This window comes from Pan paniscus, chromosome 17, assembly GCF_029289425.2.
Source record: "Pan paniscus chromosome 17, NHGRI_mPanPan1-v2.0_pri, whole genome shotgun sequence".
NCBI classification, from domain to species: Eukaryota; Metazoa; Chordata; class Mammalia; order Primates; family Hominidae; genus Pan; species Pan paniscus.
Genome location: NC_073266.2, coordinates 92,002,774 through 92,074,111, shown reverse-complemented (window position 1 = coordinate 92,074,111; position 71,338 = coordinate 92,002,774). Strand labels below are relative to the sequence as shown.

Below are 71,338 nucleotides of genomic sequence, written 5' to 3'. Positions count from 1 at the left end.
AGAAGTTCTACTCTACGGTTTTAACAAGAATGCCGCTTTTTGTGGAAAGAAACAAGGAGTGTGGACAAAGTGTAGTGATATATGACCTGGTTCATTCCCCGCAGAGGAGCTTCCTGGTCCCAGAGTCCACATCCCAGGTACCACTGTTTGCCCAGAGTGACTGGGCCTGGGCACTAGAGCACACAGGAGGCACATCACACATGCTGACTGCATGTGCCCCATCCAAAGGGTGAGTGCCCACAGCACAGAGCCCCCTCTGCATCCTGTGGTCCAGCTCCCCAGACCTCATCCAGTCCCCCTGGGCCACAGCCAGGGATCCAGCCTGGCTGTTGATGGGCATTTGATCTGTGTCACAGTAAAAGAAAGAGTTTGCCCAATCTTGGGCTCAAGATTCCAAGAATAGAATTGATTACTTTCTTTTCTCTCTCAGTATTAGAAAAAGGTGATGGTAATAAGTCAGCAATAGCGACAAAAACAAGCAATGGAAAAGGACTCCCTATTCAATAAATGATGCTCGGATAACTGGCTAGCCATTAGCCATATGCAGAAGATTGAAACTGGACCCCTTCCTTACATCATATACAAAAATCAACTCAAGATGGATTAAGGACTTAAACATAAAACTCCAGACTTTAAAAACCCTGGAAGACAATCTAGGCAATACCATCCTGGACATAGGAACAGGCAAAGATTTCATGACAGAGACACCAAAAGCAATTGCAACAAAAGCAAAAATGGACAAATAGAATCTAATTAAACTTAAGAGCTTCTGCACAGTAAAAGAAACTATCAACAGAGTAAACGGACAACCTACAGAATAGGAGAAAATATGTGCAAACTATGCATCTGACAAAGATCTAATATCCAGTATCGAGGAACTTCAACAAATTTACAAGAAAAAACAAACAATCCCATTAAAAACTGGGCAAAGGACATGAACGGACACTTTTCAAAAGAAGACATACATGTGGCCAACAAGCGTATGAAAAAAAGCTCAATATCACTGATCATTAGAGAAATGCAAATCAAAACCACAATGAGATACCATCTCACATCAGTCAAACAACTGTATTAAAAAGTCAAAAAATAACAGATGCAAGTGAGGTTGCAGAGAAAAGGGAAAACTTATACGTTGTTGGTAGGAGTGTAAATTAGTTCAATTATTATGGAAAGCAGTGTGGCAATTCCTCAAACAGCTAAAAACAGAACTACCGTTTGACCCAGTAATCCCATTACTGGGTTATATGCTCAGAGGAATATAAATCATTCTACTATAAAGACACATGCATGTGAATGTTAACTGCAGCACTATTCATAATAGCAAAGACATGGAATCAACCTAAATGTCCATCAATGACAGACTGGGTAAAGAAAATGTGGTACATCTACACCATGGGGAATACTATGCAGCCATAAAAAAGAATGAGATCATGTCCTTTGCAGGAATATGGATGGAGCTGGAGGCCATCATCCTTAGCAAACTAACGCAGGAACAGAAAACCAGATACTGCATGTTCTCATTTGTAAGTGGGAGCTAAATGATGAGAACACATGGACACATAGAGGAGAACAACACACACTGGGGCCTATGGGTGGAGGACGGGAGGAGGGAGAGGATCAGCAAAAATAACTAATGAGTACTAGGCTTAATACCTGGGTGATTAAATAATCTGCACAACAAATCACCAGGACACAAATTTACCTATGTAACAAACCTACCTGCACATGTACCGCTAAACCTAAAATAAAAGTTAAAAAAAAGTAAAAGAATAGCAAAGGGGAAAATATATAGTACAATCTCTTCCTCTCTTTCATATCAAAGGGTATTATATTGAGTCCAAAACAAAATATTTCCTTTCTTTTTTGTTTCAGACAGGGTCTTACTCTGCCTCCCAGGCTGGAGTGCAGTGGCTCAATCATGGCTCACTGCAGCCTCGACCTCCCAGGCTCAAGCCATCCTCCCATCTTGGTCTCCTGAGTAGCTGAGACCACAGGCATGCTCCACCCTGCCTGGCTACTTTTAAAATTGTTTGTAGAGTCAGGGTCTCACTATGTTGCCCAGGCCAGTCTTGAACTCCTGGGCTCAGGTGATCCTCCTGCTTTGGCCTCCTAAAGTGTTGGGATTGCAGACATAAGCCACCATGCCCAGCCAGGGAAATTATTTTCTTTCATGTTGCTTTTAACTTTAATGTTTTGAATAGATACTATCATGACACAGTTTAAAAATTTTTTAAAGTAAGACAGTATTCAGTGAAATGTCCTCTTGTAACCCCCACCCCAATGCCCTGGCCAGTCATGGGTTCTTTAAAAAAAAAAAAAAAAAAAAAAAAAAGTCAGCAATGGAAAGCATGGCCAGACCACAGGGTGAGGTTCTTTCTCTCAGAGCAGTGATTTTGCAGCATGGTGTGGGAATCTCATGGTCTTGCAGGTGGGCAAAGCCCACTTCTAGAATCCTGCTGTGGTCAGGTCACCACCTGCCTGCTCACTGTGTCTCTAGCCTCGCATTTGCATGTATTTGTTTCAGTATGTCTTTTGAGAGTCTTCTACGTATCAACCTTCCACAAAATTCTGAAAATTTCTGTGTGTGTGTATGTGTGTGTTTGCAATGGAAATAAAAAGCGTCCATGAATTTTATCTTTCCAAGTAGTCTGGGACACAACCCCACAAAACCTCACAGCCAAAGGTACCTGCCTGCTTGTTTTCCTAGAGAGAAGCCTTCCCGCCACACACACACTCAGGTTTGCACCTGAGCCATGGAAACCTCCCCGAGAAAGGCCTGGGGTGATTCAGCCCGGTGATTAGCTCTCGCAAGCTAGCCCTTAAGCCGGGAACCTGGGACCAGGACAAACAGCACACTGTCTGTTACCATTATTTAGGCAAATTCTTCCAGGAAGCAAACTCATTTTTTTTAAAGAGAAAACGTACAGAAAAAAATTGATTTAAGAAGACTGAGTTCATGAACAATTTGAATATGAACTACTTGACAATAATGCCATTTAATTATTGTTAAGAACACACAACTACCCAAAAGCATTACTGATAAAATATAATTCCAAATACCACATTCCTCGGCCAAGACAGCACCTAAGAACACCATGAGGAGCAGCATCTGGGGCCACGCTGGGTGCCTGCCCTGCCCACCTGGGCTTAACGCACATGCTCCCGGGACAAAGGGAAGTCTGGCGCCCAATGCACGGACTCTGATGGTGGTCCTACTCACCATTCTCCCGAGTTTGGGATCCATTAGGCTGGAGTTCTGAAGCCTCTAGCAACTTTCCCAACCTCCAAAAAATGTGGCAGAGGGAGTCCCATGAAAGCCCCGAGAGGGTGACATTAAATATCTCTCTGTGCCCTGCCCCACATTGTCCCCCAGAAGGAAGACGAGGCTGGTATAGTGGAGCTATTCACATCTGGAGAACAAAGCGGCTTCGGAGGTATTCATTCAGCTCAACTGCAGAGGAAGAGACAATGCATCTCATACGCGCAGATACGGGATGAGGCAGTGGCCCCAAAGTCATGTGATGTCACTGGAAGCCAGCAGCCTGGCCCAGCCTGCGACTCCTCGGGTTCTTCTTTGGGGGCACTTGTGTGTCATCTCTGAGAGGGAGTAGGGCCCCGGCCAGCAGGCAGAGCTGAGCCAGCGGCACAGCCCCCTCAGGTGACAGCCCCCTCACGTGACGGGCCCCCACACACTGTGGCTGTGGGCCCTTGTGATGGAATGTTACGGCCAAGGATTAGCTTCCTAGGGCTGTGCAGGGGCCGAGGGTAGAGTTTTCCCCGCTCTCTGAAGGTTCGCTGCAAAATCAGCTTGCAAAGGGCAGTTGAATTGGAGAAGAGGCATAACAGGTTGATTTGGTCCTAGTTTTAAGTGACATGGGAGCCTTCAGAAGGAAGGACCAATCCCCAATGGGGTTGGGAAGCTGAGACACCCTCTTGAGGTTCCACAAGGAGTGACGGCTTAGATCCTGGCGCAACAGGTTATGGGAGGAGAAAAGAGGACTTCAGCTGAGGGCAATCAGCACTCACGAGGGAGGATTCGGTGGGCTTGAAGAGCACGCCACGGTCTTCGTTCAAGTCTGCTGGGCCCCAGAGCAGACAAAGGTCGTGACAAGTCTGTCCAGCGTGTTCGGTGTCAGCCTTCCTTCCTGAGATATGGGTTCAGTTAACGAAAACTCAGGGAAGGGACTAGAGGTCATTCCTTTCTTCTTTGGTGGGTCAGACTTGAAGGAGATAAGGACACTTCAGGAACTCCGGGAGAGATGGTGGGCGTGGGGGAGCCGAGAGGCCTTGAAGTTCCTTTTCAGTTCAGCTTGAACAAAGCACCATATTTTGGGGTATTGGCTTCTGAGCCCCAACATCTGCTCTAACAAAGTACCCTACACTGGGTGGCTTAAGCAACAGAAATCGGTCTCAATTCTGGAGACTGGAAGTCTGAGATGAAGGTATGGGCAGGGCAGGTTTCTCCTGAGGCTGAGCGGGAAGGGCGTGCTCCAGGCCTCGACCCGCGTGGCTGCTGGCCGTCCTTGGTGTCCCTTGTCTTGTAGAAGCATCACCCGATCTCTGCCCTCATCTTCTTATGATGTTCTCCCTGTGTATGTGTGTGTGTCCAGATTTTCCCTTCTCATAAGGACACAGCTGTGTGTAATCAGGGGTCCACCCTATGCCCATGTGACCTTATCTGAAGATAAGTAATTCAATCTGCAATGACCCTATCTCCATAGAAGGTCACATTCTGAGGTCTTGGGGGTTAGGACGTCAACATATAAATTTTGGTGGGAAGGTCAGGGGACAGTAGAGAAAAGGAGGCAGCAGGGCACAGGCCAGAGCCTTGGGTTGAGGGGTCCCGGGGCTTTTCTGGGGGACTGGGATTCTTTTGCATCATTTCTCTCTGAATAACTCTTGCAGGGATTGGCACACTGGAGAGTTACTCTAACTGTTTGCTGAATGAAAGGACAAATAATCAAATAATTTTTACCAACAAAGAAACCTCTGGAAAGGCAGAGTTGGAACTCATTATCCCTGCTAGTTAAGGCTAGCTGTGGCTATCAGGGCCGGGCCCCTCTCCCTTGCAGAGGGGCAGCGTCTCCACCAGCTGCATCTCTGCACCTCCTCCCCATCCTCACACCCTTTCCCTGACACTTGCCAGGCTGGGCTCCTTGAGCTCCAGGCCCAGCACAGCAGCTCCCAGGAAGTGGGCCTGGCCCTTCTTCCGAAGGCCAAGTTGCTGGGATCATACTCAGAATTCCGAGGGCTGGAAAGGAAGGAGAGGGTGAGGCTGGGCCCAGGTGTGGGCTGTGATCCTAGGAGGGTGGGGGCCCTGCTGCCTGCAGTCATCAGTGGAAAACCTTGCCCCTACCCGGCCAAGGTCACCTCTGGCAAGAGCATAGAGCACGGGCGAGCCCAGGGCTTCAAAAGCCCATGTAATTCAGATCAGAGAATTCCTCTTTCCCAGCCTCTGTCAAATGCACTTTATTCTTTCCTTGCAGAAAATATGTGAGATATGAGTGTTCCTCACAATAATTTTTTTTCTAGAAAAGAGGAAAACAGAGCTGGCTCAAATATTTTGTTAGAATCCCAGCACTTTGGGAGGCTGAGGCAGGAGGATTCCTTGTCAGGAGTTGGAGACCAGCCTGGGCAACAGAGTGAGTCCCCATCTTTATAAAAATTAAAAATAAATCAATACAAATTTAAAAAATGTTTTGTTAGTTGATTACAAAAGAAGACATTTGATTCTATTACTAATATAGTTTGGAAGGAAGGAAAGACTCCAACAGATATTAGCAAGAACGGAAGCCAAACACAGGTCCAGGGGAAAGTGCTCCTACAAGAATTCCAATTATTTTGCCTTCTCAGTCTTTCATCTTCACAGATCTTCATCTCGATGCCAGTTAAATCTGGGAGACAGTGGAGAGAAGAGAGGGGAGAAAGGGAGAGAGGAGAGAGAGATGGTGGTGGAGAGAGAGAGGGGGAAAGACAGAGAGGGAAAGAGACAGACGAAGAAGCTACTCTGGGTTCCCTACTCCTAACACATGTGAACCTAAGCTAGGCTGTGCTTTTCAGCTTCCCAGGTTTCCACTGGAGAGTACGAGGGGCAGTGCCTGGAGCTAGTTTTTCCTCTAACTTTGCTGTGTCAGAGGCCACCACCTGTGTCTGTCGGCGGAGTATGATGTACACCACGTCGGCAGAGAGAAATACATCCTAGGTCTGTGCCTGGTAAATAAGCTGTGTGCCAATGACATGCCCCATTTGCAGACCTCGCTTGGTCAAAATCCTATCACGATTCTTCAGCCAGATCCCCTAGCACCTTCCATACCTTTCATAAGGCATCATCACTCCCCAGGAGGCACTTTACTCACTTACAAGCCGTCTTCTTTTGCATCATTTCTCTCTTGATAACTGTTGCAGGGATTCGCACACTGGAAGTTACTCTGTAACTGTTGAATGAAAGGACAAATACTTTTTACCAACTAAGAAACCTCTGGAGTGGCAGAGTTGGAACTCATTATCCCAGCTAGCTGGGGCTCATGAAGGCTTCCTGAGCATGCCTGGGGCCCTTTTCCCTGCAGTGTGGCATCTTTCTGTATCTGGTGTAGCACAAGCATGTGGCGCCCTGCAGTCACACCCAGTGGAGAGAGAAATGGACCTCAGGCAGCCTGTACTCCCAGGAGGGAGGGAAAGATCTGCTACCTCAGCGGTATTCACCAGCTTCCATTTTCTCCTCTTCCTCAACCATCTAGACCAAGCTACTACCACCAAGGATCTGTGTAATGATGCACCACGATGCCGATCAGTCTGAATCCTGCAGCACTGAAAACTCCATGCTTTGGTCTGCAAAGAGTCCTCCCTGACTCCAGGACTCAAACAGAGCCGGTGGGAACCACCTCTCCAAGTCTCCCATTTACTTCCCTGGAAAGAGGAGAAAGTAACCTACCTTCTCTGGGTTCAATGAGGCAAAGCTGGTTATTGTTATGATTAGAGATGAAAACAGACCTTTTGCCCTGTCTTGGGACATTAAAACATGTCCAAGAGGGCTCTTAAGAGATGAAGTTGACAGTAACAGCTTCCATTCAAGTTCTGGGAAAATAAATCTCCACACACACTCTCCTGTCTGTCCCTTCAACTCTCTATAACCCCACAGAAATCTAGCTTTTCCTTCTCTCTTGGAAGCTTTCCCAGAAGTGGCAAGCCCAGGTGTGGCCTGCACCCTGTGACCTTCTTGCCGTCTGGGAGCCCTGTCCGGGCAGTGGAAACAGCGTGTATCACACCTGGCGCAGGGCCGAGTACGCAGTACTGGACACAGTAGGTGCACAATGAACAGGAGCTGACATGATTCCAGCTCACCCCAGACTCCCCCAGGCCTTGCCCACCTCAGTGAGATTTCATGAGCGCATCTTGGGTGCTGCTCTGCATTGGGTACAATGGCTGAGCAAGTGCCCAAGCCCTGCCTTCAAGGAGACAGGACAAATGTATGAAATGGCCCAGCAGCATGCAGCTAACGGTTAAGTGACTCACGTGGACAGAAGTCCTGGGTTTGAACGTGGAAGAGGACGCTTTGGGCAGATGCTGGGGCAGATGCTGGGGCAGATCCTGGGGCAGGAGTGGGGAGCTGGAGGAGGTGAGCCTTCCTGTAGGGCAGGTGGGAATGGAGAGGTCGGGCCCTCCAGCGGGAAGCATGCTAGAATCACCTGGGAGCTTGAAAAAGGCCAGCGGCGAGGCCCATCCCCAGAGAAATCATCCGATTTCAGATGGACAGATGAGAAACAGGGATAGGCAGAGGAAGTGGGGGCTTCTGGGTGGGGATGGGGCTGCAACAAGGGCAAGCAGGAAACCCGTCTTCTCAGAAGGGGCGCCCATTAGCAGAAAGCAAGATGCAAGATCCGAGGATTGGATGGGGCTTCGGATCTCCTGGTCTTTTCCACTCCATAGGGCGTCCAGGCCCTGACCTCCTCCTGCGTGGCTCCAGCAGCCTCACCCTGGCTGGTCTCCCGGACCCCAGGGGTTCAGGCCACAGGACCATCTCATGCGAACATCTCAGTCAAAGCCCACTCTGCGCCCTTTTGGGTGGGGTTTGGTCATGACCATCTGTTGTTCTGAGGAAATTCTGCTGTGACTAAACCACTATTTCTTTTGAGTTAGCACCTGTCTGTCGAACCAGACTCCTGTCAAAGGCCATTTGAGGAAACTCAGACTGACAGAATTCTGCATAAGTGAGTGAAAACTCCACTCTCTTACCATGTAGAGTAGTAACAGATTCTACTACACGCAGGTGCCTACGATACTGAAGAGTCATCAACGAGGAACCACCTGCCCAGGGGGCCCTGCAAGCCTGAGAGGGTCCACAGTTGCCTCCTGATTGTGCAGTGGTGAAAGGAACAGGAGGGCCGTGAGCACCATTTACCAGGACTGCTTTCTCCCCCCATGCTGCATGCTTCCCACAGATTCGGGGCTGATGCAGATGGTGAGTTCTCTTCAAAAAATTGATAAGAAAGTGTGTTCCATGGGTCTTTCCTCTATCTGTTATATATACTTTAAAAAATTTAGTTGACAAATAGAGATTGTATATATTCAAGGTGTCAAATGTAATCATTTGATATATGTACACATTGTGTAATGATTATCCCAATCAAATGAATGAACACATCACCACCCCTCCCGTACAGTAAATCCCCAGCACTTGTTTATCTTGTAACTGAAAGTCTGTACCCTGTGCTCACCATCTCATTCCGCCTCCCTCCAGCCTCTGGCAACCACCATCCTAGTCTGTTTCTAGGAGTTTGACTTTCGAGTCCACATAGAAGTGAGATTTAACAGCATTGTATTTCTGTGTCTGGCTTAGTTTAACTTAGCTTAAAGTCTCCAAGATCATCTATGTTGTCACAAATAACAGGATTCCCTTGTTTCTATCTGGCTGCATAGTGGTCCATTGTGTATATAGACCACATTTTCTTTATCCATTCATCTGCCGATGGACGTTTAGTTGTTTCCCTATCTTGGCTATTGTGACTAATGCTGCAATGAACACGGGGGTGCAGACATTTCTTTGACATACTGATTTCATTTCCTTTGGGTAAATACACAGAAGCAACAAGGCTGGATCAGATAGTAGTTCTAGTTTTAATGTTTTGAGAAATCTTTATAATGGCTGCACTAATTTACATTCCCACCAACAGTGTGCAAGGGTACCTTTTTCTCTACGTCATCTCCAACACTTATTATCTCTTGTCTTTGCCATACTAACAGGTGTGAGGTGATACCTCATTGTGGTTTGGATTTGCATTTCTCTGATGATTAATAATACTGAGTATTTTTTTATATACTTGTTAGCCATTTGTAGATCTTCTTTGGAAAAATGTCTATTCAGATCCTTTGTCCATTTTCAAAATTGGGTTACTTTTTTTTGTTTTTGTTGTTGTTTTTTTTTCTTGCTACTGAGTTGTGTGAGTTCCTTATATATTTTGCAGGTTAACCCCCTTATCAGATATGTGGTTTGCAAATATTTTCTCCCATTCCATAGGTTGCCTTCTCATTTTGTTGTTTCTTTTGCTGAGCAGAAAATTTTTAGTTTAGTGAAGTCCCAATTGTTTTTCTTTTGTTACCTATGCATTTGGTGTCATCGCCAAAAAATCATTGCCAGGACCAATGTCATGAAGATTTTCTTCTGTGTTCTAAGAGTCTTATGGTTTCAAATCTTACATTTAAGTCTTCAATCCATTTTGAGTTGATTTTTGTATATGGTGTGAGCTAAAGGTCCAATTTCATTCTTCTGTATATGGATATCCAGTTTTCCCATTGTTATTTATTGAAGAAACTGTCCTTTCCCATATGTTCTTGGCACCTTTGTTGAAAATCAATTGGCTGTAAGTGTGTGAATTGATTCCTGGGCTTTCCATTCTGTTCCATTGGTCTAAATGTCTGTTTTTATGCCAGTACCCTATTTTGGTTACTACAGTTTTATAGTATACTTTGAAGTCAGGTAGTGTGATGCCACCAGCTTTGTTCTCTTTTTCAAGGTTGCTTTTGCTATTTGTGGTCTTCCATGATACTATATAAATTTTAGGATTTTTTTTCTATCTGTGAAAAATGCCATTGATATTTTGATAGGAATTGCACTGACTCTATAGATCACCTCGGGTACTATGGATACTGTAAAAACATTAATTCTTCCAATCCATGAACGTGGGATACCTTTACATTTGTATCTTCCTTTTCATCAATGTCTTACAGTTTTTGGTTACAGATCTTTCATCTCCTTGGTTAAATTTATTCCTAAGTATTTTATTCTTTTTGATGCTATTGTAAATAAAATCATTTTCTTAATTTCTTTTTGGGTAATTTATTTTTGGTGTATAGGAGTGCAACTAATTTTTATGTGTTGATTTTGTATTCAAAACCTTTACTGAATTCATTTAGTAAGTGAACTATTCATTAGTTCTAAGAGTATTTTGGTGGAGTTCTTCTGGGGTTTTCTATATGTAAGATCATAGCATTTGCAAACAGAAAATTTTGCTTTTCCCTTTCCAAATTGGATGCCTTTTATTTCTTTTTTTTTTTTCATTTGTTTTCCTTGGGGCAGGTGTCATGGTATAATTGATGTAATAGAGGAACTTAAAGGTTGACATCCAATTTGCAAAAAACTGATTATTGTTTTCTAACATCTGTTCTCCCTCTCCCACGTAGAATCTTTAGCTAGGCATATTTTCATCCTCTCATACAGCTGAATGTGGCCATCTGACTGTTTTCTGGAGAGTAGAGGCAAGGGGTCGAAACTTTCAATTGTGGCTTGTACCTTCAAATGGAGGGATCATGTCTTGCCCTCTCTTTTCCTCCTTCCCACTGGCGGCTCCAGCAGGAGCTGGTGCAGAGATCTTGGCCTGTGAGATAAAATTGAGGAAGGAAGAGGCTCATAATGGAAGGAATCCAGGTCCCAAATGATAGAGGAGCCCCCAAAGCAGCCCTGAACTTGCTGCTCAGACTTCTGTGTGAAGAACAAATGCGTAAACCTTCACCCCATGGAAGCCTTGATCATTTTGGTCACAGTAGCTTAGACTTATCCTCACTAATTAATACACTGTTGATTAAGGATCCTGAACATTTCTAGCATGATTTATCTGGCCCAGACACCAAAAAATAACAAGCAAAGAATGAACTTGACTTTCTCTAAGTCACATGGGGACGTTAACTGTTCCTTCAGGTCAGAAGGGCTCACTGAGCTGACTCTCTTCTAGGTTAAGAATGTGGCACAACAAGTTCTGTCTTTTTCTACATCAGACAAGATTACGGTGTTTTTCTCACTGGCCAACTTTGTGCTGTGGCCTGAACTTGATACAGGACAGGCTTTTGCTTTTGGCCATAGAGAAAAGGCTCCCAAAGCAGCATCTCCTGGAACTGTTTGTTGATGAATGCAAAGACCCTTGAGGGAGATCTGGGTTACATAAGCATGTGAAATGATTGCTATCAAATTGTTTTTTTAGGATAAACCTCCCTGAGAGGACTAGCTGCAGGGCTTAGGGAGGACTTGGGAGAGGTGGGGAACATCTGCTGCTGAAGACCCTGAGGGATGACCCCAGGGCAGGCACCCGGGGAGCAGAGGTATTCCAATTTCTTCCCTCCTTTCTAATAAGTGCTGGGCATGAGAGGTCTGGGCAATGGCACCTCTTTTTCCCGTCCAAGTTCCGACCTATGAGTCAAAATAGCAAAGCGGACTGTAATTAATTAAGCTGATATTTTAAAGCACGGATTGTATGTGTAGGTAATCCTATGCCGATTCCCAGAATGAGGCAGCCTCCCACTGCAGCCCTGGAGGGACAAAGCAGAACATGCCCCTCGTGGACAGCTTCCTGCAGAGGAGCTCCTGTAGCCGCCCATGCTCTTGGAAGCATGGTGACCAGCAGCAATTGGAAGCTGGCATTCCCCTTGACGCCCTCCTGGGGAAGTCTCATCATGCAGTGCCTTCAGCAAGACACCTCCCTGTACACAACTTCCCTGGCATCCCTGGGGGTCACATTCCAGCAAGTTCTCCACAGGGACTTCTCTGCCGGGCACTGGGCCAGGGCCATGCTATCTCCAGCAAGGTCTGGACTTAGCCCTGAGGAGCGGCTCTTCCTCGCCCTCTCTGTCCCAGGAGTCATGGCTGCTCCCTACGTTTGCCCTCCCAACTCTCAGATTCTACAGGTGTTTGACTATAAGTCTTATCTCTAACCTTCAGGATCTGGAAGCAAGATCATTTTTGTATTGATTGGGTCTAGGGAGAAATGCTGAGATACCATGTCACACCCACTAGAATGGCACGATCAGAAAGATTGCAGGTGTTGTTGAGAGTGTGGACAAATCAGAATCCTGGTACACTGCTGGCAGGAATGTAAAATGGCGCAGCCACTTTGGACAACAGTCTAGCAGTTCCCCAAACAGCTAAAGATGGAATTCCCATATTGCCCAGCAATTCCCCTCCTAGGCAAATACCCAAGAGAAATAAGGAGATGTGTCCACACAAAAATTGGGACACGAATGTTCATGGCAGCATTATTCATAATAGCCAGAGTGGAGAAAGTCCAAATGTCCACCAACTTATGGATGGATAAGCAAACTGTGGTCTATACTTAAAATCAACACTACTCAGCTATAAGAAGGAATGAAGTACTGATGCATGGGACACCACGGATGAACCTTGAAAACATTATTCTGAGTGAAGGAAGTCAGACACAAAGGCCACGTATTAGGCCAGGCATGGTGGCTTCATGCCTTTGGGAGGCTGAGGTGGGAGAACTGCTTGAGGCCAGGAATTTGAGAGCAGCTTGGGTAATATAGGAAGACCCCGTCTCTACAAAAACTTAGCTGGGCATGGTCACGCATCCAGTAGTCCTAGCTACTTGAGAGGCTGAGGCTGGAGGATCATTTGAACCCAGGAGGTTGAGGCTGCAGTGACCCAAGATGGTGCCACTGCATTCCAGCCTGGATGACAGAGCAAGACACTGTTTCTTAAAAACAAACAAACAAACAAACAAAAGCCAAAGGCCATATATTGCATAATTCCAATTATATGAAAGTCCAGGCCAGGTGCAGTGGCTCACACCTGTAATCCTAGCACTTTGGGAGGCCGAGGTGGGCGGATCACCTGAGGTTGGGAGTTCGAGACCAGTGTGACCAACATGGTGAAACCCCATCTCTACTAAAAAACACAAAAATTAGCCGGGTGTGGTGGCGTGCGCCTATAATCCCAGCTACTCAGAAGGCTGACGCAGGATAATCGTTTGAACCCGGAAGGCAGAAGTTGCAGCAGTGAGCCGAAATCGCACCATTGCATGCCAGCCTGGGTGACAGAGCCAGACTCCATCTCAAAAAAAAAAAAAAGAGAGAAAAGAAAGTCAATAGAGACAGAAAGTAGATTAGTGGATGCTTGGGCCTGAGGGAGATAGGGTGATTGTGTGGGGGAGGTGATAGGTTACAGGTACTGGGTTTCTTTTGGAGGCAATGAAAATGTCCTGAAATCAACTGGTGATGGTTGTGCAACTCTGTGACTATACGAGAAGCCACTGAATTGTTCACACTAAACAGGCGGATTGTTTGGTCTATGAATTGTAACTTACCAAAGCTGTCAACAATAAATCACCATGGGGGAAACCGAAAGGAGAAATGCTGAGACCTCAGTGGGAAAGGCAGGAGGCCAAGTGCACGCCAGGAACAACTGGCCTCCCGCCATGGAGGGGAGGGCATGAGTGTCCCCCAGCGAGGGGAGGGGAAGAGGGGAAGGCCTGGGTCCCAAGGCTGCCTCCCAGGAGCTGAGTGATGGCAGGCCATCACAAGGTCTCTCAGGCCTGTCCCCTCTATAGCACAGGGAAAAAACCTCCTATTTCACCGGGATGCAATGAAACATTAGACAAACATCTTTAAAGCCCTTTGTAACATGAATTCTATAAATAGTAATGAACGAATCCTTTGGGAAGAACTCTAACTCCCCCTAAAGGTACTGTCAATCATTTTTCAAAGGGAAATGATCCATAAAATTGGCAGCTCCTTACTTGGGTGACACAGTAGCAATTTTCCTCTTCAATGTCAGGCAGCAGATATTTACTTTCTCACATTTTTCCATTTAATACAATTTCTTGCAACTGTTAGGCCAGTAGATAGTGTGGACATAAATCTATTGTTGCCCTTCTAGAAATATTCAAATAATTTGTATGTGAATCTCCAGACCACCGTTGGATTCATGGACACTTTTCAAAGGATGTTGTCTTTTCGGTAAATAAAAGAGTTTGATAATATAATGTTTAAAGGGCCAAGTGACTGCAGTTTTCAATGCCTCTTGATGTATGAAACACCTTTCTCTAAAGGACCTAAGATATATCTGCTTTTTGAATAAAAATTAGAAGTGACACTCAGAGAAAGTCTTTTGTTTTTAATAAATTTCAATATTCCTATCATGTACCATATTGTAGTAGTCTGAAAAAAACTTTAGACTTGCTTTAAAAAAAACTGGTCCCAGATTACACCGGCTGAAACAACAGTATCTATTTACCACACCTGTTTCCCACTTGAGACGATCCAGCTCCATGCATGAGTGGGAACCGTTCTTCATACTTTGCAAAGGGGTCACAGGGTCATTTCTGTCTTCATAACCTCTCTGGGAAAGTGGTTTGTGCTCTTCTGACACAGGACGCTGAGGCTCAAGTTCACAGAACCAGCCGTTAGTCAGACCCATTCAGTCCAGGGTTTTACAAAATTGTTGTTTACATCAAAACCAGCTAGTGGCATGCCAGCTCAGCTTCTAACATAAAGCAGTCTGGACGTGTGCAAACGTCCATGCCACCCCACTTAGGCATTTATCTGATCATGGGCCAGGCTTGGGTCGGGCACTGGGAACGTGGAGCTGTCGAGATTGCCCTTGTGCTCCTGGAAATTCCACGAGGGACTGAGCTTGCAGAGACGGAGGTGAGCATTGGCACTTTACCCAGGAGTCAGCGGCCTTCTAGTAGAACACCACTGATTTCCTCCGGGAGATCACCCTCTGCTAGCACTTCCAGAGGCGACGACCTCACACTTGCTTCCAGGGGAAGCTGACTGGCCTGAGCCACACAGGCTGCTGCAGGTGTTAGCACGGTGACTGCCGCAGGCTGCTGCAGGTGTTAGCATGGTGACTGCCGCAGGCTGCTTTTTGCTGCTGTAACACAATGCCCAAGACTAGGTAATTTACAATGAGCAGAGATGTATTGGCTCAACGTTCGAGAGGCTGGGAGGTCCAAGGTGGAGGGGCCGGAACCTGGCAAGGGCCTTCTGGCTGTGTCATCCCACAACACAAGGGCTCAGAGAGGGGTAGAGAGAGCAAGAGGAGGCCAAACAAGCCCTGTTGTAAGGAGCCCACTCCTACAATAACAGCATTCACTCAGTCAGGAGGACAGGGCCCTCATGGCCTGACCAGCTCTTGAAGGCCCTGCCTCTTAATACGGTTACAATGGCTATTAAGTTTCAACACAAGTTTGGGAGGAGCCAAACATTCAAAGCATAGCACCTCTCAGCATGGGTTCCTGACTAACGGGGGCCCATACGCAGCTCGCATGCATGAGACACCAGCAGCTACTCTTAGGATTTCTGGGGGAAGACCATGCAGTTCTTTTTGCAGGATTAGAAGCTGAAAGAATGCATTTCTCACAGTTCTGATGGAGGAGTTGAGTTGGAGCCACAAGCCCAGATAGCACTGAGTGCTGGGTCCAGCTGTACCTGAAGCCGCTACCTTTGTCTTCTTTTTTTGTTTTTACTTTGAAATGACAGGAGACTTAGAGAAAAGATGCAAAAGCCATAGAGGGTCCCCAGATACACTTCACCCAGCTAACCTCTTATGCAGCTACAGCACAACGATCAAAACTAAGAGATTAACATCCGCGTAAAACCAACTACAGATTTTCCTCACGTTTCATCCGTTTGGGTTTGTCTGATGTTTTTTCACGATGAGTGTGATGTTCCCAGAACTGGCATGTCCTCCTCAGGGAGTGGTGTCGGGGGTGCTGATGTGGACGTGTCATTACTGCTGAGGTTCATTTTGATCTGAGGGTGGTGCCTGCCAGGTCTCTCCACTGTGAAGTTACTGTTTTCCCCTTGGGAGGTGCTTTTAAGCTAAGCAAATATCCCGTTCTTTAAACCTTTGCCTACCAATTTGAGAGTGTGTCAGGGGACTCACCTGCAGCAGCAAGTGCTCCAGCTTTGATCTCCCACCTTCCTCCCACGAGCGGAGATTCTTCATCCAGGGGCACTGGTCCTTCTCACCCACTTTGTCACTTTATTTATTTATATTAGTATGGACTCATGGATTGTTATTTATTCCATGGTAAAAATCCAACACTACTGCTATTTTCTCACTCCAATTGCTCCCCTGGGCCCCTGCAAACTCTTCCAGGCTGGCTCCTGCGTCCTCGGACGCAGCCCCACACCCTCAGGAGCGCATCCTTACGTTCCGATGTGAGAGGGTCCAGACTCATCTTGCATTTTCCCTGCCCAGCCCTGGAACCAACCACTTCAAGGAGCCTTTTCCTTTCATTGAGTTTACTCTGTTCTTTTATGTCAAGTGGGCCAATCAATTCTTTGTTTAAGCCAGCTGGACTTCCTGTGGCCCCACAGCCATAAGGAGCAGGGACAGGGACACTTCTCGGAACATGCAGGGGGCCACGAGTGAGCCTCCACTTGTGTGGACGAGGGAGGGAGTGCTCGCCTGGGAAGACCTGGGTTCTGTTTTCCAGATCCTGCCTGCTGTCCCCTGCCCTGAGCTGACACCATCAACCAGACACCACTCAATAAGCATGGTGTGCACGCAACGAGCAACTCAGACGGAGCGATTCTTTTAGAGGTGTCATGTTTACTTTTTATTTAGGAGTACAAACTGAGACAAAATCATCCTTCCAGTTAGTGAGGTTTTGAGGGATCATACTAAAGAGAAGACAGGAAAACGCCAGTAATGGTGAAGGTCTCGAGAAAAGGACAGGACCCGCAGATAGCGAGAGATCAGAGGAGGCCCTGATTTCTTTCCTCATTTCCTTTCCAAATATCCCAAATGTGCAATGCATCACCTGAGACAGAAGGCAGAAAGCATCAAGCTCTCTGTTTATCCCAATTCAATGACAACCAGAACTTATTTTTTTTGAGATGGGGTCTCGTTCTGTCGCCCAGGCTGGAATGCAGTGGGGCATTCATGGCTCATCGCAGCCTCCAACTCTCAGTCTCAAGCAACCCTCCTACGTCAGTGTCCTGAGTAGCTGGAACTACAGGCATGCACCACCACACTTGGCTCATTTTTAAAAAATTTCTTGTAGAGACAGGATCTTGCTACATTGCCCAGGCTTGAGTGCCGTGGTGCATTCACAGCTCACTGCAGGCTCAAACTCTTGGTCTCAAGTGATCCTCCTGCCTCAGCCTTCTGAGTGGCTGGGACTACAGGCATACACCACCATGTCTGGCTCATTTCTTAAACTTTTTGTAGAGACAGAGTCTTGTTTTGTTGCCTAGGCTTGTCTCAGACTCCTGGCCTCAAGCGATCCTCCTGTCTTGGCCTCCCAAAGTGCTCGATTATAGGTGTGAGCCATGGTGCCCGGCCGACAACCAGAACTTTCCGCAGACCTTGTGCTTTTGGACCTTGGGTATCTTCTGCAGGTCAAGCCATCCTGACCACTCTGAGAACTTAGCCAGGGTGACTCAGCTGTCACTCCAGGTCACTCATAAGCCCATCGGGTAGCTCCACCCGTGGACAGCTGGATACACTTGTGTCTGTTCTCTAAAGTCGTGGATGACCTGACAAGAGGGAAAGGAAAGAGGGAACCTCCACTTCCCTGGGCAAGTTGGAAAAGGGTGAGGTGAGGGCAGGATTCCTTCTCGTCGGAGATGGCACACAGAGGGCTTGGCCTAGTCCTTCAGCTGGGAGACCTCATACAGGTATGCGGCCAGCATCTTGGTTCCCTCTATGTAGTTATGCCTAGTAGAGAGGAACACATCATTGTGTTGGCTGGTGTCGTGAGCCAACACCCAGGTGTGGGGTGACTCCTCCCGAGCCCAGACACACTCTGCCTTCTTCCTGGGGAGCATCCCCCATCCCAGCTTGGGGGCCCTGAGCCCTGCTTGCCTTCAGAATTCAGCACCCCGGTTCTCAAGTGCAGCTTCAGTCTGACTGCCCAGCCCAGAGACCAATCCTGGTCCCCTAGTGCCCCGGTAGTAAATGTCAAGCTTGGATCGTGGGCTCCTCCCATTATCCGCTTGTTTCTGAAGACCAGGCCTCCCCACTGGTCCTCGCAGCCAGGTCTCTGTCTCCCCCTCCCTCCTTCCTGCAGGGTCTTTGCCTCTGTCTTAGTCCTTGATCGTCTGCCTTGGTTACCCCAGGATGCATTCTTGCCTTCTGCCCTCCTCAGCAATTTTAGGGGCCAGAGGCCTCCCCCGGAACTACCCGAGACCCCTGCCTGGTGGGCCTCTCCTGCTCCCAAGGCTGGCTCAGAGGCTGCACCCGCCCCGTTGTGGGAAGAATTCCCATTACGTCCGCCCAAGTCAGGGATGTGTCAAAGCAGCAACGTGTGCAGTTAGCAATGACACTGCAATTCCTCAAAAAGGAAACAGAAAAATGAACAGAAAAAAAAGGAAATGGAGAGAGGGGCAGATGAATGCAGAGATAAACACTGCATGAACCTTGTTTTTAGCACCCCTCTCCTGCAAGGCCTCGTCCTGCCTCCCATCTGAAGTTCCCACTTCACACAAATACAGGAGGGCAGGTCACGGGGCCATCGCCCCCACCTGCTTCTCTTGGCAGCTGCACATGGGGGGAAGGGGAAGGGGCGAGAGGGACGCTGTGCAGGAGACACCAACCTGGGCCGCACCCTGGACTCTCACCTGTTGAGCTTTTCATTCTGGGAGTGGGCTCCATCATCCGCCGACCCCACAGGCAGCAGCATGACGTTCTTGCCTGTGGCCTCCTGAAAGGTCAAGGTCACGGGAATACTGCCGCCTTCCCTGGTCAAGTCTGGCTCAACACCAAAAACTAGGGGGAAATGAAATAAAATAAACGGTGAGCTTTGGGGCCCTAAGGCTGGGGATCTGTCTCAGACCACTACTCAGCAGCACTCAGTCAGATGCTGTGCAAGGCCCTGGGGACAGCAAGCCCGTGTTCAAGGTCCGCCAGGGGTCCAGGCTCATCCCACACACTGGCTGTCCTCATGCTGACTTAACTACATGCCCCCACGATACAGCAGTGCCCCCGACATAGCTACACGCCCACACGATATAGCAGAGTCCTATCAGACGTGCGAAGGGCCCTGCGCGGCATCATCCACAAGGAGAGCGTCCAACCTGTCTTCATGGCTCTTCTCCCAGCCAGGTAATGAGGGTGACTGAAGTCGGAGACCCAGGGCTTCCCACCGTGGCCCATGTACACCTTGAACTCATTGGGGCTGCGTAGTTCAGCAAACTTCTTAGTTAGGTAGCTTGTGACCTAAACCACAAATAGAATAGAGGTATACAATGCTTTATAAGCTTGCATTTGATCCAGTGCTAGTGACCTACGGGTCTGCTATCATAGTCTACAGCGAGCTTACAATCGGCCTCTGACAGGTCTGTGATGGGTCTATGCTGAGTCTACGATGAGTCTCATTTTCTGTTGCTTAATACTGAGCTACATAACTAGAGTAAGGAAAGAGGAAACTTCTTTTTTTATTTTTTATTTTTTCTGAGACGGAGTCTCGCTCTGTTGTCCAGGCTGGAGCACAGTGGCGTGATCTCGGCTCACTGCAAGCTCCGCCTCCCGGGTTCACGCCATTCTCCTGCCTCAGCCTCTCTGAGCAGCTGGGACTACAGGCGCCCGCCACCACGCCCGGCTAATTTTTGTCTTTTCAGTAGAGACGGGGTTTCACCGTGGTCTCGATCTCCTGACCTCGTGATCCGCCCGCCTTGGCCTCCGAAAGTGCTGGGATTACAAGTGTGAGCCACCGCGCCTGGCCAGAAAGAGGGGACTTCTTATCAAAAAATAAAACCCAGTTATTTCAAAGTAAAAGACAAAGTTTTAATATCAAGCAATTCACTCTTTCCAAAGATCTTCTAAAGGATGATACTATTTAAATTAAGTTTAAAAACAATCTTCCCTGACCTGCTTTATATTATGGACAGAATGTTTGCGTGCCCCCAGAATTCATATATTTAAGCCCTAAACTCCATTATGACTACACTTGGGGACTTAACAGAAGTAACTAAGGTGTGAGACAAAGTCACAAATGTGAGAAGCTGCGTTTGCACCATTCTGCTTGCCGGCCTATTTCACAGGCTCCACCCTGCCACTACCTGTAGCTCTCAGGAAAGATGCTTTGAAGACAAAACGGGGGAGCACACACCACCCCTGCCTCTTGCCCGAGTCGCTGCATTCCTTAGGAGATAAATGACCCTGTCCTTACCTTTTCCCACACATAAGATAGCACCTGACCGCATTAGTGGTTGCGCCTCTGTGACCTTTGACCACATGTGCTCTTACACCGAGGCGCAGCGTGGCTTGGCTGGAATGTAACATCTGACAGGTGCGATGTGATTCTGCACGCACCGAAGCTCCTCCACCTGCAGATGAGCTGCGGGCTGAGCCGCTCTCTCGGAGCAGCCCGGCCAAACCTCTCCAAGGCTGCTCCTGGGCCCCGGGCCGCAGTCCGCGTTCCTCAGTGAGACGCCTGAATAAAACTAACTTGAATTCTTTAAAAGCCTAGCTTTTTTTCTTTAGTAGTTTTTTTTTTCTCTTTCTAAACCTTATTTAGACAAAGGTTAAATGAGGCCAGAAGGGTGGGCCTGGGTGAGAAGATACCGAGAGCCTGCCCTCTGCCATGTGAGGACAAGCGAGGGCAGCGGCCACGGCCAGGAGGAACCCTCGTCAGATGCCACAGCTGCCGGCACCTTGGTCCTGGACTCATCCGCCTCCAAAACAGTGAGGAATCCGTTTCTGCCACGTAAGCTACCGCGTCTGTGGTCTTTATTGTGGCAGCCTGAGCAGACCGAGGTACTTCATAAAATCAATGACCACAGGCTACACTGCATCCAGACCCAGGATAGAGCCAGGCGCTGACCCGGGGACACCTCCTCATGACAAGACCTCAGTATTCAGCATGAAGGGCGAGCCCCACCCTCCCATTCCCAGTGGGAAGACTCCATCTCCCCAGGAATCCCAGCTGAGGGGGACAGTCAGAAGCTGGGCTGACCTCCAGCCACCAGAGTCCCCTCCACAAGCCACCATGGTAAGGGGCGGCTCCGGTACTCTGACCAGAACACACTTGGCCCAACGTTGGTGTTTGGCCTGGAGCCTTGAGGTGAGGTCAAAGGCCAGATTTTGGCCTGCCTCATCAGTAACAAAGGTCACTTACATGTGATGCATTATCTTTGATTAGCTTCTGAACCGTGACTGTCATAATTACTGACTTGGCCAGAGCCAGGAAGCAGGGGCATGCATGGCCCGGGTGTCTGTCGAGTAACAGCCTTTATTACCCAAGTCTCTGCCCGGACACAGTAGCTCTTGGCCCCCACCCCGTGTCCCAGCCCCACATGCCTGCTCGCTGACGACTTCAGGAGTCATGTTCGGCACCAGCCTGATGGAAAACTTGCCAACCACCTTCCTGGGAATCACGGTCTTGGCCCCAGACCCAGAGAAGGCGCCTTCGATGCCATGGAGGGACAGAGACGGGTACCGCCATCGGTGCATGAGGATGTCTTTCTGCAGAAAAATCAGAGGGTCAGGGACATCTCAGGCATTCGGTGCCAGCCCTGTCTGCTCACCGAGGAGCTGGGAATGTTGTCTGGGAAATCAGCGGTATGAGACAGGGCCTGGCCCAGGACCCTGACAACCACAGGCAGGAGGTCCAGGTGCAGGTGCGACTGCAGTGAGTGACTCAGCACAAAGGAGGCCCCTGACAGGCTGCACACCCTCAGGTGAGGCATTTCACTGCCCGTCGCTGCAGCGTGGGTGGCTCAGGTCCACCTGGCAGAACTAGGAGAGCCACGCTGGCCACTGAGCACCTGTAGAACTGGGGGTGTCAAGGTCCCACAGACTTTGGAGCTCTTGATGAGCCAGAGGCACCAGGAGTAAGAGGGGATGCAGCCCAGGCTGTGTGCAGGCCTCTCCCAGGCCCATGGGACACAGGCGAGCAGCCCGTTCCTACTGAGAGAGGGGAGCCAGGCTGACCAGCACATCTGGTACGGCCCCCTGAATACCGATGATGCCATCTCCTCAGACCAGGAGAGACTTCATCTCCTGTTTCCCGAGTGTGTCATCAACATCATGACCTTCCTGCCTGCCCCCGCCCCCCGTGTCCCTGCAGTAGCAGAAGGTGGGTCAAGAGAGTAGGTGTGCCCCCAAAGGGGCTTCCAGAAGGTTCCTCAGTGACTTAGCCACTGAATGTGTAGATTTCTGTTTGTCAACCAAACAGCTCAGTGTTATCTGGGAGGAATAGACAAGGCCCTAAAACACTGTACACAGAAGCAAACACGAGCCTGAGGGTCAGGGCAGGAGAAATAGACCCACCTTCTCCCAGGCCCGCTCCTCCCCGTGCCCAACCCCTCGGTCCCTGACATCACTGTCCAGTCACTGCCAGTGGGGACCTTCTCTTCCTATTCCAGAGGCTCCTTCCTGATGCCAGCCAAGGCTCCCGTGCCTGCAACAGCCTCACGGGTCTCCTAGCTCCACCGACTCAGCTCCGACATCCTGACCCATGATCTTTCCCAATGTGAGATCTGATGAACTCAAATCCTGGCCAGGCTCACCATCTCCTGGAAGACCCGGAGCTCCACGGCAGCGCCCAGGCCATCAGGCCGGCATGTCAGTCTCAGTCCCAGGCCTCACCCTGCTGCCCACCTGTCCCTAAGCAGCTGATATGTCTGTGCTCCTGCTGACCGGGCACGCCAGCCTTGCCCTGCACCTCTGCTGGCTGACAGGACCCTGATGAGCCTCAGCCGTTCCCAGCACCATGACCCTCCCCTCGTGCAGGCCCACAGCCTTTGGTACTGCCCAGCGTGGCCCTCAGCACATCCTTCCAGAGTTCTTGCCTGTCTGTCTCTGGGAGACAAAACTCAAGAGCCCAGCCGGGCCTTATTTCCCTTGTGTCCCAGGGGCTGAGTTGCTTAATTCAACTGATGCTGGCTGACTCAATGGCACAGAACTTCCATCTATACTGCATAACCCTACAGCCTGCAGAACTTACATCCATACCGCATAAACCCACAGCCTGCGGAACTTACATCCATACCACATAAACCTACAGCCTGCAGAACTTACATCCATACCACATAAACCTACAGCCTGCAGAACTTACATCCATACCACATAAACCTACAGCCTGCAGAACTTACATCCATACCACATAAACCTACAGCCTGCAGAACTTACATCCATACCACATAAACCTACAGCCTGCAGAACTTACATCCATACCACATAAACCTACAGCCTGCAGAACTTACATCCATACCACATAAACCTACAGCCTGCAGAACTTACATCCATACCACATAAACCTACAGCCTGCAGAACTTACATCCATACCACATAACCCTACAGCCTGCAGAACTTACATCCATACCGCATAACCCTACAGCCTGCAGAACTTACATCCATACCGCATAAACCCACAGCCTGCGGAACTTACATCCATACCACATAAACCTACAGCCTGCAGAACTTACATCCATACCACATAAACCTACAGCCTGCAGAACTTACATCCATACCACATAACCCTACAGCCTGCAGAACTTACATCCATACCGCATAAACCCACAGCCTGCGGAACTTACATCCATACCACATAAACCTACAGCCTGCAGAACTTACATCCATACCACATAAACCTATAGCCTGCGGAACTTACATCCATACCACATAAACCTACATCCTGCAGAACTTACATCCATACCACATAAACCTACAGCCTGCAGAACTTACATCCATACCACATAAACCTACAGCCTGCAGAACTTACATCCATACCACATAAACCTACAGCCTGCAGAACTTACATCCATACCACATAAACCTACATCCTGCAGAACTTACATCCATACCACATAAACCTACATCCTGCAGAACTTACATCCATACCACATAAACCTACATCCTGCAGAACTTACATCCATACCACATAAACCTACAGCCTGCAGAACTTACATCCATACCACATAAATCTATAGCCCACAGAACTCACATCTGTACCACATAAACCTAGAGCCCGCAGAACTTACATCTATACCGCATAACCCTACAGCCTGCGGAACTTACATCTGTACCACATAAACCTACAGCCTATTAAGAGAAAAGTCATGACCCACTTTTCCCCTAAGTTAGGTAAACGTTCGGCACAGTTTCCACCTAGCACTCGGCTCTGATGTGGCTTAAATGAGCCCTGGGCCCAGCGGTAAGGAGGTTACTCTATAAACACAAACACAGCAGAGCCGCTGCCAGCAGGAGCCAGCCCATGTCCCCTCTGCGTGCTTCTCCAGGTCTGATGGAATCAAAAGTAGATTTTGAAACTAAAAAATTCCAACGACCAGCAACCTGGTCACAGTCTGCTTTCTGAGTGACTCATGTGCACTGGACATTCCAGCTCTTCCCTCAGAGACCCCCTGGACCCAGGGAAGGTGACAGGGCCTGGGGGACACCTGTGTCACAGCGTGGCCCGGGCAGGTGGCAGAGTCGAGCCCTGAACCAGACCTTGTTGCTGTGCAGGAGGATCTGCGCCCCCACATCCTTGGCAAACTCCTCTATGTCAAAGTCGATGTCGTCGTACAGCTTGTGCTCCTCTTCCGTGACGGCGGCCACGGCCTCGTTAATGCCGGGGATCAGGATGTTCCCCCTCTTGTCTACCAAAGAGCCTGAGGGAAGCCGGAGAGGGTTACAGCACTCAGGGGAGGCCGCACCAAGACGAGCTGCTCTTTCCTGCACCGACCCCAGGGAGCCGGGCTCAGGAGAGATGCGGCTCAGGCCCCACAGCCACGTGGCTGAGGAGGGGCCAAGAGCAGCCACAGGGGTCCACAGAATGATGCTCGCAGATGCATCCCATGCACGTATCGCCTGTCAGGCACCGTCCGGGGCCTCAGGCTCAGCCAGTGATGTAATCAGCCAAACAGCCAATGAGGGAGCAGCTTGGGCATTCCCATTTCTCAGGTAAGGAGACTGAGGAACAAGTGGGGAAAGGAAATTGTCCTTGGTCATAGACCACGACGCAAACCAGCAGACTGGCTTCACGCAGCCCCACTCTAACAACCACCGCACTGCCCCGTGTGCCTTTTTAATGCGCATTCCACAAGAAACAAGCTGCTCCTGAGCTGAGGGGGGTAAACTGTGGGTATAACAGAGTGGATGTCACACAGGCAGCTGGCATCGGCGGGGAGGAATGGAGAGCTTGTGGAAGGTGCGGGAAGGGAGGGCTGTGCTTGGTCTCAGAGCAGGACGCCAGGAACAGCACGATGGGATGCCCGCTCTCAAAGAGCTGATCAGACAGGGGGACCTGGATGGGGCCAGTTATACATAAGACCGGCCAAAACACACGCCCTGCGAGAGATGGAAAATGACCACACCAGAGGAAGGACAGCACCACGTGCCTCGAGGGGCTTGGCCAGACAGGACCTGGGGGCGACTGAGTTGGGTGCTGGAGGCAGGGCAAGGTTTCACCAGGTGGTGACAGGCACAGGAGGGTTTCAGGGGCAAAAATAAAACAAGGGGGCCTCTCAGAGGGACAAGTGAGTGGAAGGAGGGAGAGGCACAGTAGGAAACTGAGACAGAAGTTGGTTCATGTGGAATGCTGAAATGCACCCAATGCTGATGACAGACAGCCTGGAAGTCACGCCCATCCACTTCCCCTCAACTGCGGACTGAATGCCATCCCGCGCTTACCCATCAGCAAAATGAGATCAGTCATGGCCTCGTGCACCGAGCCCCCGTACACCCCAGAATGGAGGTCTTTGTTGCTGCACTCCACCTGCACGGAAACAAAGGCCACTGTATCTGGCTGCCTAGTGGGAGCTTATTTTTATCATGTGACAGTGAATTCAACAAAGAGCATTTACAAGGCCTGACAATTTTCCAAATCAAAATTTGCTCCCTCAGGGAGCAAAGCAAGGCATTTCCCAAATTAAAAACCTAGGCAGGAACAAAAAAATACCAGCTTATCTGTGGCATATGCCAACCACAGATAAGACGGTAACACTAGCCACAGGTACAAGCATTCCACAGGGCAATCTGCCTACCACTCAAAGCCTTTGCTAGAAGTTTAACAAAGACCCTGCACCTCTGCTGAGAGGGCAGCCCAACATGAATGAGACCCACCACAAGCCTGGAGCCGGAGACCTGGGGTCGGACCTCGCCCTTGCACTGAGCAGCTGCATACCCAGCGTAGGGCAGCTGCCTGCTGAGTGCCCGGCCTCCTCGCCTGCAAATGAGAAGAGGCGTAGTGCTCCTCCCAGCACCAGGGATGACAGGCAGCCACTTTTAAAACCAGAACAGTACCTTGCTCAGAGTGAGGGCTCAGGGCAGCAACTGCAGTGATTTCTAGCACTGTTCAGGTTATAAATGACGTCTGCAGACAGGACCTAATTTAATCACCACAGTCATCCTGTGGGGTATTGGGAGATGACCACCAGCCAGTGAACGGCAGAATCTAGCCAGGCCTGTCCCTTCCCACTCTTGGTGCTGCCTCGGTTTCTCTCTCTTTTTTTTTTTTTTTTTGAAGTAGAGTCTCGCTCTGTAGCTCAGGCTGGAGTGCAATGGTGCAATCTCCACTCACTGCAACCTCCACCTCCCAGGTTCAAGTGATTCTCCTTCCTTAGCCTCCCGAGTAGCTGGGATTACAGGCACCCGCCACCACACCTGGCTAACTTTTTGTATTTTTAGTGGAGACGGGGTTTCACCATGTTGGCCAGGCTGGTTTCAAACTCCTGACCTCAAGTGATCCATCTGGCTCGGCCTCCCAAAGTGCTGGGATTACAGGTGTGAGCCACTGCACCCGGCCTTGGTTTCTCTTTTTCCCGTGCAGTCACTTAGTCATGGGATAAGGAGCCTAAGTGCTAACATATAAATATTTCCACCTTCAAAAGGAAGTGTTTCTAAAATGCTTTGTATGTGTTTGCATCTTCTGAAATGAACTAGCATTTAATCCCCTCTCAGCCGCTCCAAAGCAACATTACAAATCACACTGTCCTAGCTTGATGCTGCTGTGAGATTAACTTCTGATCATTGGAAGTGTTGCTGTCCACCCTGGTATATGACGGTGGTTTATGGAAGCTGGGAATTGGGGTACTAAGTGAGCCCTGTGCTTCTGCTTCCTGTGCACCTGACTTCTGGGTCCTTGCCTACTTTGCATTTGGAAGAACCAGGAGACTCAGGGATTAGAAAAAAGTGAACCGTACAGCTTGGCACTGTACCTCGATGAAAAAGTAGCAAATGCCCCTGAGGCCGTAGGTGATGCAGGGCTTCTTCTTTCCCAGCCAGTAATTGTCAGAAATGCAGACATAGTCCACATCCTTAAAGAATGTGTCTTTCTGGGCAAAAATCAGCTCGTCTAGGCCCTCAGAGCCTGACTCCTCCATGCCTTCGAGGCAGAATCGGACGTTGACAGGAAGCTCCTGTGAGAAGGGAACAGCACGAGTGGATATTCAGCTTTGCGAACCTTCCTTCTAGAAGCCACACTCAGGATTACGTATTTCACATCTCCGGCATTCTCCAGACCGACCACATGGGCCTCCGTGTGCACCTGTCATCACCCCCTCCCCAGGTACTGCCAGGCCGCTGTGGCTCCAGGCCACTTGGACTGGTCCAGTCTCGCAAGGCGGGGCTCTCTGGAGTCACCCCACATGACCGAGGGGAGCTTCCAGGAAAGCCTGTGCTGCTCCCTCTGCAATAAGGGCCACGACACGAAGAACGCCACATGAGTCCTGATTATACCAGTGGAGCCACCGACACGAGGAGGTGCGGGTCCCCCTGTGTGACCTTCGCTGCTCCCGGGCACAGAAGCGCTGCTCTCCCCGAGGAGCCTGATGGGAACGTGCCCACCTTGCCGTGTGTCTGGATCATTGTGGCTTCGCAGGTGCTCTCCCGACTCTGACCCCCACACCCAAAGGTGAAAAATGAGGTTGTGCATGAAGCTGGCGATTTGCCAAAGGCCAGGCAGGCTAAGGAACATCAGGGCCTAAATGAGGACTCAAGGCTACTGAGTCCTATTTCACGACCACCCAGGCTGCCCCCAGACAGCCCTGTTCCTGGATGCACTTCCTCCCCTGCCTCCCCCTCCTCTTCTGCCCGTCACATGAAATCTTCCACAGGACCTCTGCCCGTGCACAGCCACCTGTCACACTTGGTTGCCCCAGAGCCCGAGGTGCCTCCACTGCAGCTGAGGCTGAGGGCTCCACGGGGCCAGAGGTTGGGGAGGCTTCCTAGTTCCCGCCCAGCATGCAGGCTCGGCCGCACCAGGCCAGGTGGTTCTGGGTGTCACCTCCCCACCATGTAAAGTAATCCCCCGGACCAGCAGGGCTAAGACCCTTTTCAGACCGAACATTCCATGCTTTGACAAAAATGCTTATCTTATTCTTATGTCATCATGATACAAGATAAAAGCAAGATGCAAAGATGTCTATACAGCATGATCACAACTAGGCAAAAAGCAACAGAAAATCTTGGTAGATTTCAAAATACTAACTGTCTTTGGATTCTAGGCAAGTATTTTTCTCTCTACTTGTCCGTTTTTTAGCAAACTTTGAACAACGAGCAGATATTTCACAGGTAGGAGAATGCTTTTTTTTTTTTTGAGACACAGTCTCACCCTGTCACCCAGGCTGGAGTGCAGTGGCATGATCTCGGCTCACTGCAACCTCTGCCTCCCTGGTTCAGGCGATTTTCTTGCCTCAGCCTCCCAGGAGCTGGGATTACAGGTGCCCACCACCATGCCCGGTTAATTTTGTATTTTGAGTAGAGACGGGGTTTCACCATGTTGGCCGGGCTGGTCTCGAACTCCTGACCCCAAGTGATCCGCCCACCTCAGCCTCCCAAAGGAATTCCTCCCAAAGGAATTACAGGTGTGAGCCACCGCACCCAGCCAGAGAATACATTTGAAAAATCAGAATTTATTTTTAGGAGGATGTAAACCACACAGAGACAGTGAGGGGCCTGTGTGATGTCACAGAGCCTGCACTGCGTCCTGGCAAGGGACCACACTCACGGAGACAGGCAGGGACTGAAAAGTCACATTTCACGCGGTGGCAAAAATCATGCTGAGTCGCCAATATTGTGACCTTTAAGCAGCTGTAAAACAATTACACTTTGAATGTTTCCTAAAGCTGGAAAACAAACCTGTACTCTTACATCCGAGTCATCTGTGCTGATAAGGGCTGGGGGACGCTTGTCTTGTCTTTTCCTGTGAGCTTACAAGCTGTTGTGTGAACAGAGAGCCTGTCTTTGTATGGCTCAGATGGAACCCAGGATTCAGGCAGAAGTCAGCGTGGGGGACATACCTGGCCTGTTTTCTGATACGCTTCCAGGGCGTTTATCCAGCCGGCCACCGGGCCCTTATCATCAGTCGAACCTCTCCCATACAGCTTGCCTAGAACAGCAATCCACAAATTCATAAAGTGATGATTACAAGGAACCCAGAAGCAGCATGTCCCAGGTGCACATCTGATAACCCCTTAGCCAAGCAAACACGAGAGAGGCTTCCCCTTCCGATCAGGAGCCCCCAATCTCCACCCAACACTATTGTTAAATTTGTCAGAGAATTTGGCATCATCAAAGAGATAGGCCACGTGGATGCTCCCGAGAACCCCTTCCTTCTCCCACCGTGGTCATGGTGGTCAGGTGGGGGCACAGCTTCCTGCTGGGTCAGGGTGGAGACCTCCAGTCTAACTCCAGGGAGTCGCAGCCAGCTGCTTAGTTCATTAAAACCCATTTACCAGAAGCAGCAGGGAGCAATGGGGACAGGAAGCCCAGTCACTTAGGAACCTCAAGGCACCGTTGTCAAAAAAGAACCATAATCTCACCCCCACCCAATTGTGACACCTAATTTGATTAAAAAACAAAGAACTAACATGTTTATCATTTAACCTCTCCTTCTTTCTTTCTGTAGTTATCACTCTTAAAACTACAGACAAGACGCTGCTTCTAATCAGCGTCATCAGTCACAGTGGCCCCTCACCACAATTGCTTCTGGGGAAGCTGACAACACAAGCGACAACTTGAAGACAAGGCCCCACCCCTCCTCTATCCTCTGCCACGCAGTCCCGGCCTCATGGAACCAGAGGAGGGAGCCGTCCTCAAGGCGTGGCCTTCTCGTGGGCCTGGGTCTGCCCGGCCAGTCTCGTGACCTCCCAGGGCTCAGGCTGCTTCCCAGGTCCCGCAGTCTCAGCATGACGCAGCCCAAGGTAGTATGAGGCTGAAAGTCATCACCACCTGGGGAATTTCCTTTGACGAATGAAACCCAACCTTTCACAAAAACTGAAGATCAAATATAAGCTTTTCTAAAAAAAAATCCTCATCCCTACAACAAACGCTGAACAACTACAGTGGCTGGCACGGTGCTGGCTCAGAGCTGCCAACAAATGTGACCTGCCCCCACCCTCCAGGGCTCCCTGACAAGGAGAGGGAGGCCGGGCAGCTGGCAGTGAAGCTTTCCCACAGTACAGGTGCTCTTCTAGCTTCCTCGACAGTCAGGAGCCTACTGAGGCTGGGACAGGGAGGGCTAAGAGGATGGCTGGAGGCAGGCCTCACAGAGGACGAGGCAGCGGTGATGGGGCTGACGCCCGCGCAGGTGCCCAGGTGCAGTTTGGAGCAGCACAGGCTCCTGGGGGCTGTATGTGGTCCTGTGTGGCTGGGTACAGGTGGGAGAAGGGGCAGGCAGAAGGCAGGTGAGGGGAGGGACCCTCTGTGCCATCCTGGGTCCCCCAAGAGGAGTCAAGAAGAGAAGTGGCATGTTGAGGTCACTCTGGGAGCAGCCCAGAAAAGGAGTGGCACCGTGAAGGCCCAGAAGTGGAGAGCAGGACCCAGCCACGGAGTGGGTGAGGGGGACAGGAAGCTTTCAATGTGGGAAGGGCAGTGGTCCCAGAGGAGAGCCTGGCAGGGATGGGGACCCAGTTCCCAGTGCAGGTGGCAGAGAGATGGTGCCATCCACGGAGACTGTAAGACAGCGGACAAGGAGCAAAGACAAAGACTTCTGTTCAGAGACAGCGAGTTCCCGGAGTGAGGGCACAGCCAAGCAGACATGTGTTTCTGACGCTCGAGGGGCGCCCAAGTGCACAGAGAGGGTTAATCCTACAATCCACCGCAAGTTAGTAATTCCACCGTGACAAGGACAATGACACGGAATTACATCTCATAAAAAATGTTGCTTTAAGTAAAGTCATTTTCAATTTTGCACAGTAATGAACACAACTGACACTGGGCCAGGAAAGGTTTGAACACAGATGCAATGATCCAGTTGGAAGGGCTTCGATGAGAAGAGCCTGGAACTTAGCCCAGAGGGGCCCAGCATGAGGGTGGGAGGATTCTTCATCTGGTCAAAGCCTCCCGTGCAGGCACATGTGGAAATTCAGAAATGAAAGCAGAAGGCCTTTACACCAGAAGGAACAGGAAGAAAAGAGGCTGGCCTGCGGGGTCCCTCACAGCAGGGGCCTCAAAAGGCTTGCAGGTGCCCGGCCCACGGAAGCACTTGGTGAATAACAGGGACATCGCCACCCCCACTGGGGCAGCCAGGGTGAAGGAGGCCACTAACATATACCGTAGAAGCAGCTGTTGGTAAAGGTGGGGGAGGGGGACGAGGGGACAGGCTTTTCAGGAAGGCCCTGCCTGGACTCCAAATGTGCATTCTGAGAAAAAGCATCAGCAGTAGAGGAAGCCTGGCAGACGCCAGCCACGGGGGGCTCATTTGCACACGAAAAGGCAGGCTTTCTGAAAGTTCAGCAACAGAGGCACCTGTAAGAAACCTCCATTTCTAGCTTACGTTAAAAACAGTCTGTGCCTGGCGTGGTGGCTCAAGCCTGTATTCCCAGCACTTTGGGAGGCTGAGGTGGGGGGGATCACTTGAGGTCAGGAGATCAAGACCAGCCTGGCCAGCATGGTGAAACCCCGTCTCTACTAAAAATAAAAAAACTAGCCAGGCGCGGTGATGGGCGCCCATAATCCCAGCTACTGGGGAGGCTGAGGCAGGAGAATCGCTTGAACCCCGGGAGGCGGAGGTTGCAGTGAATTGAGATCTTGCCATTGCACTCCAGCCTGAGCTACAGAGTGAGACTCTGTCTCAAAAAAAGATTTTTAAAAAGTAATAAAATAAATAAAATAAAATAAAAACGGTCTGTACTGGAAATGGAAAAACGGACTAGCAATGACTTTCCAAAAGTCAGTGCCTTTCCTCTGGGCACGCATAGGCGCACGGCGCTCACCGTCTCGCTCCACCAGGGTGAAGGGCTCGCTGTCCCAGCCGTCCTCCAGGGCTGCAGGCTGCACATCCAGGTGCCCGTAAATGCACACGGTCTTCTTCTGTGGGTCGGAGCCCAGCCTGCCGAGCAGAATAGGAGGGAGCGGGATCTCCGAGCCATCAGGGAGCTGAGCATGGAGAGGAAAGGAACCAAGGACAGCCTTTGTTTAAGAAATTCAGTGCTTAAGGCGGAGATTATTAAAAGACCTTGAGCTTCCTTATCTGTCCTTATCAATCAACCTCTATTGTAGAGTTTAAGAGCACACTGTTCAATGGAGTCACTAATTAAGATTTACTTTCTTACTTTCTTGTACTCCAGAGCACATGTACATGTTTGCCAACTGCAGGCAGTTTGGTAAATTTTTTTTTTTTTTTTTTTTTTTTTGAGACAGAATCTTGCTCTGTCACCCAGGCTGGAGTGCAGTGGCGTGATCCCAGCTCATTGCAACCTCTGCCTCCCAGGCTCAAGCAATTCTTAGGTCTCAACCGCCCAAGTAGCTGGGATTACAGGTGCCGGCCACCATGCCTGGTTAATTTTTTGTATTTTAGTAGAGACAGGGTTTCGCTGTTGCCCGCACGGTGGTCTCGAATTCCTGAGTTCAGGCAAACCACCCACCTCGGCTTTCCAAAGTGCTAGCATTACAAGCATGAGCCACTGCACCTGGCTGGATTTGGTAAATTCTTAAAGGCTGGTTTTTCTTTGACTTTTATATAACAAAACACGCAGGCTGAGTTCGGGATGCAACTTAGTTTATTATTTTCTGAAATGATGGTTAAAATAAACTGTAATCTTAAATCAGAAGAGGTATTTTTGAAATTCTGTACATTGATTACAATTATGCATGGAAAATGCCATAAACCAAGATATATAAAAAAAAATCTTTATATCTAAATTCACATTTAGCCATTCTAAAAAGTTAGTGATAGCAGGTACGCCTTCTGAGCTTTGTCCCAAAAGCACTACCAATATTCCACAATCCCATAGGAATGGAGAACGGGACAGGCATCCCAGCCCGCCCCTGCATCTAAATGGAGGCAAATCAATCTTAGGTCTTTTCCAGTTTTCACATCAGGTCAGTGGTCTCCACCTTTTACTTTAGACTATGGCCTACTCAGGCTGTGCAATACTCCTGTGGCCATGTAGCTCCTCTACCAGTGCCTATATTCCAATAGGAAAATACCCCATGATCATCACAAAGTGTCACAAGCAAGTGGCAGGAGATGGGTTTAGCTGTAGGAGGAAGAGACTGTTCATACTAAAACATGACATACATATATATTAGTCTAGTTACTAGGAAATACTGTTCATGAAAATAGGTATTAACAGACACAACACAAAAACTAAATTGATAATGAAGTTAAATGAACAGTTTGCAATTAAGAGGTAAAATGAGCAGTCACTGAAATGACAACTGGATCAGGACAGTGCTGGTGATAGGCTGAGAAAAGTGTCCCTTCCAAACTGCAGGGCCTCCAGCTCTAAGTGTACAAGCACTTTATGAAACTGGGCAGGTGGCTGGGATTCTTGTGGGATCCAGGATTTGTGTTCCCAGTAATTTAAGTAACCCCTGCAACCTGAAGGCTGCTAGTGTGCTGCGTGTGGCCTGACGCCTCTCATTTGTCCCAGCGGCACTGTGGCTGCGTGTGCAGTGTATGGCCTGACGCCCCTCATTTGTCCCAGCGGCAGTGAGGCTGCGTATGCCGTGTATGGCCTGACGCCCCTCATTTGTCCCAGCGGCAGTGTGGCTGCGTGTGCAGTGTATGGCCTGACGCCCCTCATTTGTCCCAAAGGCACTGTGGCTGCGTGTGCAGTGTATGGCCTGACGCCCCTCATTTGTCCCAAAGGCACTGTGGCTGCGTGTGCAGTGTATGGCCTGATGCCCCTCATTTGTCCCAGCGTCACTGTGGCTGCATGTGCAGTGTATGGCCTGACGCCCCTCATTTGTCCCAGCGGCAGTGTGGCTGCGTGTGCAGTGTATGGCCTGATGCCCATCATTTGTCCCAGCGGCACTGTGGCTGCGTGTGTGGCATGTGGCCTGACGCCCCTCATTTGTCCCAGCATCACCGTGGCTGTATCTGTGCCTCAGTTCTCACCAGGACAGCCTGTAGCCACCAGGGACAAAGAATTGTTGCTGAAATCTCCCTGCTCTGGTCCCAGGGAACCCATGGCTTTGGCAGTCCCAGCTGGCCCTCAGCTTGCCTGAGCAGAAAAATGATTTTCAAATGACCACAGATTTTCTCTACATAAATTCCTGTTCAATAGGGCTCCTGTGAAATACTTTAGCATTTTCTGAGAAACTGCTTTGGCCCATAGGTAAAATTGTTCTGAAACGCCCAACATCACCTTTCCTTCATCAGCTGAAAATACTCTGACTTCTGCGCTGACACAGGAAAACACCCACTTCCACCTTCACCCCTGCATCAAGTCATCATCACTCTGAAAAACAGAACACCACTGCCACATGGACATGCGGGAAGAGAACAGAAGATGTGTAGTCACCCCACACTGCAAGCATCTCTGCAGAAGATTCCACGAATGATGAAATCTTTCAATTCCTTGATAAAAATCAGTGTTATGTAATTCAAAATAGTATAACAGTAATTTAGTTTTTTATGAAAGGCCCTTTCTTAAGAATTGCACAGCAATGTCAGTGATCAATGAAGTAAATATAACTATTGTAATGAAACAACTCCTAAAAATGATTTACCTCACCTAGATTTTTCAATATATTAGGAAAAAAAAAAACAACGAAAGGGAGCAAGGTGAGTTTGACCCTAAAAAGAAACAACATGAAGAAACTTGGTTTATTCTCCCAAAGATGGGGGAAAATTGGTGGGAAGCTATAATATACCCTAAGTCAATTATTAAATTTGTTTTCAGAAGAAAACCTCAAATGAATAGCACTGCCTGGGGAATCGGGAGGCCTGGGCATGAACCTGCTCTGCATGAGCCTCCTGTGGGCTCCCAGTGGACAGAGCTGCCTGGCCTCCACTCTCTCCCTCTGATGAAACGAACACGCTGAACTGAATGGCCACACTCAAGCTTCTAGCGCTGTGATTTCAGATTGACACCCAAATCATCAGGCCAAAGAACCGAGATAAGCCATAGCTTATCATTAGATCAAAGAATATAAAAGAATATTACAAACTTTGAAAATATATGGCATGAAACATGCAATTAACATAAGGCTGAAATCATTTGAAATAAACTAGTGAAATAACATACAGTAAGAGGCCGGGTATGGTGGCGTGACAATTTGGGATGCCAAGGCAGGTAAATCGCTTGAGACTAGAAGTTTGAGACCAGCCTGGAAACACGGAGAAACCCCGTCCCGACAAAAAAAAAAACAAAAAGACAAAAAAAACACACATATATATACACACACACAGTAAGTCCTCACTCAACTTCATGGATAGGCTTTTAGAAACTGTGACTTTAAGTGAACAAAACTACCTTATTCAAGGACCTGTTGTTGTATGTTGTCTTGCTTAAAGTTGCAGTTTCTAAGAACCTATGGATGACGTGAGTACTTACTGTACCACAAAGTGAGACTGTTCATTTAGCAAGAAAACAAACCATTGTCACCTGTCAGAATCCTGCACTGAAAAACAACAGACCCCCACACAAAATATCTCTTATGAAAAAGTGGCTCACACCTGTAATCCTAGCATTTTGGGAGGCTGAGGCAGGTGGATCACCTGAGGTCAGGAGTTCGAGACCAGCCTGGCCAACATGGCAAAACCCCGTCTCTAGAAAAAATATAAAAATTAGCTGGGTGTAATGGCGCACGCCTGTAATCCCAGCTACTCAGGAGGCTGAAGCAGGAGAATCGCTTGAACCCGGGAGGCAGAGGTTGCAGTGGGCCGAGATCACGCCACTGCACTCAGCCTGGGCGACAGAGGGAGACTCTGTCTCAAAAAAAAAAAAAAAAAAAAAAAAAAAAATAAGGCTCAAGGACGCAGCACTGTGTGTGAGGGGGAGCCAGGGGTTGGGGGGCGTCTTTATAATTTTTAAATGGACTTGAATAAAGTGTAACTTCCTAGTTTGAAAGCTTATGGATTGCTGGGATGGGAATCTCAGCCATTCTCTGAGAATGACTGTTACATTAACTTAGTCCTGAGTAACTGTCAGCAGTTCTCCTTCCTGGAGAAAAATGCTGAGTGCCACAAAACCTTTGCCCCAATCCAACTGAAGCAGTCACGTACAGAACTTACCATCCAAATCAGGCCCTTCCTTTTTTGTTTTAAAGATGAGTGGGGTATTTGAAGCAAAAGATCTTTTAAGAACTTGTGGCATCTTGTCAACCCCTCAGGCAGAATCTGTCTATGGTCCTGCAATGCAAAGAATGTTGCCTCCTACCTTTTGTTTTCCGATATCCACCAGTTCCACAGAGCCGCCCAACTGCTTAACATCTGCAGCAGCAACCTCCATCATCCTCCTGATTTCGCCTCTCTTCTCCGGCCACGCAGACACACTCTGGATAGCCACCCATTTTGCGAGTTTCTGTTTGTGGACAAGAAGCAACGAGGGATTCTGAAAAGGTGTCCTTGAGGGAGAAGAGGCTCCCGAAACGTTGCCATGTTCCAGGCTCACCCTCTGTGGCTGCTGAGTTTGAACAGGCTGATTGGAAATAGGACAGACCCAGCACGTGTGCTTTGGGTTTAAGATTTTAAAAACTGTTTGTACTGAGGGAAGAGAGAGACCCTCTCATATTGTTTTATACTCAGTACCTGTTTAAAAACAAAAAAAAAACAAGGAAGTGAAATCAAAGACAGGCAGTCCGGCGCCAGGCCCAAAACCGGACCCGGGCCTGGCTGTCCTAAACCTAGTAGTTAAAAATCAACTCATGACTTAAAAACCGATGTTATTCATAGATTCCAGACACTGTATAAAAGAACATTGTGAAATTCCCTGCCCTGTTCTCTTTCTCTCTGACCACCGGTGCATACAGCCCCTGTCACATACCCCATGCTTGCTCAAATCAATCACGACCCTTTCATGTGAAATCTTTAGTGTTGTGAGCCCTTAAAAGGGACAGAAATTGTGCACTCAGGGAGCTCGGATTTTAAGGCAGTAGTTTGCCGATGCTCCCAGCTGAATAAAGCCCTTCCTTCTACAACTCGGTGTCTGAGAGGTTTTGTCTGTGGCTTGTCCTGCTACAGTACTAACCCTGTACCAAGAACTGGAGTACAAAAGAAAAATGTCACATGGTTTATTTTTAACGATTAAGGAGGAAGTAAATGTAAAATGTACCAGGTTCCGTAAATAAGTTTTTATCTGAATGTGACTAAATTACAACTGAAAGATACAGAAAATACCCAATGTTGCCACAGTCCAAATTAGCTTATTTATCATCCTGACAATGGCCAAATTTTCTAAAGTATAATTTTAGCATGAGAATTCTAAAGATTTCATCTGTAATGTGTGTATGAAGAATAACTTTAAAACATAATGCTCTAAGTTAACATCAAGAAACAGATTAATATATAACATTATTGAATTACTTAGAACATACTTAATGCAAACTATTTAATCTGTAACTATCACAAGAAATTGTTGATGGAGATGAAACAAAAATTTCAATTAGATTTGCTATTCTTAGAAACATACATTAACACTTTGTCAAAAACCAAAAGTGTAACCTATGCCATAAGAAGCTAATGAACAGATCTCTAGGCAGATCTTCTAACCCTGGATTTAAATGGCATAATTCATATTAGCTCTTGACAACTTCTCTGGGCCCCATGGGATTAAATCAGATTTTACTGTTTCCTAAAATGAATATTCCCTTACCTTAATGTAGCGATCCTGATTTTCATCTATGTACTTAAACAGGGTAGTGAGGGCCGCCATCTTTCAACCAGACCCCAGACCGCAGATCTCGAAGGTTCTTGGAAGGAAGAGCAACTGGTCAGTCCTGTCTCTAGTGGGGACTGACAGTCGACCTGCCCAGAAAGCACGTGTTCAGAATTGTAAATTGTTGCCCCACCCTCCCAGCCAGCACTGCAACACCCTCAGCCAGAGACGCTCCAGGAAGTGACTGCGGCTTCAGAGACAAAAGCTTTGGGAACCAGTTAGAGGCTGGGGCTAAACTTCCCTTCTTTACTTGGAAGGAAAATTACACAAAATTCCATGTCAGATGGCAGGTAACAACAGAGGGAGGGCCTGAGTTGAAGAAAATACAGTGAAAACTAAAAGTAGGCACTTTCAGTTTTACTGGTACTTTAATAAAAATTTTTACACTCTTAAAGCACAAAGATAAATTCCACTTTCTGTTATTGCAGAGGATATAGTCACTTCAGGGATCCCAGCAAGAATGTCACATCCTGTGTCCACCACCACAAACCCACAACACAGACGACAGAGCCCAAGGAAAACCAGATTCAGTTTAAGAAAGTTGATGATCTTACTCCAGAAACAGCCAAAGGGCAACAGCTAAACCTCCACAAGCACCTGACCAAGAGGCCACACAGGCTCCAGGGCGCATGCTCTCACCCCGCTTCCATGCGTGACACCCAGCAACTTCCGCCCCACTCACAGATACAGGTGAAAACACATCCTCACACTCTTTTTATTAGTCACAATGAATACAATGGAAAAATGATTCTGGTATTGGGACTTTTATAATTGGCTTTCCGCAGCAGAAAGCACACAGCTGTACTGAGCAAATTCAAAACTGCGGGGACATGAAGTGCCTCAGAGTCACAGCTGTGGAGTGACAGGAACCTACTACAGCCTCGTGTCTACCTGCCAGACAAACGCCTGTGCACTGACGTGCTGCAGGTAAAGAGCGTTGTTTCCTTGGTATAGGCTTTCAAAGTGACTTCTCAACAGAGAGGTGACTTTATCCACCACGACACCAAGCATGGCAACTGTTCAAAAGTGGCTGTTGCTGTGCAGGGTGATGAAATCGCAGGGCACTGCAAGTTGCAAATGTGATTTCTATGTGGGTGGGACATCCAACCACTGCCTTCTCAAGTGCCCTCTTCCTCCTCTTCAAACACTAGCCACAGAGCATGGAATGGTTATATACCTCCCAGCCAGCTCGGATCTTTCTGCTGAGGCACTCATTTGGAGGAGCCTCAAGTAAGATGGAGCCCATGAGCACGCTGGAGAGGCGTTTATCAGTGTTAATAAATAACACTGTCATCCATCTGTTGCCAAAAATGTACGCAGGGAAGCTACCTGTTCACATTAAAGGAAATCCTATTTAGCAGGACAATATGCTACATGTAGTGATTTTCATTTGGGTTCCTGGTTATTAAATGCCACAAATCCCAAGCTCACTGTGGTACATTCTCATTAATATTATTCTCTTGTAGTCAAATTAACCAATGGCATTGTAGCTAAAGTCACTCAAAAATATAGTCACGTGCCACATAACATTTCCATCAACAACAGCGGTGGTCCCAAAAGATTATAATGGAGCTAAAAAGTTCATTTTCTGTCTAGATATGTTTAGATACACAAATACCTACCACTGTGTTACAACTGCCTACAGCATCCAGTAAAGGAACATGTACGGGTTTGTAGCCTAGGAGCAATAGGCTACACCATATAGCCTAGGTATGTAGGAGGCTGTACCATCCAGGTTTGTGTGAGCGCAGCTCAGGATGTGCACACAACAACGAATCGCCTAACTATGCATTTTCTTGGAATGTATCCCCATCCTTAAGCAACATATGACTGTAATTATCTAAGTTACAACTTTCACTAAAAGAGAGGAAACAGGGATCAGATTGTTCCACCATCAGAGATGGGCTAAAAAGCAACTCCTGTTAATCACTCATCCAGTCAAACGAGGCTAGGCCAGGTTCCAGTTTCTCCTCCCATTCACACTTCTGGGTTACTCCTGTTTCACTTCCCCCCACCTCCCCCGTTACAAAGCCATTAAATGGAACCATTTTTATATGCTCTGGAGAACACCACTAATTAAGGTGAAAGCAGTATGCTGGATTGAGCAAAAGCATTATCCTTTTAAATGACACCTCACTCCCCTCTAAAAATCTAAAGTTCATAAGGAGTAACTTTATTTATTTATTTAGAGACAGGTTGTCATTCTGTCACCCAGGCGGGAGTGCATTGGTGTGATTTTGGCTCACTGCAACCTCTGTCTCCCAGGCTCAAAGGATCCTCCTGCCTCAGCTTCCCAAGTAGCTGGGACTGCAGGCGTGCACCACCACACCCAGCTAATTTTTGTATTTTTTGTAGAGACGGGGTTTCCTCGTGTTACTCAGGCTGGTCTCGAACTCCTGGACTCAAGCGATCTGTCCGCCTTGGTCTCCCAAAGTGCCGAGGTTACAGACATGAGCCACCATGCCTGGCAAGGGAGTAACATGATTTAAATGTTGAGACTAGTGGAGGGAAGGAGAAATTGCTGTGGCACCTGGAACCGTCAGTAGTACACACAAATGAGTCTTCTAGTTCTGAGAATCTCAGTCCCTGTCCCTTGATAATTGAAGGCATATATAACACAAATAACTGAATCACACCTTCATGTCTGATTAAGAACAAATAAAAGAATCTCCAATCTGCCCAAGCTAGAACTTGATCCCTAAGCATAATGTGGACTTCTCTTTCTCCACTCCTGCCTGCAAACATTAGGGACAAGGAAGGTATTGGTAGCAGGCCCCGGGTTCTCCGCCTCTTCCTGCAGTCTATGCTTGGATGATCTACGGAATCTGACCCTGGCAGGCGGTGGGGAGTTTGGTTTGGTGGCCCTGTCTGTGAGGACCAAATATTGTCTCTATTTCAGATGAGGAAACTGAAGCCAACTGAATAAGACACCTGCCCCAGACCATCAAGCTGGCATGGGAATTTTGTCTTCCCTCAGACGCTTCCTCCTATAGCCTTAAACGCTGCCTCAAATGCTGGCGGGAGCTAGGGACCCTGTCCAGGGCCCTTTGAACCTGGGAGGCTTCTGTCCCGCCACACCCCCCACCCCAGGTCTCTGGGAAAGGGATCCGTTGGAGAAAGGCTGGAGTTCTCAGCAGGCCCCTGGGGAGGGGTGTGGCCTGACCAGCGCTCGGCTCCCCGCAACCCCATCTGCAACCCGGGTCGTTCCACCCGACTCCAACAGGGAGGGCCACGCAGGCTCAGGCCAAGTGCGCCGCCCAGCTTGTCCCTGCGTACCGGGGACGCGCTCGGCGCTGCTGGGACACGAGTGGCCCGGAGGTGCGAGAGGCCCCGGGGCCATGGCCGTCACGGGCCTCGGCCCCCGACCGCGCGCTCGGGAACAGCCCGGACACCATTGTTCTCGCCTGGCTGCAGCCGGGCGCCCCACGCTGCCCCACGAATGAGGCGTGACTCTCGCCGCTGACCCGGGTCCTCCCCGCCCAGCCCGTTCCCAGCTCAGGGCGCCCACCCAGGAAGGAAGGTCCATCAGGAAGACCCACCTGGGAAGGAAGGCCCACCAGGCAAGGCCCTCTTACCAGCAGCAAGCGCGGCGCCGGTTCCGTACCACGTGTCCCGGCCACGACCCCCGGCGCTGGCCCGCCCCGCTGTCGCCCTGGCCACCAACCCCGCCTTGTCTGGGGGGCAGGCATCGCCACGCCCCCGCCACGCCCCCGCCACGCCCACCAATCCGGCCAGAGGCAGAGGGGTGATGTCACTCACTCCCCGCCCCATTTCCGCCCTGAGCCAGGTGCGGAAGGCGACGCCACCTCTCCCAGCTCCATTTCCGCCCCGCCCACCAATCCCGGCCTGGTCCACAAGGCTTACGTCTCCTCGCCCCTCCCCGACTGTGGACGGGGGGGATGTGGGCGTGGCGAGGGGGCGGAGATTTCGTGGGTTGGGATTCGGGGAGGCAGGACACGCGGGAGCGCGTGTCGGGAGCTGTGGGTTTGTGCTGTGTTTCCCGGTTGCTCCTGGGTGGGCGGGGGGCCTGGTGCTTCAACGGTGGGGTCCGAGAAGCCTCCTGCAGTGCGGCAATGGAGTCCAAAACTAGGGGGCCCTGACTCTACCCTCTGATCGCCCAGGCTCCGGAGGTCCCACGACGCTCCCATTCCCTTGCGCATCCAGCACTGCACTTCCCGTTGCGTTTCAGTCCCGGCGGAGTCGGGGCACGGACTCCTGCGGGTCACACAAGCTCCAATGAGAGGTCGGTCTGAACTGGATTAGGAAAGCGTTCGCCAGCATCGTTACCAGTAGTGGAAATATTTTAGTATTTGTGTCCCATGACCCTAGGAACTGATGAAGGAAGCAAAGCCAGCACCGTGTTTGAGCGTCTGCGACAGCGCTTTCCTTTTTAATCTTTACAACAATTCTTGGGGGTAAAATTGTTATTCCCTGGTCTGCTCACTTTTCCAATAGAGTGTTCTCAAAAGACTTTCTTTAAACTTGTACCACTACCACATTCTTTAAGGAGTGATGGCTCGGGGGTTATTATTTTTTAAAAATGAATTTAATAGTTGTAAGAGATGTATACGTTCCCACATAAAGTAAAATGTTAAAATTGTCTCCTCCCTTAAAATTTACATGGTTTGTTTCCTCTTTTTATATTTATTTATTTATTTATTTTGAGACAGAGTCTTGCTCTGTTGCCATGCTGGAGTGCAGTAGCCCAATCTCAGCTCACTGCAAGCTCCGCCTCCCAGGTTCAAGCCATTCTGCCTCAGCCTCCCGAGGAGGTGGGACTGCAGGTGCGCACCACCGCACCCAGCTAATTTTTGTATTTTTAGTAGAGACAGGGTTTCACCATATTGGCCAAGATGGTCTCGATTTCTTGACCTACTGATCCACCCGCCTCAGCCTCCTAAAGTGCTGGGATTACAGGCGTGAGCCACCCCGCCCCCCCCCCATCCCTGCCTCCTCTTTTATTTTTTATTTCTATTCCACATCCCTCATAGAATTTTGTTAAATGTAACATTTTTATACTTAATAGTCTTACTCATATCCTAATCATATTTCTCTACAACAGAATATGATAAAAATTTAAATTAATATTTACTTTGCCATAACCAGATGAGATTAGGCTTGTTCAGGGTGGTATGGCCATAGACACTTTGCTATAACCAAAAAGCTTTAAGTATTAACATTTTTTCTTCTGGATTAAATTCTCATAATAATTATTGTACATGAATGATAAAAACAAAAAAACTATATTACACATTTTGCAAACATTGCAAAAAGTAAACATTGGTGGAAGATACATCCTTTAATCATATCTACTGGGCTTTTAAATAAATTCGTTCAGGTATCCATAAATGAGATTATTGCTGAAAAGAGGGTTTGGTTAAAAAAAAAAAACACACACACACACAGACACACACATATGTATATAGCAAAAAGAAGTGATTTAGAGTAGAAGCCATAACACACTACTGTTACCAAAATTTAATAGGCTCAAGGTAAGAATAAATAATGAGCAAAGAAGTAGTTGAGAACTTTAGAGCAATCAGATGCTTCAGTCCAAGTGAAAACATGAAAATGCATTTGCAGTACTCAGTCAGTGTTGAAGAAGTTGGTGAACATGTTTCTCCTATGAATCTGAATAAATGTTAAGAAAACACAAAACACAAAATTTACCCTTAATATAGAACCCTGTTACCTGGAAATATGTTAATTGTCATTATTCCCCTGGGAACAATGTTAAGTCAGTACCTGATCAGTGTCCTTGATTAAGGAGTTATCCTCCAGTGATACCATGTGGCATTTCAAATTGTCCCTTTGTCTGGAGCATGCCAGGCTTCAAGAGTTGATGACATACAGCATCAGGAACAATGCCTGGCACTGAGAAGGTGCCTCATGAGTGTTAATTACTCATCCTTGTACAGGGACCAGGACTCCTAGGAACAGGAGACCCTGGCTGAGGTCAGCAGGTCAGTTGCACCGCCTACATGCTCTAGGAGAGAGCCTCTGGAAAATTTGAGCAGCTGGAGGTTGATGCCCTTTAGAACTCTCTGAGTCCCTAAGTTTCCTTGTGCCCTCAGTCATCTGTCTCAAGACCACTGCCTTACACAGCTGGTAATGCAAGTATCTGGTATTGGAGCCTGTGTGCTCAGTTCTGATTTTCCAGCAGGTGGCCCTGCAAGTCCATTGCTTCTTAAAGGGTGCATTGCAGGTGGCTCAGTGGCAACAAACCTGAGCTTAAAGAGCTACATAAATGTGTTCCTATTCCTCTCTGATGATTTTGAGGACAACAGGGACATTATGAGAGAAAACAAAGAAAGAAGTATGAGGATGAGTGACCACAGGTTAAGTACTTCAGAAAGAGAAAGGCTGTGACTGTTCTCAGAACTTAGGGAATGCAAACATTGTAAAAGTCACTGTTGATAACAGACCCACTCAAAAAACAAAATTATTTCAAAATAAAAAATTAATTTAATATATGTGATTATTCTAATAAAAATGCTATGGTACAACAACAACAACAACAAAACATTAGATCATGCTTCCAATTGCCGAAATTTGTAGTTCTCCGCATGAGACGGAGTTTAGTCTTCAGAATCTGTCATGTCTGTTTAACCAAACTTTTATTTTTATTTTTTTTTTGAGATGGAGTCTCTATTGCCCAGGGCTGGAGTGCAGTGGCACGATCTCAGCTCACTGCAACTTCTGCTTCCCACGTTCAAGTGATTCTCCTGCCTCAGCCTCCCAAGTAGCTGAGATTACGGGCGTGCACTCCCACGTCCAGCTAATTTTTGTATTTTTAGTAGAGACTGGGTTTCACCATGTTGGCCAGACTGGTCTCAAACTCCTGACCTCAAGTGTTTGCCTGCCTTGGCCTCCCAAAATGCTGGGATTAGAGGCGTGAGCCACAACACCTGACCTGTTTAACCAAACTTAACATACAGACAGTGGGAGCATGCATTCCCCTGGAAAACAGAGAACTTTCCTGGGAACAGAGACCACTTTGGAGAGTATAATTCTTCTCCAGAAACCCATATTCAGGGAAGGAGTTGGTATTTATGTTAGAGAATCCCTGCCAAATAGGAAGGCATAAAGAAGAAAGCAGAGTATAAAGAGATTAGGAAGGAACAACTACAGGTAGACGTCACATTTCGTTAGCTGTAAGCAGTTGGTCAGTTCCAGTCCACTCAATAGTTGGTCTCCAGGAGACTCTCTGGCCCTGTGTTCATTCCCATGGCATCACCCAATCTAATTCTCCAGCTCCAAATGATCATATTTTCTCTGACTGGCATATCCCCCAGGCCCTTCAAATATCAGTACGTCCAAAGCCAAACTTGATTTTTCTCACCTCCTGCCACCCCTATGGTAGGCAGAATTCTAAGATTCCCGGCCCTCCCCTTGGGCACTGGTGGGGCTGACCCAATCAGGTGAGCTCTTTGGAAGAGGGTGCAGAAGTCATAGATGAGAGAAATCAGAGAGATTTGCAGCTGCAGCAGATGTTCTCCCTCTGGCCTTGTGGAGTGAATGCCACATTGTGGAGGGGGTCAAATGGCAGGGTACGATGGGCGGCCTCTGGGGGCAAGGGCCTCAGTTATGTGAATTCTGCCAACAACCCAAATGAGCTTGAAAGCAGATTCTTCCCCAGTCGAACCTCCAGATGAGGACACAGCCTGGCCCACACTTTCAGTAGTCTTGTGAGACCCTGAACAGAGGGTCTAGCTAATAGTAGCTCAGATTTCTGAGCCACAGAAACAGAGACAAGAAGCAGGTGTTGTTTGAAGCTGCAAAGTATGTGGTGATTTGTTACACAGCAATAGAAAACTGATACAATCCCACGATGGCTCTTCATTTAATTTGCAACCTTCCAATCAGTTAGGGACCTTTTGGACTTTACTTCTGAGATGTCTTCATTTGCTCCCTCTCTCCATCCTCTTGGCCATTGCTCAGATTTGGGCCTCTCTCTTTGCCCAACTGGACCTCTGCTTGTCAGTGGCTGCCATGGCCCCAGAATCAAATGCAGACATCCTCACATGGCACCTAAGCACATCTTGATCCACCTAGACCCACTTCCATCTACATTTTCTGGAAATTTCCCTCTTTATTCTGCAAGCAGAGCCTGAGAAACCTACCAGGAGTAGGAAAACACATGTTTTCTTAGTGGATTTTGCTTGTCCCATATATTTGAATGTGTTTCTTGCACAGATACAATTTTAAACTTAAATATCAGGAATTATTCAGTACCTAAGGGAATCATGAAGCAATCTCAATGTACTTCACATTTCACATATCCTTTCTCATCAAAGTACCACCCATGTGGTCAAACTTGCTACAATTCTTATGATAAACATACCTCACCTTAAACATATTGAATTCAGAATTTTTGAAATTGAGAAATTCAAGAATTGGAAATCTCTGATCTATAACCTTTAACATGGTTCTGAGGCCAGTAAAACTTGTAATTTTTAAGGTTATCTCATTCAGATGATCAGGAAAGTAGACTGTTACCCACTGTAAGTCTTATATCAGTGCATATTTATTATTATTTTGAGACAGAGTCTCACTCTGTCTCACCCAGGCTGGAGCACAGTATGCTCTCAACTCACTGCAGCCTCCATCTCCTAAGTTCAAGCAATTCTCCTGCCTTGGCCTCCTGAGTAGCTGGGATTACAGGCACGTGCCACCACACCCAGCTAAGTTTTGTATTTTTAGTAGAGACAGGGTTTCACCATGTTGGCCAGGCTGATCTCGAACTCCTGACCTCAGGTGATCCATCCACCTCGGCCTCCCAAAGTGCTGGGATTACAGGCATGAGCCACCATGCCAAGCCTTTTTTTTTTTTTTTTTGCATACGTATTATTAAGCCCCATGTGTACTTCCCTTTGTTTTGCTATTTCTTTGGTTGCATGCCAAATCTAATTTTCACATCATGGTTTGTGAGCTGATTAACCTGTATAGTTGGAACTCTTATGTCTTGTGTAGCAATTGTAATATGCAGACAGCAAACTCTTAAAGAAACAATAACCACCATATTGCTCGTCTTATAATTTAGAGACTTTTCCCATGTGTGAGTCTGTCATCAGAAAGAACACCAGAGGCTGTCACTGCACACACTCTGAATGTGCCACTGTAACAGAAAATGCAAAAAAGGAAATAAAAGATGGCCGGGCATGGTGGCTCATGCCTGTAATCCCAGCACTTTGGGAGGCCGAGGTGGGCAGATCACGAGGTCAGGAGTTCGAGACCAGCCTGACTAACATGGTGAAACCCTGTCTCTACTGAAAATACAAAAATTAGCCAGGCGTGGTGGTGCATGCCTGTAATCCCAGCTACTCAGGAGGCTGAGGGAGGAGAATCGCTTGAACCCAGGAGGCGGAGGTTGCACTGAGCCGAGATCGCACCATTGCACTCCAGCCTGGATGACAAAGTGAGACTCCATCTCGAAAAAAAAAAAAAAGAAGAAAAAGAAAAAAAAAGAAAAGCTTTGATTTTACTAATAAAGTAGAAGAACGTTTCCTCTTTTAAAAGTAGCATGGTTTATTTAACATGTTTCTTTTTAGTAGTTACATTTTCAGGGAAAGATATTATGTTATTTTATGCTTTTATAAAAGTACAGGACATTTAATGGCTTGGTCTAGAAGGTTATATGTGTGTTTTCTGATTTTTTTGTTGTTGTTGTTAACAAGCTGATTTAAAAAAAGCTACTAGGTCAATAAATCTTAGTCCCGACTATGCCTCCAGAACTAACTTTCTTAGTAAATTTTATTGCTTCATGCCATGGACTAAATATTTGTGTATCCCTAAAAGTCATATGTTGAACCCCTAATATCCTATCTGATGGTATTTGGAGGTGGAGACTTTGGGAAGTAATTAGGTTTAGATGAGTTCACCAGGTCGGAGTCCCCATGACGGGATTAGTGTTCTTATAAGAAGAGGAAGGGACTTTCTCTCTCCCTTCCTTCCTCCCTCCCTCCCTACATCCCTTCCTCCCTCTTTCTCTTTCCCTTTCCCCTCCCTCCTCCCTTGTTCCCTCCCTCCTGGTCTCTCTCCCCTCTAAGGACACAGTAAGAAGACGGCCATCTGTTAACCAGAAGTGGACCCTCATCAAACATGAAATTTGTCGGCACCTTGATGTCGGACTTCCCAGATTCCAGAACTGTGAGAAAAAAATGCCTGTGGTTTAAGCCCTCCATGGCTGTGGTGTTCGGTTATAGCAGCCTGGGCTGACAGAAACATCTCAGTTTATAATTTCAGCTTCTTGGCTAAACACTTAGTTCTCATATTAACCCTTAAATATCAAAGGATGACGGGAAGTTGCAGTTGTCTAGTCTAAGACCAAGCAGTCAGGAACGTCCTCTGAACACCTCATAGATCAGCTGGCGTTTTGATTTGGCAAAGTTCTCAATAAGAATTTGAAGGCTATATGGTTGCATTCTCATATATTCCTCAAGAACATATAGATTATTCTAGGAAGAGCCAACATTCCTGGGAGGGCAGTATCACAGACATACTGATTGTCTTTGCATTTTCTCCAGACCCTCTCCTGTCTCCAGTTCGCCAATGGATTTGTCACTTCTGAATGTGCCCAGCTGTTAAAGAGCAGACTCCCAAACCTCCACAAGGTCTTCCTGTGCCTTGCCACTTTCACCAATGGATCTAATTCCGGTCCATCTAATTTCTCCAAAGGGTCCCCAGTCCTCCTCTGAGAGGCCAGCATTTGCCTCCTCCCCTCCACCTTCGAGGTCCTTTAGTTACCCAGGTCCATAGGCTTTCAGGGCATCACTTCCTTTCGAATTTAACAGGTCTGACCCAGAACTCACGTCACCTGAGCAACGGTCGGCTTTCTCATTGTGGATTCTGCTCGTTAACTTAGGGCTGCTGTACAAGGTGCCATAAATCAGGTGGCCCCAAACGACAGCCGCTTATCCTCTCACAGTTCAGGAGGCCGGAAGTCTAGAATCAAGGTGTCTGTCCTCAGAGTTGGCTCCTTCTGGGGCTTGAAGGCTCTGAGGGAGGGCCTGTTTCATTGTTTTCTCTCCTTTCTGGGCTGTGCCAGCAATCCTTGGTGTCTGCTGGCTTATAGCTGCCTCACTCCAGTCTCTGCCTCCATCTGGACATGGCCATTGGGTGAGTCTGTTCTCACACTGCTGTAAAGAACTACCTGAGACTGAGTAATTTACAAAGAAAAGAGTTCCGCAAGACTGGGGAGGCCTCAGGAAACTGACAACCATGGTGGAAGGTGAAGGGGAAGCAAGCACATCTTACCATGGTGGAGCAGGAGAGAAAAGAAGAGTGCCACACACTTTCACACCACCACATCTCGTGAGAACACACTCAACGTTACCAGAACGGCAACAGGGATATCCGCCCCCGTGATCCAATCACCTCACACCAGACCGCTCGCCTGATACATGGGGATTGCAGTACCGGATGAGATTTGGGTGGGGACAGAGACTCAAACCATATCAGCCATCTTCCCTCTGTGTGTGTCTGTGTCTATGGCCTAGTAAGAAGGACACCAGTCATTGGATAGGGCCCATCCTAATCCAGGGGACCTCCTTTTACTTTTTTTTTCTTTTGAGACAAGTCTCGCTCCGTCACCCAGGCTGGAGGGCAATGGTATGATCTCAGCTCACTGCAACCTCTGTCTCCCGAGTTCAAGTGATTCTCATGCCTCGGCCTCCTGAGTAGCTGGGACTACAGGCACCCACCACCATGCCTGGCTGGTTTTTGTATTTTTAGCCGAGTGGTTTCACCATGTTGCCCAGGCTGGTCTGGAACTCCTGACCTCAAGTGATCCGCCCACCTCAGCCTCCCAAAGTGCTGGGATTATAGGCGTGAGTCACCACGCCAACCCCTTTTAACTTTTTTAAAAAACGTAATTTTTTTTTTTTTTTTTGGTAGAGGCAGGGTCTGCCTATGTCGCTCAGGCTGGTCTCAAACTCCTGGGCTCAAGTGATCCTCCCACCTCAGCTTCCTAAAGTGCCAGACTGCAGGCGTGAGCCACTGCGCCTGGCCTGACCTCCTCTTAACTGGATGGCATCTGCGACGACCCCATTTCCAAATAAGCCACATTCATATATTCCAGGTGGGCATGACTTTTGTGGAGACACTATTCGACCAGGACAGATCTATACTTGTTTAAATATGACTGACATGATTTTCATCTGAAATGGCTTCCACATTCAAACACTTCTCTTATTCGCACAGCTGCCATTCTCTGGGCCTTTCTCTCCTTGTGTCTCAGCTGCGGCACCCAGTGTGCTAGTCCAGTGCGTCCCTCCCGTCACTCACCACCAGTCCATCCTACTGTATGGGTGGGAGACAGAATACCGGCTTGCCTGGCTACGCACCTGCTGCATGCAGGGGGCTGCAGAAGCGCCTTATGTGTATTAGAGAATTTAAGCCCCAATGCTTTATCTGCAAAACACGATTTAATTTTTTTATAACTATACTTGATTGTTATCTCAAAGGCCCAGGTCTATCTGATGTAGAAACTAATAGAATCCTTTCCAGATAGAGGCACTCACTCCAGTGAATTTTCTTAGTTCCCATGGGACCTTAGTGGTAGTTAGAATTCATGTCCCTCCCCTCGCCTCCTGCTTTCCCCTCTGCCCCAGGTTGATGTGAATCTCATGGCTGATGCCAGTGCTGCTGTCTGTGGACAGCTGGTGTCTTTTCAGTTTGTGTGTCCCCAGCCGCAGGGGGTACGAGTTCTGGCCTAAGCGACAGCAACAGGATAGAAGAAGGACTGCAGGGACCAAGTGACCCCTGGATTCCTGCTTCACTTCATCCTGCCACAGTCCCCCACCTAGTAAGTTGTGTGTCCCTGCAGAGAGCATTTATGAGCACAGAAAGTGGGAATGTGCCCTCTGCCCAGAATCTGTTTCTCTAGAATAATGGCTTGTACATGTGGGACAGTACTACACCCCGCAGGTAGTAACTTTTGTACCTAACAAATAACCGCGTGTTTTCCAATTCCTAGCCCAGGAAGATGCTTTGAGAATGAGATTGAAAGCAGGTTGGGGAGGGTAAGGCAGCTTCTTCCTTGCTCTCTGTTGATCTTTAGTCTTGTCCCCCACCCCACCCAACCACCCAGCCTTTACTGCAGGACAGGCTCCTTTAGGGTCGGGACCAGGCCTAACATATTTCCTGAACCTCCCTGGGTTAGACTTTCAAGCAGCCAGGAACAGAGTAGCACACAGGTTGCTAAGGCTACCGGGGCTTACCAGGGAAGAGCTTCTCACGGTGAACTGGGAGAACACACTGCGTGGGACGGCCAGCCCCCCTCTGATGACCGGCAGCTGCAGAGGCGTCCACACCATGGGATGGTCAGCCCTCCTCTGATGACCGGCAGCTGCCGAGGTGCCCACACCACGGGATGGCCAGCCCCACTCTGATGACCGGCAGCTGCTGAGGCGTCCACACCACCCGGCCTTTGTTCCCTGCTGTCTGTCATTCTGCTGCTTCCAGTTTCTACTTGGATACTTTGTTTTCCACATCTCAGGTTGAAATTTCTCAAAAGAGAGCATGTGATTCATTTAGCAAGTTATCATTAGAACTAAACTTCCCCAGCTGGGCAGGATGCTCACTCCAGGCTCTCTCCAGGCCACCAGAGCCACTGGCCCAATCCCACATGCTGATGGCTGCCTTTGGGTCTGGTGCCCACCTGGCAGAACCGCACAGCACACAGTGCGGCCATCTGTGCTTGGGGACCCCCTAGAGCAGCGTGGGCATGGAGGGCCTTCTGGGACTTGTCCCAGGACGGGGGCTGCACAGCTGGCACACCCCACAGGGCCTGTGGGACAGCCCAGCCCACTGGACACATGGCAGGAAAGGCCTTTTGGCCATTTTCACTGGCTCACTAGGGAAAGTGCTGGAAAGAAGCAAGCAGCAGGAGGCAGAAGGTTCCCGTGCCTTCTTTCCCCACAGTTTTGGGATCAGGTTGGGACTCTCTCTCTGCATTGTAAAAACAGAGCTATTTTTATCCTTAAGTTAAAAGCTGCCGCTGGACTCAGTGCATGCGTCTTGATTCCATGGTCCCCAGGCAGCATTTTTATCCAAGAATCTAGAGGGGCCAACCTGGGCAGAGAAGTTCAAGTAGGCAGTTAAGAAGATGCAAACAAGCATACAGAATTAAGCCCTTAAAGTCTTGTAAATCACTACTTTGAAGGAACTCCAATTATTCCCATGACTACCCTCCACCCAAAACAGCAGCAGCAGCAGCAGCAAAACCTAGTCTAAACATTTTCTATGAGTACTTCTTGCTCTCTGGTTCAGAACAATTATATAATACCTTAACTCTAAGTATGTTAAAGAAAGTTAATTTAATGAATTCAAAAAATTGGCTGCAATCTCCTCCAATTCAGTGAAACCTTTCTGGACTATGCCACAGATTTTCACATTCAAAAAGCTCAAAAGAGCTTCAAAACATAAGGCATCGCTTTTTCCACTAGCATTTACAGGCTTTTTACAAAGGTCAACAAAAACATCATGGAATGAGAGTAAATCTCAATGTGGCTGTGGTTAGTGGTTAGATCTGTCGTTCTGGTTTTTTGTCCTGTGTTGTCATGTCTGCGCCTTCCAGACAGTATGTTCTCTGTTTTACTGCCGTTATTTTTAGCCATACATATATTTTTTTTACTAGAGATAGAGTTTGGCTGCCATGTGTCTGAATAGGAGTCTTGTGATCAGCTTAACACTGCATTTTTCTTTTTTAACGTTTGTCTTTTAGAGATGCATTACTGTTGATGTGTTAGTGTGGCACATAGATTTTCAAAATATGACATTTTGAAAGACTGTTCTGAAATATCACTGTACGTCATGCCAGCACAAAGCACCAACCAACACTGAACTTTGACCTCAAATACTGAACTAGCCACATGCCTGGCTCCATATGAATTTGAAGAGTAAGTGAACAAATGAATGGGTGGATGAAGCTATTCTTTCTTTGCTTCTTTCCTTATCTGCTTCAGATCTTCCTCTCAAGCAGGTTTATAGCTGCAGGAAAGTTACCATGCTTTCTCTTCCCCCAACTCTTCCCACACTGGCAAGCAGAATTATATATATACAGTGAGAGTACATATATAAAATATGTATTGACCAGGTGGAGTGGCTCACGCCTATAATCCCAGCACTTTGGGAGGTCAAGGCAGGCAGATCAGCTGAGGTCGGAAGTTCAAGACCAGCCTAACCAACATGGAGAAACCCATCTCTACTAAAAATACAAAACTAGCTGGGTGTGGTGGTGCATGCCTGTAATCCCAGCCACTCGGGAGGCTGAGGCAGGAGAATCACTTGAGTCCGGAAGGTGGAGGTTGCAGTGAGCTGAAATCATGCCATTGCACTCCAGCCTGGGCAACAAGAGCGAAACTCCATCTCAAAAAAAAAAAATATATATATATATATATATATATATGTATTATCTATGTGTATATGTACACATATGTGTATTTATATATATTTATATAGGCTATAAAGGCTTGAGACTCAAGATTATAGTTACTTATCATCTGAGACTGCACATCTGAATAAATGCATAAAACTACTTTTGCAGGTTATAAGTGCCTATAGGCAATCTAATTCTATCCAAGGCAAAAAATAAGTATAATCCCTGACCCCAGCAAAACTGCAACATAGTCCAAAATTTCTGCCATATGTACAGTCCTTGGACATAAGGAAAGAAAGCCCCTTCCTCGATTCATGTACAGGTTTTGAGATGCTGGACCAGTCGCCAGCTGGGTGTGACAGCTGTCTAAATAGCCTTCACGTGGTTCTACGTTTTCAGGTATACTTGAATTGAATCTTTAGATCGTATCTGAAACTAAATTGTGGTAACTTCCCTTGAGGTTTCTTGCAGTCATTAAATCGAAGAAAAATGCAGAAACGCCCTTTAAAAAGTACCGTTCAGTCCAGGTGTGGTGGCTCATGCCTGTAATCCCAGCACTTTGGGAGGCCTAGGTGGGTGGATCACCTGAGGTCAGGAGTTCGAGGCCAGCCTGACCAATATGGTGAAACCCCGCCTCTACTAAAAATACAAAAATTAGCCGGGGTGGTGGCGCACATCTTTAGTCCCAGCTACTCAGGAGGCTGAGACAGGAGAATTGCTTGAATGCGGGAGGTGGAGGTTTCAATGAGCCAAGATCCTGCCACTGCACTCCAGCTTGGGTGACAGAGCGAGACTCCGTCTCAAAAAAAAAAAAAAGAAAAAGTACCGTTCAAAAATTGTAATGCTTAGCAGTTCACAAAGTACGTTTCATTATTCATTTCATTCTTCAATCCTCAGAGCAAACCTCGAGGCTATATTTTTTCCTCTGTAATCTGCCACCTTTCTAGTTACTTTCATTTAACCTGCATGTGTGGCAAGCTGAGGGTGGTGGCTGAGAAGAGGGGCTGTCTTGTCTACATTTGTGAAAACATCCTTGTTAGGCTTTCCAAAACCCTGAAAGGTGACTGGACTCATGCATTTTTGTCTTTTATTGAAAAAAAAAAAAAGACTCTCAACATAAAAAAGTTAACTTTGGCAGAATTTCCAAAATATAGTTTAATTCTCAAAATGTAGTTTAATTTCCATTTGGCATTTCTAAGCACAGCTTCACAAAGTCCCCCATTTTTTGTATTTCAAAGAGAAAACCGTGAACTTCTTGTTGGGAGAAATGGTAGCACTCCATTTGTGGTTAGAGGTTCATGTACCTGAATACATGAAGAGAGAATTTATGTCATGCTGCGGCCCATCACACGAAAGGAGACTTCAGGAAACACACAGGTCGGAAGCAGGCAGCTGCCCCACGAGCAGCACAGGGGAGCTTTGAGAATCCCGGGCTCTCACACGGATGCCCACACTGGGAAGGTCTGAGATGGCCGGTGAGGGGGACCGGTGGCCGAGTTTACTTATTGGGTTCTGTTTTCATGTATGCATTGTATTATGACAATAGCTTGAATAAAATGATTTATTTTTATCATAATCATTTGCATCTATTCTACTCTACTAATGTATTTTCATTACCATGCCGTTGTGAGCTTCAAGCTAATTTTGAAACTTTGCAACTAATCATGCTGATTGACAGGTTTGTCACCTTCTACAAGGTGACAAACTGTCAGGATTCATCTGTGAGCCTGGGGTGAGCCTTCTGGATTTATGTCATCCCTAGATATTGCAAGAATGCCATTATTCATTTCCCATTTATTTTTTTAAAAATCCAAATATTTGAAGGTTCTATTTACTAATTAATCAGGAAAAAACCTTTGTTTTATGTTGAATCTTGCTTGTCCTCACTCCTCGTATTGCATGGATTATGCAGAAAAGAACTGAATGCTGGATTTAATTATAAACATACAACACTTGTTGCAGCTTACTTCAGATTTAAAATAAAGGGACTAAAACATAATAAAAATATGTGTGTTCACCCAAAATTATACTCATTAATAAATAACTCGTAGTAGATTTCTGCCAAAGCATCTCTGTTGTACTTACTGTTTCACGATTTTTTATATCATCACTATTTCTAAGCCAAGGTGGTTTATTCTTCTGCAAGTAAAGGCAGTTAGGAGATGATGGTTTCAATGTCCCTGTTTTATTTTTAATTAAGTATTATTATTTTTTTTAAACAGGGTCTTACCCTGTCACCCAGGTTGGAGTGCAGTGGTGTGATCTCAGTTCACTGCAGCCTCCATCCCCGGGTTCAAGTGATTCTCCTGCCTCTGCCTTCTGAGTAGCTGGGAGTACAGGCATGTGCCACCATGGCTAGCTTATTTTTGTATTTTTAGTAGAGAAGAGGTTTTGCCATGTTGGCCAGGCTGGTCTCAAACTCCTGACCTCAAGTGATCTGCCTGCCTCGGCCTCCCAGAGTGCTGGGATTAGAGAGGCATGAGACACTGTGCCCAGCCTAATTTTCCCTTTTTGATGGACTGACTTTCCAGTTACCTTTCATTTTCTTATTTGAGAAGAGAAGGTTATATTTGGGGATTTAAAAACATTCATAATTTCTACACCTTTTATTGGCAGTTTGAAACTATTTTCCCAACTTACTTTTTATGTGAGAGGAGAAAAAAGCACTAGCCTGTTTCAGAATATAAACAGCTTTAAAACCCTTGATAAGGGCTGGGCGCAGTGGCTCACGCCTGTAATCCCAGCACTTTGGGAGGCCAAGGCACATGGATCACAAGGTCAGGAGATCAAGACTATCCTGGCTAACACGTTGAAACCCTGTCTCTACTAAAAATACAAAAAAATTAGCCAGGCGTGGTGGTGGGCACCTGTAGTCCCAGCTACTCAGGAGGCTGAGACAGGAGAATGGTGTGAACCTGGGAGTTGGAGCTTGCAGTGAGCCAAGATTGCGTCACTGCACTCCAGCCTGGGCGACGGAGCAAGACTCCGTCTAAAAAAAAAAAAAAAACCCTTGATAAGCAAAGGGAAATTGAAACCATCAAAAGTTCCTGCAAATATCCAAAGTTCTGTGTGCTTTAGGTGATAGCAGTCTACTCAGAGCCAGAGGAATGGAAGAAAGCAGGAGGCAGGCCAAACGCCAGCCCACGCCCTGTGCCTCATGTGTTACCACACAGAGTCCGCAAGCAGAGACCGGAGATTTTCATTCCTTCTTCGGACATAGCAAAATAACCAAATGCATGAAGAAATGTTCACTTATGTGACTGCATTTTCTGCTTGCATTCAAATACTTGGCACTGTCAGTGCCCAAGTAAGGTTTTCAAAACAATGTTTGGCTCAGAAACATCACTTACCATTAAGTCTGAGTCAAATCAATGTATTACCTTTCCTGGACCCATTTGCTTTAAGGTCTTGCATTTAATTAGGAAATGAAAGCCACGCTGAAAAATCCAGGCATAAACAGGCAAGTTGCAGTGTTTTTCTCTCTCAGTACCTTACAGTCAGCCACATACTGGAGACTTGGTTTATCAAAGTAATTTATTTCCATGTATTTTGGGTGCCTGGGGCTGTGGTAACAAATTGCACAAACTGGGTGGCTCACAAAACCCAGAAATGCATGGTCTCACAGATCCAGAGAGCAGAAGTCTGAGGTCAAGTCACTGGCAGGGACACGCCATCTCTGCAGCCATGAGGGAGAACCCTTCCTCCCCAGCAAGCCTCAGGGCTCCCGGGTCGCGTCACTCCAACCTCGGCTCTGTCTTCACGTGGGCTTTGTCCCTGTGTGTCTCTGTGTGCCCCTCCTCTTCTTATAAGGACATCAGTCATTGGGTTTAGGGCCTGCCCTAATTCAGTACGACCTCATTTTAATGAATTACATCAGTAAAGGCCCTATTTCCAAATAAAGTCCTGTTCTGAAATCCAGGTGGACGTGAATTTTGGGGCATGCTATCCTGAGTCACGTATTATTTACATAGGGTTACAAAGCAGATTCTGTGTTCCTGGCCTCCTGAAACCACTTTGACTCAATCCTCCAATGGCTCCTATTATGGTTTGGCTGTATCCCCAGCCAAATCTTATCTTGAATTCCCACGTGTTGTGGGAGGGACCCTATGGGAGGTAATTGAATCATGGGGGCAGGTCTTACCTGTGTTGTTCTCGTGATAGTGAATACGTCTCATGGGATCTGATGGTTGTAAAAAGGAGAGTTTCGCTGCACAAACCCTCTTCTCTTGTCTGCCGCCACGTGAGACATGCCTTTCACCTTCAGCCATGATTGTGAGGCCTCCCAGCCATGTGGAACTGTAAGTCCATTAAACCTCTTTCCTTTGTAAAGTGCCCAGTCTCAGGTATGTCTTTATCGGCAGCGTGGAAACAGACTCATACAGCTCCTATGCCCAACCATGTCTCACGCTGCAGAGTCAGCCAAACAAACCCGCTAATGAGCAATGTCTAGGGCAGCTGAGGGTTACTGGTAGTTCTAAAAGGAAGAAGAGAAATAAAAAGAGGAAGAAAAATCAGTGGGAAATGGGAAGAAAAGAATGCTTAGCGGAGACCAGAAATTGTAGCCAGGAGATGACAGTGCGAACCCCTAGCCGAGGGGCTGACTCTCAGGGCACAGCAGCCTCCCCTGGGCCAGGGTGAGAAATGAATACCCCAGCCACCCACAGTATCGCGGGTGAGTTGCTTTAAGCAACTCATGTGAAGCACAAAAGCATGAGCGAAATGATGCCCAAGACCGGGTCTTCCAGTAATTTCACTGCACGGAACTGTAGTATAGAAATGCTAGTTCCGTCAGGCATGCGGCAGATAACTGCCATTCATCCACGGAGTGTTGGGAGCAGGGCTGGGGAGTCCTGGCACAGATAGCACAGAATGTACAGCCTCTGTCAGCCCACCGCCTAGAGCCTCGTGGCCCTTCAACATAGGAGTCCCTCCTTGGAAGGCCTAAGAACACAACCAGTTATCCACACCCGAGGAGCAAGGATGGCTTGACAGTGACGCTTGATTGATGGTTGATTAGCACCAGAGAGAGCCCAGCCTGTGCTACGATATTGAAGCCGAGTCATAGACGTCATCTACCATGAAATTAATAAAATTTAAGGTGCAGGGCTCCTCCCCAAAGGCTCCTTCTAAATAAGCATTCACTTTTGTGCTTCATTCTTTTACGTGTAGTTCTGAGTTCCTTTTCTTAGGGCAATCCCTAAATTGCAAAACCTTCATGTTGCACAAGCCTGATTCCAGCCTTGGGCTAATTAAGGAGGGTGGAGCTGCTCAGAACCATCAGGCAAAGACAGCTAAGGCACCTGGGTCCCAGCTGCTGCAGCAAATCACTGCCCAGGATATCACATGGGCCCCATTCTGGAGGCTTCTGCCATCTCCTGATTCAAGTCATGGTATCTATTTCCAAAAACCATTTAGCTCTTCGTTGTACTTAATTTGACAAAATAAAATTTAAGAAACCATCTGTGTCAGCAGTTCCACTACCGCTTTTAGCTTAGGATATTGATGACCTTCGAGAATTATCTTGGTCCATGGACAATCTCTTGGGAAGCTTTAAAGAGTACAGCCATATCCCCAGTGCCCCAGAAAGTCTAGGTGACTGGTCTGTGGTGCAGCAAGAGTGTCAAGATGCTCAAGCCGCTGGGGTGTCTCCAAGCCCGGTAGGTCTGAAATCCAGGCCTGCTTTCTGCAGCATCGTGGGCCATTAGGACGGGATGTCTGGGAAGAAGCTAGGGAACTTTCTGTGCACTCAGGGTAATGGGTCATGGGGTTCTGGGCCCATGAAGGAGCCAGGGAGGCAGCTGGGGCATGGGCGGTGGGATTTCTTCTCCCCATCACTCCTCCTTTGCGGTGTGTTTATGAGATGTGTAGGGAAGGTTTTCCTTCTTTTAGAACTGCGGGTCCAGTGAGGCCTTGGAGTTGGGAGTTGGGTCAAGGGGCAGGAGCAGGCGGGGGCAGAAGTGGGTGGGGGGAGGAGTGAGTGGGGGCAGGAGCAGATGGGGGCAGGAGCAGGAAGGGCTGAGGCTGCAGGCAGGGCTGGGGGCCTGTGGCCAGGGGTGTGAGGACCAGGCCCAGGCAGAATTCGCTTGACCACAAGGGCGCTGCTCTGGGATGCAGTGTGGCCCCAGGCTGGGGAGGCAGCCCCTCTCCTACTTGCATCCCAGGCCAGCAGCACTCTGATGCTGCAGGGCTGTAAGCATAGGGAGCACCCAACTCAGCCTAGAGCGGATGGTGGTGCCCTCAGGTGCTGGAGCTGACAGGAGGGCCAGGAGACCTGGGGTCAGTGTGAAGCCCTGAGCCACCCCATTGGAGACACTGAGAACTATGGGGGACTTATGGGATGGACAAATGTATAATGTCAAGCCGACAGGAGTGCTGTGTGGCTAGAACGTGGGCGTAGAGAGGAACTGTGTCCTTACTTCTTAGTCACTGTTGGCTAAGGCTGGAAACATATGGGTAACTGCTAGAGTCTGAACGTATGTATCCTCCCAAAATTCATACGGCGAAGCCTAAATCCCCAATGTGATGGTATTTGGAGGTGGAATCTTTGGGAGGTACTTAGGTTGTGAAGGTGGAGCTCTTAGGAAGGGAATTAGTGTCCCTATAAGGGGATGAAGAGATCAGAGCGCTCTCTCTTCACCAGGTGAAGATACAACAAGAAGGCGGCCATCCATAAAACAGGAAAAGAGTCCCCACCAGAGCCAGGCCACGCTGGCACCCTGATCTCAGACTTCCAGTCCCCAGAACTTTCAGAAATTAATGTTTGTTGTTTAAGCCACCTAGTTTGTGGCATTCTTTTAGAGCAGCCTGAACTAAGGCAGAAATATTAACATAAACTTATCTTGCAGTTTGGTGGCTTAAAAATTCCCTCAGTACAACTGAAGAGAAGTTCCCAATTAAAGATTTTACTGAACAGACGGGCTCAGTTGTTAAATGCTGCTGGGAACCCTGAATAAAGTTTTATTTCTCTTTAAAACACATGTTTCCTATTGGATGAGCATGGGCAAGATAAATTAAGTCATGAATTCAGGCAGGTAGCCTGGTCGTGGATTATTATTCAGGGTTTCAAGCTGCGAACAGTTGTTGTCACTCACAATTCAGGTGTCACTTTTCATTGTGCTTCTGAAAAGAAAAACAAATGAATCAGAGCTTGGCTTTATGGACGTGAGGAACTCATCCTTAAATTAGCCCACAGTGGGATTTCAGCTGAATGTTGCCAGTGTTCCAGTCTCGCCTTTAAGTCTGCTGAAAATCCACAGGAGACAGTGGAAAACCCATTTGCATTTAGCACCTGTGTTTGCCTCATAACTGTATATTATTATGCTCTCTAGATGTTGAAAGTGCCTGGAGAACTTTCCTTCCTCTGGGCAAATAAAAGGCAAATAAAAGTTGTGTATACCGTATTAGCTTCCTGTAGCTACTGTAACAAATTAACATAAGCTTAGTGACTGAAAACAGGAGGAATTCATTCTCTTACAGATCTTCAGTTCAGAAGCCTAAAATCCAGGTATTGGCAGGGCTGGTTCTTTCCTGAGGCTTCAGGGGAGGATCCACGTCCTTGCTTCTTCCGGCTTCTGAAGACCACCGCGATTCCTGGGCCTGTGGCCCCTCTTTCCATCTTCAAAGTGCATCACCCAACCCCTGGCTGCATCCTTACACCTACTTTTTCTGACTTTGACCTTTTGGCCTCCCTTTATTCTAAGGGATCTTCTGATTACAGTATTGGGTCCACCCAGATGATCCAGGATAGTCTCCCATCTCAAGATCCTTCACTTAATCACCTCTGCAAAGACTCCTTTGCCATATAAGGTAACATATTCACAGGTTCCAGATATTAGGACATAAGCATCTTTGAGGAGGAGGGGGTCACTATTCAGGCCCCCACACTGTGAGGTATTCGTGGAAAAGTCTGGGAAATGAACAGTCACTTCTCTGACCCATCCTGCAGTATCCGGAAGGACCACTGGGGGTCTCTTGCTTCCGCACAGCGGGTTTTTGCTTGGATGGGGGATTTGTGTTCACTTGGCTCACATTAACAGAAAACGTTTCTTCCCTTTCCCATTCCTCCCTCCTTCCTCTCTCTTGTTAATAACCATCTTGTTTTATGTGTGAGACGAGATGTTACATGAGACTTCCTGTAGCCTTGGAGTTTTGACAGAAAGCTCTAAGACCAGAATAGAATAGGTCCAAGTACTCTGATATCTCAGCGTGAGGGGCTAGACTAGCCAGCAAGACTTGCAAAGGAGATGCCCAAATTGGGTCCTACCAGGGTTAGCCCTTCACCTCTCCCCAGTCCCCTGGTTACCAGCAAAGCTAAGACTATTTAGAGAGGTTGTCTTAGTCCATTTGGGTTGCTATAACAAAAATACCACAAACTGGGTGACTTATAAACAATATAAATGTATTACTGACAGTTCTGGAGGCTGAGAAGTCCAAGATCAAGGTGTTGGCAGATTTGGTTCATGGGTGGTGCCTTCTCACTGCATCCTCACATGGCTGAATGGGACAACAAGCTCCCTTGGGGACAGTTATCAGGGCACTAATCCCATTCATGAAGGCTCTGCCCTTACTTCCTAATCATCTCCCAAAGGCCCTACTTCCTATTCCCACCTCATTGAGGATTAGGTTTCAACATATATATATTTGAGAGACATAAACCTTCAGACCATGGCAGAGGTTGGAGGTAGGTGAAGCGAATCTCTTTGGAGTGAGTTGTCGGGGTGCTAGAATTTGCTCTCCTCTCCCCACTGGGAAGGAGAGGAGGTGCGTGGCCTGTATCTACTGATGTGAGTTTGATTTATGCTGAAAAAGCCTGCAGATGAATGTCTATGGCTGCTGGCTGCCCTAGGAAAGCAGAGAGGAAGTGGCTGGGATGGGACTGGTCTGTTTCTAGAGTTTCCCATGGGCCAGGTATGGATCCCATGGAAGGAATCAGACTGGATCATCTTGTGAGGGCCTCGACTGAATCAGCCAGATTGGGTGGCCATGACAAAACACCATAGTCTGGGTGGCTTAAAGAATGGGAGTTCTTTTCTCATAGTTCTGGAGGGTGAAGTTCAAGATCAAGATGCTAGGGGATTTGGTTCTTGGTGGGAACCATTTTCCTGGCTTGTGGCTGGCTGCCTTCTTGCTGTGTCCTTACATGGAGGGGTTTGGGGGGCCGGGGAGAGAGACAGAGAGAAAGAGAGAGAGAGCACACATGCTCTGGTCTCTTCCTTTTATAAGGACACTAATTAACTCCACCATAGGGTCTCCACCTTCATGACCTCGTATTAGGTTGGTGCGAAAGTAATTGCAGTTTTTGCTTCCTTTTTTCTTTTCTAATAATCCTAATCACCTCCCAAAGGCTTCACCTACCAATGCCATCACATTGGGAGTTAGGGCTTCAATGTAAAATGCAGGGAGGGGTACACAAACATTCAGACTATGCACCACTCACGGGAACCACCTGGAAGGGGCAGGGGCGGTGGACACAGGTACAAGCAGCCAGAGGAGCCATCAAGGAAATTGTAGGAGAGACACTCAGCTTTTGGAGTGTCATCTCTGAAGAGCCTGTAAAGCATCCCTTGAGGGAAAACCCCCCAGCATTTGAAATACATGATATCTTGGGGGCTTCAATGTCAAATTACAACTGTCCTCCTCAGGTGAGACCCTTCCTGCCCAAGGCTGCCATATGCATGTGAAATCACTCCCTGGAGTTTTGCAGTGTGCAGCCTGCACCATCACACAGGGCAGCATGGCTTCTCACTGTTGCCCACTCCACCATTGCAGGGGCCTGAAACATCAACCAACAAGAGGGGGAGGGACAGCCAGTTTCTGCTAAAATGCAGACTTAGCATGGGCTCTGGCTGTCTTTCCACAAATCAACCTTGGATAAAAGAGAAAAACCTGGAATCAAGAAAACCACAAACAGGCAAATAAAGAAGCCCCTGGGGAGAGGGGAAGGCCGAAGGCTGCTTTTGTTGGTGTGGGAGAGGTTGGGGGGAAGTGGTAGCTGGGGTGGCTGTGAGGGGGTAAGTTAATTGAGAGCAAAGCAATTTAAGTTCTCCTCTTGCCTCCCTCATCGGTGCATAGGGATAATCATTGCCCAAGACCAACAATGGAGGTGTCTGTGGGAGTGGAACCAGGGCAGCACCAAAACCTTGCTGAGTGACGAGGTGATTCATGCATTCATTTACTCAACAGATATTTACCAAGTTCTCTCTAATCTGGGCCCTGGAAATATAGTTGCACTCATGGATCTATATTCTTGAGAGGAGACAATATTAAATAACAGAAGCAAAATATATAGTATGTAAGATAATAATGAGTTCTAGAGAGAAAAAAATTAAACAGGGACAAGTAGTGAAGGTGATTTTTGGGTACAGGTCAGAAGGAAGTGAGGGAGTGAGCCATCAGGACTTCTGTGGGATGAGCATACCTGGTGGGCGCAGTAAGTTCAAAGGCTGTTAGGTGGCCACGTGCCCAGTGTTGCCAAAGAACAGCAAAGGAGCATGTGAGGCTTTCATGGAGAGAGTGGGAAAAAGAAAGCCAGGAGGTGGGGTCTGAGAAGTCACCAAGGGCAGAAACTGTAGAAAGTGGTGAGGATTTGGGCTTTGCTTAAGGGAGATGGAAATCCATGAGCGGGTTTGAGCAGAGGAATATCTGTTCTTGAGTATGAGCTGCAGCAGGACAAGGATAGAGGTTGGCTGAACAGTTAGCTTACTGTGAGTAGAGATGTGAATGGGTGGCAGTGCGTGGTGATGAGTAACTGAATCTGAATAGATGCTGAGCAGAGCCAACAGGATTTGATGATGAATGGGGTTTGGGGGTAAGAGAAAGACAGAAGGCAAGGAGACGCCAAGGGCTTTTGCCTGAGCAATGGCAAGAAGGAAGTTGTTGTCTCCTGAGTGAGGGAAGAATGCAGAGGGAGTTAGTTAAGGAAGGAAGAGCAGGACCTCCGTTTCAGAAAGATTAGGTTTAAGATGCATATTCGTTATCCTGTTGGAGACCGATTAAACAGGTCAGGAGTCCAGGTCACAGGCCAGAGCTGGAGATACAATTGTGGTAAGTCATGAGCACACAGAAGGTACTTAAAGCCATGAGAATGGATGAAATCAGCAGGGAGTGTGTGTAAGTAGAAAGGAAAAGTCCAAGGTTTGAGCCCCTGGGCACTACAACATTTAGAGGCTGAGGGGTTGAGAACAAACCAGTAAGTAGAATGAAGCAGAAAAAAAGGAGGAAAACCAGGTTAGATTGTGTTCTGGAAGGCAGAGGAATAAGAGCATCTAGGAGGAGAGAGTGATGAATGTGGTCAAATGTTGGTGCTCACTCAAATTAAATGTCAGCCAAGAAATCACCATTGAATATAGCAAGGTAGAGGTAATCGGTGACTTGGAGAGGAGGAGCACTGGTGGATCATCAGAGTAGTAAGGGCAAAACCATGACTGGAATGGATTCGAAGGACAACGTTGACAGAGAATAGATGATTTTCTCAAGGATTTTTGTTGTGCATAGAAGGAGAGAGATTAGGCAGAAGATGGAGGCAAAGAGTTTTTGTCGCTTTTTCCTTTTGTTTTTTAAAGAGGGTGAACTAAGAGCATGCTTGCATGAATGATGAGCTTTGTGCCATTTGAACTTGACCTATTCTCATATTCCCTTTCCCCAGCTCTGCAGTAGCCTAAAAAGCTGCTCAGCCTGGCAGTCACTGGAGAGGAAAAAACAGGTTTGGAGTTATGCAAAAAGTCCCATCCCCAGAGAACTGTCACTACTTGACCTGTCTGGAAGCTTTCTGGAAAAGCTTCATTTTGTCTCTATTTGACCCTATTTGTCTTAGTTTGACCTGACTCAGAGTTCATGCTGTAAACAGCCCTATCTCCAGAGCATTCCTCAAAAACAGTCAGTAGCAATTGTTTAACATTGTATCCTCCTGAGGTGGTGATAACAGTTAGGACAAAAAAAACCTTAAAGAAAAAACTAATGAGTAAGATGACTACAGGAGACTTTGAAAAACTCCCACATATTTTTGGGAATTGAGAAAGCCACACACAAATGCAAGGCTGTGTGCCTGCCCAGAGAAGACCTCAGAAGGCTCTAATGTCTCATCTCTGGCTGACCTTGAGGCTCTGAACAAGCAGGAAGTAAAGACTAAGACAGAGTTGTAAGTTGCCTGCAAGAAGAGATGTGCTCCAACAGTGGTTGTACATGGTGAAGAACACAGACTTCATATAATTAGTCCAATAAACTCATTAAACAAGCAAATAGCAACAACAACAACAAACAGAAAAAAACAACAAAACTTGGGAATAAAAGAAGAATCTTAATTCCAGATCTGACACACTATATTATTCTAAAGGTACAGGTTTCAACAAAAAATGCAAAACATGTAAAGAAGCATGAAAGTATAGCCCATACACAGAGGGGAAAAAAAGCAATCAATAGAAATATCTGAGGAAGCCCAGATGTTGAACTTACTAGACAAAGACTTTAAACCAACTGCTATAAATACACTCCAAGAACTTAAGGAAACCATGCCTAAAGGATTAAAGGAGAGTATGAGAATGATAGCTCAGCAAATAGATAATACAAAGTGATCAAAATTGTAAAAAGGAACAAAGGGAAAATTCTGGAGCTGAAAATTTCAATAACTGAAATTAAAATTGTATTACAGAGGCTCAGCAATAGATTTGAAATGGCAGAAGAAGGAATCACTGAGCTTGAATATAGGACACTGAGATCATCCAGTCTGAGGAACAGAAGAAAATATGCATTAAGGAAAGTGAAAAGCACTTCTGGGACCTATAGAACACACTTGAGCACACCAATATATGCATGATGAGAGTGCCAAAAGGAGAGGAGAAGGAGCAAGAGGCAGGGAGAATATTTGAAGAAATAATGGCTGAACTCTTCTCAAATTTGATGAAGATACTAATCTACACATCCAAGAGGCTGAGCAAACCCCAAGTTGGACAAACTCAAGAAGACAACTAGATACATCATAGTCAAATTGTTGAAAGACAAAAACAGGATCTTGAAAGTAGCAAGAGAGAAGCAATGTGTCATGTGTAAGTCATCCTCAAAAAGATTAATAGTCAGTTTCTTTTCAGAAACCGTGAAGGCCAGAAGTCAGCGGAATGACAGATCTACAATTCTGAAAGGAAAACATTATTAATCAATAATTCTATATCTGGCAAAACTATCCTTCAAAGGTGAAGGGGGAAAACAAGACACACCCAGATAAACAATCAGGAAGTTTATAACTGGTAGACTTGCTCTACAAGAAATGCTAAAGGAAGTCCTCCAGGCTGGAATGAAAGGACATGAGGCAGTAACTCAAAAGCATATGAAGAAAGAAAGAAGAATGGTAAAAGTAACTACCATTTATATATTTATTAATATACACTTATATACAAATATAAAAGCCAGTAGCACTGCATTTTTGATTTGTGACTCCTCTTTTTTCCTATATGATTTAAAAAATAAGTGTATAAATTAATAATTATAAAACCATGTTGATAAGTTTATAATGTATAAACATGTAATTTATGTGATAATAGCACAAAGAAGAAGAGAGAGTAGAGCTATATTAAAGATTTTATATGTGATTGAAATTAAGTTGGTATTAATTCAAACTTTATTGTCTTAAGATGTTATTGTCATCTCTATGGAATCCACTAAGACAATAACTTCAAAAAAATGCATGCACACATATATGCTGGGGGGAAGAGGAGAGAGAGAGAAAGAGCAGGGAAATTAACATATTATACTACAAAATATCTAACACAAAAGAAGGCAGTAATAAATAGGGGAACAAAAAACTCTAATACATATGGAAAACAAGTGGTGAAATGGCAGATATAAAGCCTACCCGATCAGTAATTATATTAAATGTAAATAAACTAACCACTCCCTTAAAAGGCAGAGATTGACAGAATAGGTAAATAAATATGATGCAACTCTATACTGTCTATGAGAGATACACTTTAGATTCAAAGACACAAAGAGGTGAAAAGTAAAAGGATAGAAAAAATTAAACCATGCAAACAGTACCCAAAAGAAAGATGGAGTTGCTATACTAATAGGAGACAAAACAAGTTTTATGGCTTTTTACTAGATACAAAGAATGACATGTTATCAGGTTAAGAGGGTAAATCATCAGAAAGACATAACAACTGTAAACATATACCTGCCTACCAACAGAGCCCCAAAATACATGAAGCAAAAACGGACAGAACTGAAGTGAGATACAGAGAGTTCAAGAGTGAGACTTCTAATCCACTTTCAATAATGGATACACCAACTAGATAGAAGATCAACAAGAAAATAGAAGACCTGAACGTCGTAGAAACCAATGAGACCTAAAGACATGAATGAACACTTTCTCCAACAAAACAGAATACACGTTTTTTCTCAAGTATATTCTCCAAGCTACATCATATGTTAGGTCATAAAACAAACCTTAGCAAGTTTAAAATGACTGAAATTATACAAAGTTTGTTCTCTGACCACAGTGGCATAAAATTAGAAATCAATGAATGAAGGAAATTTGCAAAATTTACAAGTATTTGGATATTAAATAACATACTTCTTGATAATCAATAGGCAAATATAAAGAATCACAAAGACATTTAGAAAATACTTTGAAACAAATTAAATCAAATGTACAACATGCCAAAAATGATGAGATGCAGCTTAAGCAAGAGTTAGGGGTGAGGGGAAGGGTGACTATAAAACAGTAGGGGTGAAGGGAAGGGTGACTATAAAATAGTAGATGAGGAAGTTTTTTCTGGTGTCAGAACTATTTTATATCCTGATTGTGGTGGCGGTTACACAAATCTATACATGTGTTATAATTCATAGAACAGTACACATTTTCACACAAAGGCTTGTTCTGTTATGCTAATTTAAAAATAAAACTGTAGAAGCTATATCAGAATTTGTACAGATGATTATTATGTATCTTAAATGATAGATATCTGCAAGACCTTCATTAAAGAAGAACCCCTTAAAGCTCCTGGTACCAGCCGTATGCTTTCTTCAGTTATGCAAATAAAATATTTGATTTAATTACAGGAAAAAAAGTAGGAATAAGATAGGGATGCCTACCACTACTACTACTGCAACGACTACTACTTCTAAACAACATTGCACTGGAGGTCCAAAAATAATTGAAGACACAAGGATTGGAAGAAGGAAATAAAAACATCATTATTTGTAAGCAGGGGAGGAGGGAGACCAAGAAATAGAGAGAAAACTGATCATACCCCTCCTTCTTCAGTGCAGATGTTCTGGTCTGAGACTGACCTGAGCCAAGAGAGGAGAGAATTTGTAATGAATTCTGGAGTCCTAATGTTAAACAGGACTAGACGCTTTACTACCTAAAAAAGAGGCCATTGTTTAGCAGGGAAAGTGACTAATCTATGAGAGTTGCCAAAAATGTCAGGAGCCAAGAGCATTAAAAACACTAGATGCTGTGAACGAAAAGGTCTGCTTTCTGATTGCACCATAATAAGACAAGCTAATTAAGTATGCTGATGAGATGTTCACCCCCTGATATGATAAAAGCAAGAGAGAGACATGGAAGGGAGGCCAGGACCTGCTCTGCAACTTCCCTGCCCCAGTTCCCTCCATCTCCTCCACACAGAGGAGCAGGAAACACAGGCAACTTCCCAACTCAAAGTAAACAAAGCCAATACCTACCCTGCCTTCCTGGAATTTACAATCTAAGACAGCATTGATGTGAAGGGGCATGTAAGTCTTATGGACAACTAAACAAGCCTTTCCCATTAAAACTGGAACCCATTAAAGAAAAAGGGTAAGTGCATTTGGCAGAAGGCATGAGTGAACAAGGGGAAAATGACATGATAGAAGGAAAGAAACTTGGCAGCGAGGCTGGAAAGGGAGCCACAGGGCATGCTGGAGGAAGGCCTGTAGGGAATTAGATGATCAAGGTATTGAGTTAATTGATCTGTGCAGATGAAAGTCAACTTTATTTTTTGGCTAGAGTTATCTGATTCCTTGCATTGAGTGGCATTTGTTGTATGAGATTGTCTTCCTGAGTAATACTGTATCTTGTCAAGCTTGTAAAATATAGTTTTTAAACTTAAAAAAAAAACATGGCTATCATATCTTAGTTGCAACAGAAGAGCCATAATCCATGCTTTATAGAGAATCAGGTTTTTTTTAATTTCACAAAGGCAATCATGCTTTATCAAAAGACATTCTTTACTGCTTGATATTTTTATTTATTAAAAAACAAGTTTTCTAGCAAGGAATCAGACATTTGTATACCAATGTTTATAGCAGCACCATTCACAGTAGCCAAATGGTGGGTGCAACTAAAATGTCCACCGACTGAGGAATGAATAAGCAAAACATGGTATATACAGACAATGGAAGGTGATTCAGCCTTAGGAAGATAATTCTAAATGACATAAGCATCACCTAAAAGACAAATACTACATAATTCCACTTATATGAGGCCCCTAGAATTGTCAAATTCATAGAGACAGAAAGTGGAATGGTGGGTGCCAGAAGCTGGGGGGAGCAGAGAAAAGGGAGTTGGTGTTTAACGGGTACAGATTTTCAGTCTGAGAAGATGAGAAAGTTCTGGAGATGGATGGTGGTGATGCTCATACAACAATGTGAATGCACTTAATGTCTGTACACTCAAAAATGATAAAATGGCAAATTTTATGTTATATATATTTTACCATAATAAAAGAATCATGTTTTATAATGGGGAATTACGTGTCTTGCAGTTACTTGTTTTATCATTAAAAATTAATATCAACAAAGAAAAATATATAATATCATTAATCTATTTATGAGCTGCTTTCATGGTTTATCCTTTACTGACTTTTCTTGCCTTTACTCCTTGTTTCAGTGGCAAAATTATCTAGAAAATTTAAAAAGTGCATATTGACTCAGGAAGTCATGACCGCCTTTCCTCCTTTTATGAAGCACTATTTAGTGAGGTAAAAGTTGCAACTAGTGGTAGGATATGAGCAGTAGGCCTTAAGAGAAATGAAAAAGTGTCTTGGGTCTGGGTTATGTCTGTAGCAGAGGTATCCATGGAAACACTATGGAACCAATGTAATTGTAAATTCATTTACCAACTTCTCCTGAAGTGACTTTTATTTCCCATTATCATCTTTTGGGGTGTTGTCTTTCACAGATTTGCTATCTGCAGGCAAAGTATTCTTTGGAAGGGCTTCCTGCTGATTCTGAATCTCAAAGTTGGTGAGTGAGAAGAGCAGGCTGAGCCCTCTTCACTGCTATCTGAGGACCAACACCGTGCAACGGGCGGGATGCTGAGTCCAGGAGGAATGAGAAGTGCCCCATTAGTGGGAGGACCAGGTCTGTAACAGACACACAGATGTGCACACACACAAACACACGGTTAAACACACGAGGAAGTGTTAGAAGGTGCTGGAGGAGGGAGGAGTCAGGTGAGCCCCCAGGAGGTGGTATTGGAGGTGGTCTTGAAGGATGAGCAGGGGCCCAGGAACAGGCGAGGATCAAGACTTCCAGTGACAAATATCGAGGAGCAGACGGAGACCATGGGGATTGGAGACTTGTGCAGGAAAGGGCGGGAATTGCACCGGCTGGGAGCAGTTCACAGGGCAATCAAAGGACCCTGGTTGGTTTCCTTTTCCAAGAAAATAACTCACAGCTTGACAGAGGCAGGATTAGAAGAGG

At 46.9% G+C, this 71,338-nt stretch overlaps 2 protein-coding genes across 15 annotated transcripts in view; both read right to left on the bottom strand.

The window, feature by feature from the left end:
- The window catches only part of CNDP1 (carnosine dipeptidase 1), a 62,131-nt gene extending 58,662 nt beyond the window's left edge, over positions 1 to 3,469 (bottom strand). For 3 of the 7 annotated variants that reach the window (XR_010110174.1, XM_055102367.2, XM_055102366.2), the window contains exon 1: positions 3,221 to 3,461. Coding sequence is in view for 6 of the 7 variants with exons in the window: in XM_055102367.2 (XP_054958342.1) it covers positions 3,221 to 3,244 (24 nt within the window). In the remaining variant the exon portion in view is untranslated. Of the gene's footprint in view, positions 1 to 3,220 lie in introns of all 7 variants that reach the window. The other 4 variants (XM_055102370.2, XM_055102365.2, XM_055102368.2 and 1 more) reach the window with 4 other exon arrangements.
- Positions 3,470 to 16,823: 13,354 nt separating this feature from the next.
- On the bottom strand, positions 16,824 to 42,005 carry CNDP2 (carnosine dipeptidase 2). 8 transcript variants are annotated; one of them, XM_008952684.5, is made up of 12 exons: positions 41,859 to 42,005; positions 38,221 to 38,372; positions 36,787 to 36,930; positions 32,392 to 32,554; positions 29,476 to 29,564; positions 27,394 to 27,594; positions 25,868 to 25,952; positions 24,686 to 24,846; positions 21,533 to 21,697; positions 19,309 to 19,450; positions 18,853 to 19,000; positions 16,824 to 17,950 (listed from the first exon to the last, which is right to left on the bottom strand). In XM_008952684.5, exons 2-12 carry the CDS (start codon positions 38,278 to 38,280, stop codon positions 17,881 to 17,883), a joined length of 1,428 nt encoding a protein of 475 aa, XP_008950932.1. In that variant the 5' UTR covers positions 38,281 to 38,372; positions 41,859 to 42,005; the 3' UTR covers positions 16,824 to 17,880. The 8 variants fall into 8 exon arrangements, with proteins under 8 accessions (XP_008950932.1, XP_008950934.1, XP_008950933.1 ...); XM_008952686.5 differs by having other exon boundaries at positions 38,221 to 38,317; positions 41,859 to 41,989; XM_008952685.5 differs by having other exon boundaries at positions 38,221 to 38,317; positions 41,823 to 41,984.
- Between the last annotated feature and the right edge of the window lie 29,333 nt (positions 42,006 to 71,338).

What these genes read in the sequence shown, in the direction of transcription:
- CNDP2 (XM_008952684.5), bottom strand. Translation starts at nt 38,280, where the DNA reads ATGGCGGCCCTCACTACCCTGTTTAAGTACATAGATGAAAATCAGGAT. An exon ending in TGATCTCATTTTGCTGATGG is followed by an intron (nt 24,847 to 25,867) that starts GTAAGCGCGGGA and finishes GGCTTCCCTCAG; the next exon opens with GCTCTTTGGTAGACAAGAGG. An exon ending in CAGAATGAAAAGCTCAACAG is followed by an intron (nt 17,951 to 18,852) that starts GTGAGAGTCCAG and finishes CCTCTCTACTAG; the next exon opens with GCATAACTACATAGAGGGAA.